The sequence below is a fragment of the Dromiciops gliroides genome, chromosome 1, assembly GCF_019393635.1.
Source record: "Dromiciops gliroides isolate mDroGli1 chromosome 1, mDroGli1.pri, whole genome shotgun sequence".
Taxonomy (NCBI): Eukaryota; Metazoa; Chordata; class Mammalia; order Microbiotheria; family Microbiotheriidae; genus Dromiciops; species Dromiciops gliroides.
This window is the reverse complement of record NC_057861.1, coordinates 50,779,081-50,851,169: the sequence shown is the minus strand read 5'-3', so window position 1 is coordinate 50,851,169 and position 72,089 is coordinate 50,779,081. Positions and strand designations below refer to the sequence as shown.

Genomic DNA, 72,089 nt, shown 5'->3' with positions numbered 1-72,089 from the left:
TCTGCCCACGCAGTGGAATTTAAAGGAAGAAACTTCCCTTTTTGGCTCTCTTCCTCTCTTGAATACGAAGTGTGGAAACCTCTCTCTGGGGCGTTCTGTGGGGTGTCTTCTCCCTCCCAGTAACTCTGGAGGCTCTTCACCCACAACAACAGGTGCCTGGGTTATCTTGGGCTTTTGACAGTCTCTTCTGCTTCTTGTTGCTTTCCCTGCCCATAAGTAACAAAGTCTCAATCTTCTTTTTCTTTTTCTTTTGAAAGTCTCAATCTTGAAATGGATGTTTCCAGCCTTGGAAAGAACCCTGAAAGTTTGAGAGGTTGGGAACTCCTGGATCCTTCAGTCAGAGTGGATTGGCAGGAGCTGGCATTTTCTTTTTTCTTTTCTTCTTCTTTTTTTTTTTTTTAGTGAGGCAATTGGGGTTAAGTGACTTGCCCAGGGTCACACAGCTAGTAAGTGTTAAGTGTCTGAGGCCGGATTTGAACTCAGGTCCTCCTGAATCCAGGGCTGGTGCTCTATCCACTGTGCCATCTAGCTGCCCCTGGGAGCTGGCATTTTCTACAATCACATCCTCCTGGAAGAAGATGACCATTGATAGGTGGACGAGCCCAAGTTCTCCCCTGATTTGCTAGAAAATATGGACCTGGAGGGAGTTGTTCAGAACTGAGATGAAGGTGAAATGCCTGTTCCACAATCCCACTAGGTCCTCCATGTTTTAGTGTGAATCAACCTCCCAGAGGAGTTTAATAGTAGTTATAGATTACTGCATAATGTTTTAAGACTTTATTAACTGTGCTTAGGAGTCTTGAGTTTTAAGCAGTTCTTTTGTAGTGGAGGAAATAAATAGCTGTCCTATACCCGATTTAGTATCTTTCTGATTTGTTTTTCTGATTCATTGAGTGCTATTCTAATCCAGAGGCAGCTGGTGAGTGGCTAGAGTGCCGGAAGAATTTGAATTCAGGAAGACCTGATGTAAACCCAGACTCAAGACATTTACAAGCTGAGCAAGTCATTTAGTTGCTGTCTGCCCCACTTTCCTCAACTGTAAAATAGGCATCTTAATAGTACCTACCTAACAACAAAAAAATAGTACCTACCTGACATGGTTGTTGTGAAGGTCAACGGAGATAATATTTATAAAGCTCTTAGCATAATGTAGGTACATAATAAATGCTTATTTCCTCCCCCTAGATTTTGGGGACACCCTAAAATGATCCTATCCTAAGCTTTAAGTGATTTTCTCTGTGACTGAAGGATGGAGGTCTAAATAGTAAGAGACGATGAGGGGCAGCTAGATGGCACAGTGGATAGAGCATTGGCCCTGGATTCAGGAGGACCTAAGTTCAAATCCGACATCAGACACTTAACACTTACTACCTGTGTGACCCTGGGCAAGTCACTTAACCCCAATTGCCTCACCAAAAAAAAAAAAAAAAGAAAGAAAAAAAGAGACAATGAGAAAGAACCTGACTGCTATCTTTAGAGGTTAGATTCCCTCGCCTTTAAACAGTATCCATGTGTATGAACCCTGAGCTTGTGTCTCTTACTGGAAAAAGGCATCACTTGGCACCTGGGCCACTTCTGATCCATCAATACATTGATAAATAATCATGTAACCCCAGTCCCCAAACTGGACTCCATTGGTATGGGGATCTCTCCTCGCTGGTGGGAAGAATGACTGCCCTATGTGAAGGGCAGGACAGAGAAGGAAAGAGCTGGAGAACTCTAGCCTTATGGCTTCCAGATTCAAGAAGATAGAAGAGGCCGACCCCACTTCAGGTTGCTGAAGGAAAGGACTCTGGGCGGACCTGAGAGGAACTGGCAGCCTCCGCCGTGTCCCTATCCTCAGCTTGCTAGGATGGAGTCTGCAGAGAATGTCCCCTTGGGTGAGATCTGACGTTCTCTCTCTTGGTTGAGCTGAGTCATCTCATTCCCAGTGAGAGAGCTCCTTCACTCTGTGTTGTCTAGTATCTTTCTCCCGTGCGTACCTTCTCTGATTTCTGTTTTGTTATGATTTGGATAAATAGGTTTCTTTGCTGTTCACTGTGTGTATGGATTGTGGAACTGGTATTTGGTGGGAAAGGGGTCAAGCCTTGGACAGAGCGTTTGGGGTCCTCTGTCCCCTTGACAATGACACAGATTAGATTGAATCTGATCATATCTCCTGGACTACCAATATCTAGGGGAGCAGATGGATACATTTCCAGCCCGGTCTCCCCTCTCTCTGAGGAGAACAGAGCAACCTCTGCTCCCAACCGCCTTCTTTCCTTCCTGGCAGGAATGAAGCTCCCTTGGAGAAAGGTGGGCAGAGAAGAGGCTAGAGATGTCTATTCTGCCCCCCCCGCCCTTTGAGCCCCACAATGATACCCCTATGCCATAGGCGGGGGGCAGCTCTTGCTATACATAGGGCCTTGGCATACCTGGAGTCTCTACAATGATAACAATTACATATATAGATTTATATAGTAACTTAAAACATTAAATTAAAACGCTTACCCTGGGAGGGAGGTATTGTGACTTGCCCAAAGTCACACAGCTAGTAAATCATAGAACAACAAGGTTAGAAAGGAACAAAAGAATCAACCATTTTAAACCCTTCATTTTACTGCTGGGGAAACTGATACCAGAGAGGGCCAAGAACTCAGTCAATGGCAAACAAAATGGTCAAACAACCAGCCAGACTTAGGGTCAGCATCCCTTCTTCCTGAGGGAGGCCCTCCCTATCTGAGGGTATTACCAGGTGTAGCCCAAGGCCAGTTCAGGCTGGTGTTTGAGGGACCATGAGATGGGGGAAAGGGAAGAGAAGAAGAGGGGGAGGGGGATAGTCCAGGCAGGATGTGGCTGGAGGATTCCTGGGGAACTTCCCAGCCTGAATCCGGAAATCAGTCAGCTGTAAGAAATTAGCCCAGGGAAAGTGGCATGTCCCAGGCTGAGTCACCTCCCAGAACACCCACCCACACTCCTCAGCTTTGTCCCTCTGTTCCTCTGTCTCTGTCTCTCTGTCTTTGTGTCTCTCTCTGTCCATGTCACTTTCACACAGACACAGACACGCTTTCACACAAACACTCCCCGGCACACTCAGATTCATTCTGACACACCTTCCTAGATGCCTCAGCCTCATGTATACATCTTCATAATATAGTTTTGGACACTTACCCAGTGCACACACACAAACACACTCAGGTATTCTCATACACATACTTACCTCCCCCCATAACACATGGCATGCTCTTATATGGGCTCATACAAATCCTCTCATAAATAATTTATAACACCTTCCCCTCACACATACCCTCAAATAAATCAATGAGCACTTATTAGGTGTGTATTGTATACCCAGCACTAAGGATACAGACAGAAATGAATGTCAGGGGCAGTTAGGTGGCACAGTGGATAGAGCACCGGCCCTGGATTCAGGAGGACCTGAGTTCAAATCTGGACTTAGACACTTAACAGTTACTAGCTGTGTGACCCTGGGCAAGTCACTTAACCCCAATTGACTCACCAAAAAAAAAAAAAAAAAGAAATGAATGTCAGTCAGTCAGAATGAGGTCAGTGCCTGACCTCATGGAGCTGCCTTTTTTTGGGGGCAGGGAGGATACAACATGTTCACAGATATGCTCATACATATGTGTACCAACATTTTCTCCTGTCCCACATCCTTGCTTCTATACTTATACACATTCACTCTCACCCTCATCCAATCTCTTATATTTATGTAGTCAGACTCTTATTCCTTCTCACATAGGTCCATACTCTTGTCATACCTATAAAGCACACACACACACACACACACACACACACACACACACACTCGCATTCACTCTCACACCCAAACCTTTCCCAAAGACTTGCACTGATGGGTGGTCTCATGCCCTAATAGACACCCACTGTTACATACAGTGGTTCAAACATGTCAGTTCAGATTCTCACGCATTCATTCACAATGCACCGACATACACACTTTCAGACAGAAATTGTTGTTGTTCAGTTGTTTCAATCTTGTTTGACTCTTTGTGACCACATTTGGGGTTTTCTTGGTGAAGATGCTGGAGAGGTTTGACATTTTCTTCTCCACTGGATCCATTTTGTCAGGAAGCCAGAGGTCAAGTGACTTGCCCAGGGTCTCATAGCTAGGAAGTGCCTGAGGCTGGATTTGAACTAAGCTCTTCCTGATTCAGTGCTGTATGCCCTTAGCCACTAGCTGCCTCCAAATACACAAATACATTTTGTTATACATGCAGACTCACATACACATTCTTGCATACACATGCTTAGGTACACTCACACTTGCATACACATTCTTACACATATATTCTTACATACACAGACACTCTTACACACACATATACATACATATACTTCTATACACACACACATTCAGATTCACAGTCATACACACACTCATACACTGACACACTTACACACATACACACACTTAGACTCAGACTCAGACTCAGACTCTACTAGAAATGGACGTATGGAAGTCCCAGCTTCCCAAACACAGCCTATAAACAGCTGCCTGCCAGAGATTGTGTAGGGGAGGCTCTGCCCTGATCCTAGGACAGGGATGACAGAAAACTTCATCCTGTGTTTAGGCAACTTTTTGTGTAGGCAAACCCTCTTTCTTTCTTTCTTTCTTCTTCTTCTTTTTTTTTTTTTTTGGTGAGGCAATTGGGGTTAAATGACTTGCCCAGGGTCACACAGCTAGCACGTGTTAAGTGTCTGAGGCCAGATTTGAACTCAGGACGTCTTGACTCCAGGGCCGGTACTCTATCCACTGAGCCACCTAGCTGCCCCCCAAACCCTCTTTCAATCAGGTTCATAGCTGGGATTGCCTTTGTCTCTAAATCTACCTGATGGAGTTGATTTCTCTTTCCTCTTCTTTAGATTGTAAACTCCTTGAGGGCAGGGACTGCCTTTTGCCATTTTTTTGTATCCCTAGCATATAGTGCAGTGTTTAGCACATAGTAGGTGCTCAGTAAATGTTTATGAATGTTGGTTTATTGGTATCCATAAGGCCTCATTCACCCACAGCATGGCAACCATGCACTAATCTGGGTATGAAGGAAGATTACTTTCCCCTTCTCTCTTTAGACCCTGTGGCTCTAAGAAATGGGATTTGGAACTTGTTTCTTTTGTCCTCTTCAGTTCTAGGTTCTGGAAGTTGTGAGGGCCAAAATTTAATATATGGGGTGTTAATTGGGTGACTCACCAAAATATTGGGGTCCCAGAAATATGAGGGACCTTTAGGTTCACCCTCCCCTCTGAACTGCCCTTTTAGATATTTCTCCCAGGCTAATAAGAAAGGAGCCTTACAGCTTTAATTCACAAAAGGATCAGATTTTATTACTTGGGAATTAATTAAACAACAAAGGTGAAATTAATAAAAATCAAAGATAAGGAAATAGAAAAAGAAATACAGATAAATTCTCTTAACTCTAAACTTAGTTTATGCAATCCCCAGATCGTTTCCAAGTAAGCTAATTCAAAGGAATTTAGGGTTTTCTGTGTTCACTCACCAAAACCTGGAAAGTCTACAGTTGCTCGTGCCACCGGAAGGGCAGAAGCCAGAGAGCCAGAGCTAGCATTCAGGAAGTGCCCCCAAAAGGGGAGGTCCTTCAAAAACTGCCTATGGAGAGTTCTCCTTCTGACCTCAGTAGCATACGTAACTTCAGATTGGGCCAGGTGTAGCCCCTCCCAAATGAGTCAGCTAAAACCCCAATAATTTTTTACCACAAATCATTTTTACTGCATTCTAATAATTTTTACCACAAAGTGGCGATCTCAGACCTAGGAAGCAAGATTCTATGCCAGGTGGGGCTGTGGACCTATCAGGGAAGCTCTGAGAAGCCAGGAGGCCTAGGACAAAAGCCCAAGGGGTGTCTGAATTTGGAACTTGGTGAAACTAATGCTACATAGGAACTGAGCTAAGGCGTGAATCTAATACCTCTCCCCTCCCAGGGATGTAGGGGTATGTGGTGGGGGAGGTCATATACCCAGGTGATGGGAAAGACGTTTGTTCGTCCTTGCTATACCTTCAAAGAAAATATTCCATTATCTAATCTTGAGCTAATTTGACTGTTTAGAAGTGCTCAAAAGATGCTCAGACCCCTAAAACTGTTCCTTGGGGCAGCTAGGTGGTGCAGTGGATAGAGCACCGGCCCTGGAGTCAGGAGGACCTGAGTTCAAATCCTGCCTCAGACACTTAACACTTACTAGCTGTGTGACCCTGGGCAAGTCACTTAACCCCAATTGCCTCACTAAAAAAAAAAAAAAATCCCCACCTGTTCCTCAGTCGTACTTGATTCTTCATGACCCGATCTGAGGTTTTTCAAGGCAAAGATACTGGGGTAGTTTCCTGGTTTTTTCTCCGGTTCATTTTACAGATGAGGAAACTGAGGCAAAGAGGGTGAAATGACTTGTCCAGAGTTCCACAGCTACCAAGTGTCTGAGGTCAGATTTGAACTCAGAAAGATGAGTCTTCCTGACTCCAGGTCCAGCATTCTATCCACTGTGCCACCTCGATTGGGAGACTACAGCTAGGGGGGCTTGAGCCGATGACAGAGACGAGACACCCCATTCCCTGAGGGTCCTGGAGAACTCTGGGGGGGCTTCAGGTAGTAGTCACTGTTAGATAGACAGTCTAATTTTTCAGATGGGAAAATGATCACATAGCAAGTCAGTGGCAAAACCTGGTGGAGAAGGAAGGCCACTGAAATCCATGGTCTAAAGACAAATGTTCCATGTCTCCTCCTGTAAGAATGTATGCTAATTGGGGATCCTGGGTGCTCATTTATCCATTCACCCATTCATTGCCTTACTTACTCATTTCCTCTTCTATTCATTAATTTATTTATCCCCACTTATCCATTCGCTCATTTATTTATCAATTCATTCATTCACTAACTTATTCATCATTTCCTTAGTCATTTGCTCACTAAATGATTAATTCATTCTCTCTTTCATCATTCATTTTTTTGAGGAAACTTTTCCATCAACAGCCAGGTTACAGAGCAGACTCACTGTGGCCTTTGACATCTACAGAGCTCAGAAAAACTAACCCACCTGTTGTGGCCTGTGTGGGATAAAATGTCCTGCTTGGAAACCTCTGCAAGACCTAGAGAACTATATCATAAAGGAGAAAATCAATGCACCCTCCCTCCAAGAAGACCTATATTCATATAGTCAAAAATAGAAGGGCAGGGGTGTGAACCCGGGTCCTCTGACACTAAGTTCAGTGCTCCTTCTACTCTGCTTCCTCTGATAGTACTATTAGTCTGTCTCCCTCCCTGGGTCTCAGTTTCCTTGTCCATAAAAAAGACACAGTAACACCTGTACTACCTGCGTCCTCATCTTGAGGAGTCAACTGTTTGTTAAAATAAATGCCCTGAATCAAAAAAGTTAAAAAAAAAAAGACACAGTAACACCTGTACTACCTGCGTCATAGGGCTATTGTGAACCTAGCATTTGGGGAACCAGAAAGTCTAATAGATAACAGTGGGAAATGTTTTAATTCTCTCCAGGAATAGGGGAGAAATCTAGCTACCCCATTTCCCTGCCCTTCATCCTATCCACAGCCCCAGTGAGGAACCTGAGCACCCCACAGAAGGAGGGGATTTGGGAGGCACCAAAATACACCACCTGACTCATGCCAACATGCCCGACTCATGCCCCGACTCATGCCCAACTCACATTCCTTCTTTCCCAGGCTGATGCTGGGTCCCTTCTCCCCTCTTTCTCCTCTCCCCCGCTGCCTAGAGAGCAGCGAAACAAGGAGAGGGATTCGTGGAAGGAACCCATTCCTCCCTGGTCTCCTTGCATCCACTCAAGGGCAAAGTCCACGTTGGGGAAACAGGAGTCTTTTTCTCAAATTAGAAATATTTTTACAATTATCATTTCAATGGAGGCAGTATTTGTAACGCACTTAGCACAGTGCCTACCACATAGTAGGTGCCTGTTCTTTCTTCCTCCCCCTCCTTTCTGGTCACAGCAGTCACATGCTATCCCCCACTTGACAGGGAAAGAACTAGGCAAAGATTTCTCATTCTAGTCCAGGAAACGGGGCAGGGGGATGGGCTAGGGTGGATTGCCCAAACATGGAGCCCGGAGCCATTATGGCTCCTGGCTCCTCTCCAGTCACCCAGACACCTGGCACAGGGAAGCCTTTGGGGACTTGGTGAACTTTAATCTTACCTAGATCTGGATCAAGATTAACATCACATGCCTTGGAGAGTTCTAACCTGGGCTGTTGCCAGATTAGCCAGAAGGTGGCTGATGAATTGGGAACTACTACTAAAAATAGCTTCCATGTGTTTTACAATTGAAAAGTGCTCTCCCAGCCAGGATCTCATGACAGGAAGCGGAGGTGTGATCAGCCTTCACTTTACAGATGGGGAAACTGAGGTCCAAGGTCAGCAGGTCATTCAGTGGCAGAGTCAGAGACTGGACCTGGCTCTGCTGGCTCAGAAGACTATGCTGCCTCTCAGGTGGGGAGACAGAAGGATTTGGCTGGAAGCTACAGGGAGGAGCCAGTCCTGGTTCTGGAACCATACACTAGCTGTCAGCCTGTAGGGATCTGAGGAGCTGTCATGCCAATGCCTAGAAAATACTTTTCTTCCTGGGGGCAGGAGGAGCCTGAGTGTAAGTTCAGATTAGGGAAGGGAAGAAGCATTTATTAGGTAGCTGTGATGTTCCAATCTCTGCACTTTACACATCTTACCTAATTTGATTTTCACAACAACCCTCTGAGGTAGGTGCTGTTATTACCCCCATTTTACACAGGAAGAGACTGAGGCAGACAGAGGTTAAGTGACTTGCCCAGGGTCACACAGCTAGGAAGTATCCAAGGCTGGATTTGAACCCAGGTCTTCCTGACTCCAGGCCCTGAGCTCTATCCACTTTGCTACCTAACTGCCTGACTAGGGAAGTCAATCTAGGTAAATTGAAGTGTGTGCAAGACTAGAAGCCCTGGTGAAGGGAGAGAAGGTAAAACTGGTTTGTTGGTGTAGGGGAATGGAAAGGGTTGTCATTGGTAAGGAAGGTGGGCAGTTGGTGGTGCAGTGGATAGAGCACTGGCCCTGGATTCAGGAAGACCTGAGTTCAGATCTGGCCTCAGACAGTTGACACTTACTACCTGTGTGACCCTGGGCAAGTCACTTAACCCTCATTGCCCCACAAACAAACAAACAAAAAACAAAAACCCCCAAAACCTGAAAAAAGAAACAAACAAAAAGATCCTCAGGAGGCAGCTAGGTGGCGCAGTGGATAGAGCACCGGCCCTGGAGTCAGGAGTACCTGAGTTCAAATCCGGCCTCAGACACTTGACACTTACTAGCTGTGTGACCCTGGGCAAGTCACTTAACCATAATTCCCTCACTAAAAAAAAAAAAAAAAAATTAAATAAATAAATAAATAAAAAGATCCTCAAGTCCAACTTCTCACCTCGGGTATGTACTAGCTGTGTGACTCTGGCCAAGTCACTTAACCCCAATTGCCTTAAACATCTGGGGCCATCTCTAGTCGTCCTGATATCTATCTTGCCACTGGACCCAGATGGTTCTGGAGGATCGAGTGAGGTTGTCGACCTTGCACAGCCCTGACTCACTTAAATCCAATTCGATGCAAGTCATGACATCACTTCCTGATGTCATGGTCCTCTTAGGGGACAAAGGACAACATAAATGAGAAAATCAATGCACCCTCCCTCCAAGAAGACCTGTATTCATATAGTCAAAAACAGAAGGATTGAGATTTGAACCCGGGTCCTCTGACACTAAGTTCAGTGCTCCTTCTACCCTGCTTCCTCTGATAGTACTATTAGTCTGTTTCCCTCCCTGGGTCTCAGTTTCCTTGTCCGTAAAAAAGACACAGTAACACCTGTACTACCTGCGTCATAGGGCTATTGTGAACCTAGCATTTGGGGAACCAGAAAGTCTAATAGATAGCAGTGGAAAATGTTTTAATTCTCTCCAGGAATGGGGGAGAAATCTAGCTACCCCATTTCCTTGCCCTTCATCCTATCCACAGCCCCAGGGAGGAACCTGAGCACCCCACAGAAGGAGGGGCTTTGGGAGGCACCAAAATACACCACTTGACTCATGCCAACATGCCCGACTCATGCCCCGACTCATGCCCAACTCACATTCCTTCTTTCCCAGGCTGATGCTGGGTCCCTTCTCCCCTCTTTCTCCTCTCCCCCGCTGCCTAGAGAGCAGCGAAACAAGGAGAGGGATTCGTGGAAGGAACCCATTCCTCCCTGGTCTCCTTGCATCCACTCAAGGGCAAAGTCCACGTTGGGGAAACAGGAGTCTTTTTCTCAAATTAGAAATATTTTTACAATTATCATCTCAATGGAGGCAGTATTTGTAACGCACTTAGCACAGTGCCTACCACATAGTAGGTGCCTGTTCTTTCTTCCTCCCCCTCCTTTCTGGTCACAGCAGTCACATGCTATCCCCCACTTGACAGGGAAAGAACTAGGCAAAGATTTCTCATTCTAGTCCAGGAAACGGGGCAGGGGGATGGGCTAGGGTGGATTGCCCAAACATGGAGCCCGGAGCCATTATGGCTCCTGGCTCCTCTCCAGTCACCCAGACACCTGGCACAGGGAAGCCTTTGGGGACTTGGTGAACTTTAATTTTACCTAGATCTGGATCAAAATTAACATCACATGCCTTGGAGAGTTCTAACCTGGGCTGTTGCCAGATTAGCCAGAAGGTGGTTGATGAATTGGGAACTACTACTAAAAATAACTTCCATGTGTTTTACAATTGAAAAGTGCTCTCCCAGCCAGGATCTCATGACAGGAAGCGGAGGTGTGATCAGCCTTCACTTTACAGATGGGGAAACTGAGGTCCAAGGTCAGCAGGTCATTCAGTGGCAGAGTCAGAGACTGGACCTGGCTCTGCTGGCTCAGAAGACTATGCTGCCTCTCAGGTGGGGAGACAGAAGGATTTGGCTGGAAGCTACAGGGAGGAGCCAGTCCTGGTTCTGGCACCATACACTCACTAGCTGTCAGCCTGTAGGGATCTGAGGAGCTGTCATGCCAGTGCCTAGAAAATACTTTTCTTCCTGGGGGCAGGAGGAGCCTGAGTGTAAGTTCAGATTAGGGAAGGGAAGAAGCATTTATTAGGTAGCTGTGATGTTCCAATCTCTGCACTTTACACATCTTACCTAATTTTATTTTCACAACAACCCTCTGAGGTAGGTGCTGTTATTACCCCCATTTTACACAGGAAGAGACTGAGGCAGACAGAGGTTAAGTGACTTGCCCAGGGTCACACAGCTAGGAAGTATCCAAGGCTGGATTTGAACCCAGGTCTTCCTGACTCCAGGCCCTGAGCTCTATCCACTTTGCCACCTAACTGCCTGACTAGGGAAGTCAATCTAGGTAAATTGAAGTGTGTGCAAGACTAGAAGCCCTGGTGAAGGGAGAGAAGGTAAAGCTGGTTTGTTGGTGTAGGGGAATGGAAAGGGTTGGCATTGGTAAGGAAGGTGGGCAGTTGGTGGTGCAGTGGATAGAGCACTGGCCCTGGATTCAGGAAGACCTGAGTTCAGATCTGGCCTCAGACAGTTGACACTTACTACCTGTGTGACCCTGGGCAAGTCACTTAACCCTCATTGTCCTGTAAAACAAACAAACAGGATTGGTAAGGAAGGGATCTGGGCATTAGATATCTAAGAGAGGGAGGACTGCCTTAGGAAGCTGAAAGAAAGCCATATAGGGTTGGGTGGGAGCAAGTGTGCTAATGGGATGGCTCAAGAGAGAGTGAACTCACCATCACTGGAGCTCCCTGTAAGGGAGGCTGTTGAGAGCATCCTTGCCCTGAGTGGATCATGGGTCCAGAAGACCTCTGGAGCCATTTGCAAGACCTGTAGAATGTGGGCAGTCAAGGAACCAGGAGGTAGAGGGATGCAGTGGGTTCTCAAGTGACAAGTCAATTCAACAAGCACTTATGAAGTCCCTACTTCATGCCAGGCTTCCTGCTAAGTGCTAGGGATACAAAGAATGACCAAAAAAGAGAAAGGCAATCCCTGTATTCCTTTTGATACAGGATATGTCAAAGTTGCTACAGGAGATGTCAGGGATAATGTTGACAAGACAACAGACAAGAGGACCACAGGATTAGAGCTAGTAGGACCTTGGAGATCTCATCCAAACCTCCCATTTTGCTGATGAGGAAATTGAGGCCCAGAAGACATGAAGTAATCAAAGTTAATGGAAGGAAGTCTAAGGGACTGGGTACATGGATTTATTTGCTGTACAATATTAAAATGTTTTTATTTTCGTATTTTGTTTTATATATCATCCTATCCCCAATATCTCTTTCCCTTCTCCTCCCAGAAAACCATCCCATACAACAAATAATATTTCTAGTCCAATTTATTACTTCAAAAAGGATAAGTGGGGGCAGCTAGATGGTACAGTGGATAAGGCACCAGCTCTGGATTCAGGAGGACCTGAGTTCAAATCTGACCTCAGACAATTGACACTCACTAGTTGTGTGACATTAGGCAAGTCACTTAACCCTCATTGCCCCACAAACAAACCAAAAGGATATGTGGCAAGATGACAGTTCATATAAAAAAGATGGGGGACAGGGAGTCTTCATGGCCTTCACATTCAAAGGGAGTCAACAGTGTGATACAGATGCCAAATGAGCCAAGGCCATAGTGGGCTGAACTGACATGAAGCCTCATTTACAGAAGGCCAGTGACCACACCAAAGGAGGTGACAGGCTTTGCTCTCTTCTAACCTGCTCAGATCACACCTGCACAACTGTGGATCACATTTTAAAAGGGACCCAGATAAGCTGGGGCATGTCCATAGAAGGACCCCTTTGGGGAACAGACTCATGACCTCAAATGAATAAAGCTTGAAGAAGGTGGAGATGTTTAGCAGAAGAAGAGTCTGTGTTCACAGGCTGCTGTGTGGAACAGGAAAGAAGAGATTGACTCATTCAGTATCATGTAAGGAACAGAACTATCACTGGTGAGGGGCAGCTAGGTGGCTCAGTGGATAGAGCACCGGCCCTGGAGTCAGGAGTACCTGAGTTCAAATCCGACCTCAGACACTTAACACTTACTAGCTGTGTGACCCTGGGCAAGTCACTTAACCCCAATTGCCTCACTAAAAAAAAAAAAAAGAAGAACTATCACTGGTGAGTCGATGATACTAGAAGGAAGATCTATGATTTGGGGAAAAGTTGGACTCGAGACCTCTGTGGTCGCTCACAACTGAAATCTGTGGGACAACCAAGAGATGGAGGGGATTTGAGAGTCTGCAATGGCCAAGCTCAGGAGAAAGAGGATCACAAAAGTTTTCCATGGGGTAGGTGAGAGAACTAGGTTTAAATCAATCATCAATTTATTATTATTATTATTATTATTATTTTGTGGGGCAATCAGGGTTAGGTGACTTGCCCAGGGTCACACAGCTAGTAAGTGTCAAGTGTCTAAAGTGCATTTGAACTCAGGTCCTCCTGAATCCAGAGCTGGTGCTTTATCTACTGCGCCACCTAGCTGCCCCAACAGTTATTTATTATTATTATTATGTTTTTCCCCATCAGGATCCTTTTTTGGTTTTGCTTCCGAGTAAGAACAAGATGGGAAAGTTATTTATTATGAAAAATAATTTAATTTTTTATTCATATTCTTTAAACATTTATTATTAATAATTAATAATAACGGGCACTAGTGCTCTAAGGTTTGCAAAGGACTTCATATAAATTATCTCAGTTCCAGGACGAACAACTACACACCAGGCACTGTGCTAAACAATTTACAAATATCATCCCATTTAGACTCCTAACAACTCTGGGTAGTAGGTGTATTATTAGTCCCAATTTACAGATGAGGTAACTGAGGCAAACAAAGGTTAAGTGACTTTCCAAGAATCGCTCAGCTGGTGTCTGAAACAAGATTCAAACCCAGGTCTTTGGATTCTAATTCCAAATGCCCTTCGGTCCAAGGCAGCATATCGTCTCAGGGACTGGAATAGATTTGGGTTAAAGGGAAGTCTACGCATACAATAGACCAATGTAAGGAGGCAGCAGATGGGAGCACCAGAGTAGGAGTGAAATGAGAGCAGGACTGGTGAAAGGTACTAGAAATGACAGAAGAGAGAAGGGACACGTCAGGCAAAGGAGAGGTGGACCTTTCGGTGAGAAGATGCTGGAATTAGCCCAGCAGAGACCCGGAGGACTTGGTCACCCATGGGGTGTGACCTTGGGCGAGTCACACTCCCCACGGCCCTCAGTGTCTTTAGTCATAACAATAACACTATGTAGGGGGCAGCTCCGAAGTCCCTCTTTGGCTCTGATGTTCTACAAGGCTGTGAATGAATGAATGGAATGGAATGAATGTGAATGAATGAATGGAAGCTGGGACCAGGCTTGCTGCTTTTTCTCAGGTTTGCTGCTCCCCCCTGGTGGCTCGAAGGAGAACTCCAACATCTCTATCCGCCGCAAGACATTAATGACGGGGGACGGAATTCTCATTTGTTGGGAGCAAACGGGACTAAACTTTGTATCCTACTGGGCAAGTAAAGGGAGAGAGGAAGGAAACGAGAATTTCTATCGTGCCTGGCATGTGCCAGGCACGGGGCTAAGCGCTTTACAAATCTGGTGTCATTTGGTCTTCACGACAACCCTGGGAGGGAGGTGCTGTTATTACCCCCGTTTTACAGTTGAGGAAACTGAGGTTAAGCGACTTGTCCAGGGTCACACAGCTTGTAAGTGTGTGAGGCTGGATTTGAACTCAGGTCTTCTTGACTCCAGGCCCGATGCTCTGTCCCCTGCTCCACCTCCTGTCCCAATGTCATCTTAGTGATGGGATGCACATGCTCTAGATACAATTTCCTAAGGGATCTTGAGTTTTCTCTGGTTCTTCTCCTTGGAGTTCTACGGTGCAGGGAATTGGACTAGGTGACTTGTCCAGCTCAGAGTCTAGGGCTCTCCAGGTCTGTGTTAGAAGGGCACTGTATGGGGGCAGCTAGGTGGCCCAGTGGATAAAGCACCGGCCCTGGATTCAGGAAGACCTGAGTTCAAATCCGGCCTCAGACGCTTGACACTTACTAGTTGTGTGACTGTGGGCAAGTCACTTAACCCTTATTGCCTTGCCCCCCCCCCCCAAAAAAAAGGGGGCATTGGAATGACTCCATGAAGAAAATATCTATTAAGTGCTTACTGTGTGCAAAGCACTGTGCTAAGCACTGAGGATACCAGTAGAACACTGAGTTCTGCTCCTGGGGTTCATAATTTGATGGGGAAGACAACACACAGGGAAGGTTTCAGTTGCCAGTCAGATGGGGAAATCCCATGGTCTTTAGGATGCAGCTGCAAAGCTGATGAGGATGCCCCTTCAGTAATGTCATTTCTGTTGATAAAAACCCAAGGGTTGGGGCAGCTAGATGGCGCAGTGGATAAAGCACTGGCCTTGGATTCAGGAGGACCTGAGTTCAAATCCAGCCTCAGATACTTGACACTTAACTAGCTGTGTGACCCTGGGCAAGTCACTTAACCCTCATTGCCCTGCAAAAACAAACAAACAAAAACCTAATGGTTTCTGATGATGACCCACCTGAAAATGCCAATGACCTTGGTGAAGGGAACTCTCTTTTCTGTGGCTTCAGAAGCATGGCCAGGCTGAGTCTCTATCGGGGCTGCTTCCCAGGAGGATGGTTGAGGACTATCGGCTCTTCTCAAGGCTCTTGTCCTGGGCTGCCTCCATCCATGGTCTGAGGGGAGATGGTGGCCAAGGGGTTAGGGGTGGTTTGACTTTCCCGGCACAGGCTACCTTCTGTCCATCCCTCTGGGGCCTTGCTGCTCGATGCCTTGCCTGTCTTCTTTGTGCCAGTTGGTTGACAGTTGGTGAGGATTGCTGACTCTCCCAAGAGAGCTGCCTCCCCAAACTGGACCAGAGCAGTACTCTGAACACATTGGGTCCTCAATTAAGGTCTCTGTGTAAGCAACCTGGTCACTTTTATTTAACATAATATAGAGGAAAGAGGAATCATAATGCAATGGTCTGGTTCAGTCATTTTGAGTTGGGAGAGTTGGGAAAAATGAACTAGTAACAGAGAGAGAAAGGATGGGAGAATAGATAACACAATGGACTAGATGGGAGTAAAGGGATCACCAGGGTCCTGCCACTTTGTAATTTGGGGTAAGCATTTTATTTCAATTCTCTTATTCTGTTTCTTGCAGATACTGTCCATACATTTGAGTTTTAGAATTCAGAATCCTGAATTAAAAAAAATTTAATTATAAAAGTATTTTATTATTTTCCAGTTACATGTAGAGACAGTTCTCAACATCTGTTTCCATAAGATTTATAGTTTCAAATTTTTCTCCCTCCCTCTCCTCCCTCCCCCCCCCAAGACAGCAAGCAATCCGACATAGGTCATACATATACAATAACACTAAACATATTTCTGCATCAGTCATACTATAAGAGAAGAATCAGAGCAAAAAGGAAAAAACCTCAAAAAAGAAAAACACCACTACTAAAAACAAAAGAAATAGCATGGTTCAATCTGCATCCATATTCCACAGTTTTTTCTTTTTCTGGATTTGGAGAGTCTTCTCCATCACGAGTCCTTTGGAACTATCTTGTACCGTTGCACTGCTGAGAAGAATCAAGTCCATCACAGTTGATCAACACACAATGTTGTTGATACTGTGTACAATGTTCTCCTGGTTCTGCACGTCTCACTCATCATCAGTGCATGCAAGTCCTTCCAGGTCTCTCTGAACTCCTCCTGCTCATCATTTCTTACAGCACAATAGAATTCCATCACATTCATATACCACAACTTGTTCAACCATTCCCCAATTGATGGGCAGCCCCTCAATTTCCAATTCCTTGCCACCACAAAAAAGCAGCTATAAATATTTTTGTACATGTGGGTCCTTTTCCCTTTTTTTATGATCTCTTTGGGGAAAAGACCCAATAGTGGTATTGCTGGGTCAAAGGGTATGAACAGCTTTATAGCATAATTCCAAATTGCTCTCCAGAATGGCTGGATCAGTTCACAGCTCCACCAACAATGCATTAGTGTTCCAATTTTCCCACAGCTTCTCCAACATTTATTATTTTCCTTTTTTGTCATATTAGCCAATCTGATAGGTGTCAGGTGGTACCTCAGAGTTGTTTTAATTTGCATTTCTCTAATCAATAGTGATTTAGAGCATTTTTTCATATGGCAATAGTTTTGATTTCTTCATCAGAAAATTGCCTGTTCATATCCTTTGACCATTTCTCAATTGGGGAATTTTTTTTTAATTGTAAAAAATATTTTTCTTTTTTAATAGTATTTTTTCCAATTATATGTAAAGACAATTTTTTAGCATTTTTTCTTTTTTTGGTGGGGGGGAGGCGGGCAATGAGGGTTAAGTGGGTTAAACCCAGGGACACACAGTTAGTAAGTGTCAAGTGTCTGAGGCCAGATTGGAGCTCAGGTCCTCCTGAATTCAGGGCTGGTGCTTTATGCACTGCGCCACCTAGCTTCCCCCTTTAGCATTCATTTTTACAAAACTTTGAGTTCCAAATTTTTCTTCTTCCCTTCCTTCCCTCCTCCCTTTGTAATACAGCAAACAATTTGATATAGGTTATATATGTGCAATCATGTAAAACATATTACTATATTAGTTACAGTTGTGAAAGAAGAAAACAGACTAAAAGAAAAAAAAACATGAAAAAATAAAAGAAAGTGAAAAATAGTATGCTTCGATCTGCATTCAGATTCCATAGTTCTTTCTCTGGAGGTGGAGAGCATTTTCCATCATGAGTCCTTTGGAATTGTCTTTGATCATTCATTGTATTGCTGAGAAGACCTAAGTCTATCACAGTTGATCATCACACAATGTTGCTGTTACTGTGTACAATATTCTACTGGTTCTTCTCACTTCACTCAGTATCAGTCTACTTAAGTCTTTCCAGGTTTTTCTGAAATCTGAGTGCTCATCATTTCTTTTTGTCTTTTTGGGGGTGGGGCAGGGCAATGAAGGTTAAGTGACTTGCCCAGGGTCACACAGCTAGTAAATGTCAAGTGTCTGAGGTCGGATTTGAACTCAGGTACTCCTGAATCCAAGGTTGGTGCTTTATCCACTGTACCACCTAGCTGCCCCCCTGCTCATCATTTCTTACAGCACAATAGTATTCCATTTCATTCATATACCACAACTTCTTTAGCCATTCCCCAATTGATAAGCATCCCCTCAATTTCCATTTCTTTGCCACCACAAAAAGAATAGCTTTAAATATTTTTTGTACATGTGGGTCCTTTTCCCTTTTTTATGATCTCTTTGGGATACAGACCTAGTAGTGGCATTGCTGGATCAAAGGATATGCACAGTTTGGTTGTCCTTTGGGCATGGTTCCAAATTGCTTTCCAGAAGGGTTGGATCAGTTCACAACTGCACCAACAGTGCATTAGTGTTCCAACTTCTCCAACATTTCTCATTTTCCTTTTTTTTTGTCATATTAGCTAATCTGATAAGTGTGAGCTGGTACCTCAGAATTTTAATTTGTGTTTCTCTAATAAACTTCTTAATATGAGTATAGATATCTACTTTTCTTTTTTAAAAAAATTCAATTTTATTTTATTTTCAGTTCCAAATTCTCTCCCTTTCTCCGTCCCTCCCCCCATGCTCACTGAGAAAGCAAGAAATAAAAAATCGATTGCAAATACGAAGTCATACAAAGAAAATTTCCACAATAGGTATGTTTGGGAGGTTGGTGAGGTGGAAGAAAAGCAAATAAAAGAGAGAAAAAACATGCATCAGTTTGCACTCTGAGTCCATCAGTGCTCTATCTGGAGGTAAGTGGCATTTTTTGTTATAAGTGAGTCTTTTGGAATTGGAGCAGCTAGGTGGCCCAGTGGATAGAGCCCTGGGCCTGGACCCAGGGAGACCTGTGTTCAAAGCAGGCCTCAGACACTTACTAGGTGGGCAAGTCACCTAATCGTGTTTTTCTCAGTGTCCTAATCTGTAAATGAACTGAAAACCACTCCAGTATCTTTGTCAAGAAAACCCCAAATGGGGTCAAGATGAGTCAGACATGACTAAACAACCACCACCACTACCTTTGGAATTGTGGTGGGTCAATGTGTTGAGTAGAATCGTTCACAGTTGATTATCATTATAATATTGCTTTTACCTTGTAGATTGTTCTTCTGGTTCTGCTCACTTCACTTTGCATCAGTTCATAAAGGTCTCCCCGGGTTTTTCTGAAACCAACATTTCTTACAACACAGCTGTGTTCCATCACATTCACATATTATAACTTGTTCAGACATTCCTCAATTGATGATATCCCTTCAGTTTCTAATTCTTTGTTATCATGACAAGAGCTGTTATAAATGTTTTTGGGGTTTTTTTGGGTTTTTTAGTGAGGCAATTGGGGTTAAGTGACTTGCCCAGGGTCACGCAGCTAGTAAATGTTATGTGTCTGAGGCTGGATTTGAACTCAGGTACTCCTGACTCCAGGGCCGGTGCTCTATCCACTATGCCACCTAGCTGCCCTATAAATGTTTTTGTACATATGGATCCTTTCCCTTTTTCTTTGATCTTTTTTTGGGATATAGACCTAATATTAAGCAGGCTTAAAAGGCAGGAACAGTTTTATAGCTTTTGAGGCCTAGTTCCAAATTGCTCTCCAGAATGGTGGACTAGTTCACAACTCTACCAACCATGCACAAATGTCCCAATTAAAAAAATTTTTTTTTTAGTGAGGCAATTGGGGTTAAGTGACTTGCTCAGGGTCATACAGCTAGTAAGTGTCAAGTGTCTGAGGTCAGATTTGAACTCAGGTACTCCTGACTCCAGGGCCGGTGCTCTATCCACTGCGCCATCTAGCTGCCCCCAATGTCCCAATTTTTCCACATACTCTCCAGCATTTGTCATTTTCCTTTTCTGTCATCTTGGCCTATCTGATGGGAGTGAGATAATAACTCAGAGTTGTTTTAATTTGCATTTCTCTAATAGTGATTTAGAGCATTTTATATGACTTGATAGCTTTGACTTCTTCCTCTGAAAATTGTCTGAAAATTCATATACTTTAATCATATATCAACTGGGCAATAGTGCTTATTCTTATAAATTGGGCTCATGTCCCTAAATATTTGAGAAATGAGATATTTATCAAAGAAACTTGTTGCAGAGATTTCCCTCTCCCCTCAGATTTCTGCTTTTCTTTTGATTTTGTCTACATTGGTCTTGCTTGTGTAAAAACTTTTAAGTTTTATGTAAATAAAATAACCCATTTTTCCTTCTGTGAGCCTCTCTATCTCTTGTTTGGGCATGAACTCTTCTCCATACATCTGACTATAGATTTCTTCCATGTGTCACTAATTAGCTTATGATATCACCCTTTATATCTGAATCATGTAGCCATTTTGCATTTGTCTTGGTATATTGTATGAGATGTTGATCTATACCTACTTTCTTCCAGATTACTTTCCAGTTTTCCCAGTGGCTTTTGCTAAATATTGAGTTCTTGCCCCAATATCTGGGATCTTTGGGTTTATCAAAGGGTAGGTTACTTTGCTCATTTGCTTCTGTATACTGCATATCTAATCTGTTCCATTCATCAACCTCTCAGTTTCTTTATCCACTACAAAACTGTTTTGAAAAATTCTCTTAGTATTTTTTCAATTACACACAAAGATAGCTTTCAACATTCATTTTTGTAAGATTCTGAGTTCCAAATTTTTCTCCTACCCTCCTTTCCCTCCCCGCTCCTGAAGCCAGCAAGCAATCTGATAAAGGTTATACATTACATTCACATTAAACATATTTTCACATTAGTCATGTTGTGAGAAGAGAATCAGAAACAAAAGGAAAAAAACACAAGAAAGAAGAAAAAACAACAACAAAAGTGAAAATAGTATGCTTCAATCTGCATTCAGATTCCACGGTTCTTTTTCTGGATTCAGAGAATATTTTCCATCATGAGTCTCCTGGCATTGTCTTAGATTGTTGCATTGCTGAGAAGAGTTAAGTCTATCACAGTTGATCATCACACAATGTTGTTGATACTATGTACAATGTTGTCCTGGTTCTGCTTATTTCACTCACCCTCAGTTCATGTAAGTCTTTCCAGGTTTTTCTGAAATCTGCCTGCTCATCATTTCTTACAGTAAAATAATATTCCATTACATCCATATACCACAATTTATTTAGCATCCCCTCAATTTCCAATTCTTTGCCACCACAAAAGAACAGCTTTAAATATTTTTTGTACATGTGGGTCCTTTTCCCTTTTTTATGATCTCTTTGGGATATAGACCTAGTTGTGGCATTGCTGGATCAAAGGATATTCACAGTTTGGTTGTTCTTTTGGCATGATTCCAAATTGCTCTCCAGAAGGGTTGGATCAGTTCACAACTCCACCAATAGTGCGTTAGTGTTCCAATTTTCCCATATCTTCTCCAACATTTTTAATTTTCCTTTTTTGTCATATTAGCCAATTGGATAGGTGAGAGGTGGTACCTCAAAATAGTTTTACTAGTGACTGAGAACATTTTTTCATGTCTGTATATAGCTTTAATTTTTTTCTTCTGAAAACTGCCTGTTCATATCCTTTGACTATTTCTCAAATGGGGAATACCAAATTGGTTTTTTTTTTGTTGTTTTTTTTTTAGTGAAGCAATTGGGGTTAAGTGATTTGCCCAGGGTCACACAGCTACTAAGTGTTAAGTGTCTGAAGCCAGATTTGAACTCAGGGACTCCTGACTCCAGGGCCGGTGCTCTATCCACTGCGCCACCTAGCTGCCCCCTACCAAAAATTGTTTTGATGATTATTGCTTTGTAGTATAATTTGAGATCTGTTACTGCTAGCCCCTTTTCCTTATTTTTTCTATTGATTCCCTTGATATTCTTTACCTTATGCTCCTCCAATTTGTTAAGGGCTAAAATTCTAGCTAAACTGTCTAAAATATCTAATGAGTGGTCGCCAATAAATTATAAGCTTTAGCAAGAGTTAGACTTTTAAGCATTTATTAAGGAGAATAAGAATTTGGTAAAGAGAGAGAAAGGCCTAGATTCCTATCTATTAAAGGGAGAGCACATTTCTAGCTCCACTCTCCACCAGAGTCCAGAGGAAAGAGAGCGAGACCGAGGGCCAGTCTCTTCCTTCCTCCTCCCACTAGCCCGCATCACTTCCTGACGCCAAAGAAAAGACTCCTGGTCTTGCCCTCAAATACCTTCGCTTCATGGGTGGAACTCTTCTACAGTAAGTCTCCAGCAGGTGGCGTCATTCCAATCGTTACAAATTGAATTGTGTTTTTTTTTTTTTAGCACTATAAAATAAGTCTTTGGTAGTTTGATTGGTATGGTACTGAATAAGTAAATTAATTTAGGTATAATTGTCACTTTTATTCTGTTGATAGCCTACCTATGAGCAATTGCTATTTCTCCAGTCATTTATTTGTGTGAAGAATGTCTTGTAATTGTGTTCATACAGTTCCTGTGTGTCTTGGCAGGTATACCACCAAGTATTTTATTCTGCCTCCAGTTATATAGTAATATACAGAAATGCTGATGATTTATGTGGGTTTATTTTATATCTTGCAACTTTGCTGAAGTTGTTAATTGTTTTGCCTAGTCTTTTAGTTGACTCTCCAGAAAAATTCTACAGTGTGGAGAGCTAAAGTAAGTCTGTAATATTTTCTGTCCCAAGCCCTTTGCCATTTTATCATAATAGCTAGCATTCATATTACTCCTTAAAGTTTGTGTCATGGGGAAATTGGTTGGTGTGAGGGTCCTTAGATATTCCTCTTTAAAGAATTACACCCTCTCACACACAAATCCAATTAGAATAAAATCATCTTTTATTTAAGTGCTAGAGAAAGGGAGGAAGAGAGGGGTCTTGAGGGGAGATAGTTCCAGAGACACGGTTCTCTGAGATACCTATCTCCTCGAACAGGAGAAAGGCAAAAGCTTTTATAGAGGATGAATGATAGAGGGACAGATGGGGTGATCACCTGACTATGGAAAGTTCCCTTTGGGGGCAGGGGAAGCTGGAATGAAGGGAGGTGGTCTTGACTTCTGGAGTTATTTTTCCCCTTGATACCACACAGGCAGCAGCCACGTCTAATAAGCTTATCTCTCTTGCTTTTCAAGGTGTACTTCAGTTTAGCTGGCCAGTTTAAACTTTAATCCTAACCCCATAACAATTTACAAAGCATTTTACATGTGCTAATTCATCTGCTCCTCACCCTCATGCTGGGAAGGAGGTACTATTATTAAATTTTTAATTATTATTACCTCCACTTTACAGATGAGGAAACTGAGGCTGAGAGAGGTTAAATGGTTTGCTCAATCACACAACAAATAAGTATTTGAGGTATGATTTGAACTCAGGGCTTCTTGACTTCTAGTCTAAGATCCAGATAAGCAAATGGACTTAAATCACAATCATATAGCCTGTTGGTCGTAGTTAGAAGTTAGTAGAGCAGAGATTAGACTTTCAATTTCATGACTCTTAGTTGAAGCTTTTTATAAGTGAGGAGGAACCTCCCCCTGCCATCCCCCCACCCGAACAGAATATCAGGTCAGAAATGAGCATTGGAAATCTGGTCCAACCTCCCACTCAACACAAGAATCTCCTTTACTGGAAGGAAGTGTTATGATGAATGTATGGACCACCTGGATTTGATGGAGCTTTATTATCCAAAAAGATTTTATGAAATCTTGTATTAATGGAAGCAAAATGCCCTTTGACTGAACTCCAAACTGAACCCAGATATCTAGCAGATAAGCCCCTATCTACTGACTTCTTTCCCCAGGACAGTAAGTCCCTATCTTGTAACAACACCAGGGCATCCTCATCCTTGCCAAACCCCATTTTTTGGAATCATATGATCTTATCATAGTGTTTCTGTTAAGTCGAACTATCAAATTGATTGGTATTTCCTACATTCTTGTTATGAATGAAATGGTTAAACGGATATGCATTGTGTCCATTCTTCTTACAGTATTTGCTTTTAGGTTGATTTGTATCGTGCTAATGAAACTGAGCAAAGAAACCTTATTTACCCTCAGAGAGAGGGAGTCTTCTAGCTCCTTCTTTGGAAGGGGTCTTCACATGATTCACGCCTGCTTGTTCTTGGGACAAATAAACTGGCACTATGTTTTTCCCTAGCAGTTCTCTGATCTGTTTTTTTTCCATAGAAGGACAAGGACAGAAACAAAATTTGACAGAAGAAAACAAGCAAGTGCTTACTATATGCCAGGCACTGTGCTAAACGCTGGGGATACAAATTCAAGCAAAAAGAAAGGCTCTTCCCTCAAGGAGCTTACATTATTTTTAAAGAAGTTGGAACAGTTTCCCACCTTATTTATTCATTTAAAAATTTTTTTAGGGCAATGAGGGTTAAGTGACTTGCCCAGAGTCACACAGCTAGTAAGTGTCAAGTGTCTGAAGCCAGATCTGAACTCAGGTCCTCCTGAATCCAGGGCCAGTGCTTTATAAGGAGCTTACATTCTAAAGAAGGAAGGCAACACACAAAAAAGAGCTTAAAAAGTGGTGGGGGGTGCGGTAAGGAAGGTACTTTGAAGTCCACAAAGTCAGGAACAGGGTCAGGAGAATGAAGGCAGCCCAGCTGGAGTCCTTCCACAAAATGGAGACTCCAGGAGGAGCTGGCCAGTGGGAGAAGGGGACTAGCCTTGCAGGCATAGTCTGGGGTGTGGTAGGCTGTTCCAGGACATCCTCAGGCCCCTAGGAAAGTTCCATGATGAGCCAGTGGTAGAGAAGGCGTGATTCTGAAATCCAGACGTTCTCTTAGTCCCTACTCAATAACAGGCATGTATGGAGTGCTCAGGGAAGACTGGCACCTCTGGTGTGATGACTTGCCAAGCTCTTTGTATCTACCTGGAACTCAACCCTAACGTTTGGCTCATTGGCCACACCCTGGTTAAAACTGTCTTGGCAGACTGGCTAAAGCAGGCTGAGAGTAACTGAACCAGGTTGAGGGTAGCTGAAGGGCCTCAAACCCATGGGTAAGTTAGGGGAGTGTCTACCTCAAGCATGTGAAGACTTCTCCCAGAGGAATGGGCAGGTGAGAACAATGTGTTCCAAGGGCCACTGAAGCAGCTGAAGCTGGCACTTAGAACTTGGTCAGACATCGATGATGCCAAGGGGATCCACTGCATCCTGGGATGTTGAGAGTCCTTTTGACTTTTGCACTGCCACTGGACCCTGGTAACTTTGGAAGAGAGTATGATGCTGATGACCTCATGCAACTCTACCTCACTTAAATCTGATTCACTCACGAGTCAAGACATGACCCCTGTGATGTCATTGGTTCTCTTTGAAACTGATGCTATCGGCAACATCTTCACCCATAATCTCCAACCTCTACCACTGAGTAAGGAAAGAAGTTTCATCATCTGTGCTCAGAGCAAGATTGCTCATTATGTATATATATATATATATATATTTGGGGGGGTTGGTGAGGCAATTGGGGTTAAGTGACTTGCCCAGGGTCACACAGCTAGCAAGTGTCAAGTGTCTGAGGTCAGATTTGAACTCAGGTCCTCCTGAATCCAGGGCCAGTGCTCTATCCACTGCACCACCTAGCTGCCCCCATTGGTTCTCTTTGAAATTGCAGGACAAACAACAGCTCAATAACATCGTGGTAGAGTAGAAAAAGGGGCAGCTAAAGTGGTATAGTAGATAGAGTGTTAGGCCTGGAATGAGGAAGACTCATCTTTCTGAATTCAAATTTGGCCTCAGACACTTAATATATGTGTGACCTTGAGCAAGTCACTTAACCTGTTTGCCTCCATTTCCTCATCTGTAAAAATAAACTAGAAAAGGCAATGGCAAACCACTCCAGTATCTTTGCCAAGAAAACCCCACATGAGGTCACAAAGAGTTGGACATGATTAAAATGACAGAACAAAAAGTGTAGAAAAAAACCCTAGTTTTGGAGTCAGATGAGTTAGATTCAAATCCCGGTTCTGCCACCTGTGTGACCTTGGATAATTCAGGATCTCTTTGGTAATTCAGGATCTCTTTGGTAATTCAGGATCTATGTAAAAATGAGGACTAGCTCTCTGACATATTGACCCACTAGTTCCTTCTCTGCTGTTTTAAAACATTAAGCCTTCCCCATTCTTTTTTTTTTAATTTAATTTTATTATTTTCCAGTTACATATTACATATAAGGATAGTTTTCAACATTTGTTTACACTGGATTTTTAGTTCCAAATTTTTCTTTTCTCTCCCCCTTCCCACCCTTCTCCACAAGATGGAAAGCAGTCTGATATAGGTTGTATATGTACAGTCACATCAAACATATTTTTACATTAGTCATCTTGTGAAAGAAGAATCAGAGCACAAAGGAAAAACCTCAAACAAGAAGGAAAAAAAACAGTCCAAAAGTATAAACAGTATGATTCAATTTGCATTCATAATTCACAGTTCTTTTTCTGGATGTTGAGAATATTTTCTATCATGAGTTCTTTGAAACTGTTTTGGATTGTTGCACTGCTGAGAAGAGCCAAGTCTATTCCCATTGTTCATCACACAATGTTGCTATTACTGTGTACAATGTTCTCCTGGTTCTGCTTCTCTCAGTAAGCATCAGTTCATGTAAGTCCTTCCAGGTTTCTCTGAACGCCTCCTGCTCATCATTTCTTACAGCACAACAGTATTCCATTACATTCACATACCACAATTTGTTTAGCCATTCCTCTAGTGATGGGCATTCACTCGATTTCCAGTTCTTTGACACCACAAAGAGAGTCTTGCCTATTTTTTTTTTTTGCCTTCCCCATTCTTAAAAAAAGTTCAGTAGAACTTCTCACCCCCTAAAGCTGTCATCCTCACTTTCTCCACCACACTTTTAGAAAATGCTGCTTACATATCCTGCCTCTCATTCACTCTTTTGCACTTTGCAATATGGCTCCCAACTTCATTGTCCAACTGAAACTGTTCTCTGGACAGTTACCGGCAGTCTAACTGGCCAAATGTGATGTTTTGGCACCTCCTTCTTCATTTTTCTCAACCTGTCTGCTATATTTGACAATTCAAAAAGGAGGTGTTGACCACCCTTTTCTGGTGACAAGCACCAGTCAACAAGTCTATTAATAGATGCCTATGTAACAGGCACTATGATAAGTGCTAGAAAGATGAATAAAGGCAAAAACAAGGTCCCCTGCCCTCAAAGAGCTTTTATATATATATATATATATATATATATATATATATATATATATATATATATATTTATGTGGGGGGGGCAAATGAGGATTAAGGGACTTGCCCAGGGTCACACAGCTAGTAAGTGTCAAATGTCTGAGGCTGGATTTGAACTCAGGTCTTCCTGAATCCAGGGCTGATGCTTTATGCACTGCACCACCTAGCAGCCCCTCACATTTTAATATTGTTGAGTCATTTCTTTTCTTTTTTTTTTTTTTTGCGGGGCAATGGGGGTTAAGTGACTTGCCCAGGGTCACACAGCTAGTAAATCTCAAGTGTCTGAGGCTGGATTTGAACTCAGGTACTCCTGAATCCAAGGCCGGTGCTTTATCCACTGCGCCACCTAGCCGCCCCCTTGTTGAGTCATTTCTGTGGTGTCTGACTCTCTGTGACCCCATTTGGGTTTTCTTGGCAAAACCCTCAGCCTCTTATAGAAAGTGGGATTTGAGTTTTTCAAAGTAAGCCAGGGAAGCTAATAGTAGAAGGAGAGGAGAGAACATATTCTAGGCATAGTCAGAATGTTAAGTGTTCTAGGTCAGAAACAGCAAGAAGGTCTGTGTTGGGGTCAAGGGGTGTGAGGAGCTCCTCTCTCTTCTTTGTTTTCATGGCACTATTGTCTCACCTGGTTTTCTTACCTATGCAACCTCTTTCCCATTCTCCTTTGCAGTTTATTATCATCCAGATCATGTCTCTTGACTGTTGTTGTTCAGCCATGTCTGACTATTCATGACCCCATTTGGGGTTTTCTTGTCAGAGATACTGGAATGGTCTGCCCTTTCCTTCTCCAGCTGATTTTACAGATGAGGAAACTGAGGCAAACAGGGTTAAGTGACCTGCCCAGGGTCGCCCAGCTAGTCAGTATCTGAGACCAGATTTGATCTCAGGTCCTCCTGACTCCAGGGCCAGCTCTCTATCTACTGTCCCACCTGGAGGTATTCCCTAAGGTTCTATCTGTTAGTGACCTCTACAGCACCGGTGGTTTAATTATCATTTCTATGTAGGTGACTCCGATCTGTCTATCCAGCCTTCCTCTCCCCCAAGCTTGCATCCCACATGGCTAACTGTTGGACATTTCCAACAAGTTATTTCAGAGATATCTCAAACTGGATATGTCTGCAATAGAACCTATCTTCCCCTCTCCCCCCTCACCAAATCACCCTTCCAAACTTTCCTGTCAAAGGCACCAACCATTCTAGTCTCCCAGGTTCATAATTCCAGTTTTATCCTCAGCTCCTCACTCGTCCTGATCCCAGGAATCCAGTTAGCTGCCCAAATCTGGCCTTTCTCTTGGATATCCAGTCACCACCTTAGCTCTGGCTATGATCATTTCCTGTCTGAACTTTCTCAACAGCCCCCTAATTGGTCTGCCTCCAATTTCTCCCCACTCACATCCATTCTCCATACAGCTGTGAGCAATTTCCCTTCAGCTTGGGTCTGACCATATCATTCCCCCACTCAATAAACTTTAGTGACTCTAGATTCAAGTAGAAAGTCTTTAACGATCTGGTCCCAAGCCTACCTTTCCTGCCTCATTATACATTATTCTCCCACTCCATAGTGCTTGCTGCAGCCAAACTAGCCTTCTCCATGTTCCTCACATTCAGTCTACCACTTCCTTGAGTCTACGGACTCACCCTCACCTCTGCCTCCTGGAATTCCTTTCTTCAAGCCTCAGCTCAAACATCCCCTTTTACACAAAGCTTTTTTTGTTTTTTCTATCCTCGAGCTGCCTATTTTGTGTTTTCTTTGTATTTTTCTCTATATTTACTTATATATGTACATACTGGCTCCCTGCATAGAATGTAAACTTCTTGAAAGTGGGAACTGTTTCATTATCAGTATTTGTATCTCCAGAGCCTAGAATGTATTAGGCACTTAATAAGTGCTCCTTGATTGATCTATGTTTCCAAGCCCTTTCCATCACTGATGTTCTAAGGGACCTACAAGCTTTGACCTGCTCTCAGAGTCTTTCCACATCTGGCACTGCATTTTATTTAATTTATTTATTTTGGCAGGGCAATGAGGGTTAAGTGACTTGCTCAGGGTCACACAGCTAGTAAGTGTCAAGTGTCTGAAGCCAACTGCATTTTTTAAAAATAAAATTTTATTGCTGTCTTGCTTTTTATATTGCCAAAATTCTCCCTGGTATCTTTTCCCCTTCCCCTCCCAGAAAGCTAACCCATATGACAAATATTTTTAAAGACAGAAAGAAAACAAAATGAGCAAAACTGATCAATACATTACAAAAGTCTGAAAATAACTATCATCCTAGTGGGTCTCCCACCTTTGCATAGGGATGGAGTTCAGGAGTCTTTTTATATCTCTTCTTTCAGACCAGACTTGTTCTTTGTGATTTTGCCAGCATTTGCTTTTGATTTGTGTGTGTGTGTGTGTGTGTGGTTGTTCCTTCCATTTACGTTGTTGTAGTCACTGTCTATATTGTTTTCTTGGCTCCCCTTCCTTTTCACTGTGTATCAGTTCATGTACATCTTTTCATGTTTCTCTGTATTCATCATTTTTTTTTCAGGGCAATGAGGGTTAAGTGACTTGCCCAGGGTCACACAGCTAGTAAGTGTCAAGCATCTGAGGCCATACTTGAACTCAGGTCCTCCTGAATCCAGGGCTGGTGCTTTATCCACTGTGCCACCTAGCTGCCCATATTCATCATTTCTTACAGCACAGTAATAGTCCATTACAGTCATGTGCCACAAGTTGTTTAGCCATTCCCCAATCAATGAACATCAACTTTGTTTCCAAATTTTCTCCTATCACAAAAATTGCTGCTGCAAATATTTTTATAGATATGGGAACTTTAGTCTTAACTATGGCCTCCTTGGGGTGTATGCTTAGGAGTGGAATCTCTGGGTCAAAGGGGATGGATATTTTAGTTACTTTATTTATATCCTTCTAACCTGCTTTTCAAAAGGATTGTATTGATTCACAGCTCCACCATCTGCATAGAAGCATGCCTCTTTTCCCCAAACCCTGCCAACACTGACTATTCCCATCTTGTTATCTCAGTCATTTTGCAGGTTGTGAGGTGAAACCTCAGAGACATTTTGATTTACATTTCTCCTCTTAGGAATGTGAAACATTTTTTCATAAGGTTGTTAATAGCTTGTTGTTCTTTTGAGGATTTAGTCAAATCCTTAAATAACTTTTGATCAGAGATATTTGTAACAAAGATATTTTTCCATTTGACTGTTTCTTTTATTACAGGTGCATTAATTTTGTTTGTGCAGAAACTTTTCATTTTTGTGTAATTAAAGTTATCTATTTTATCTTCTGTAATGGACTATTTTCCATTGGGTTAAGAATACATCTCCTACCCATAGTAGTGAAAGCTATGTGATTTGTTCCTCTTTGTTCTAATTTTGTGGTATGATTTTTAATATTCAGGTAACATAACCATTTAGAATGTATGGTGCAATATGGTGTAAGGTGTTGGTCTAAACCTAATTTCTCTGGCCCTGTCTTCTTACAAGTTTTACAAGCCACATGATATTCATATTGGAGGAAGTTTTGGACTTCCCCCAAGAATCTGCTTATGGGGCACCACTTGTCCATCATGCTCCCCCCATCATGCTCACGGTAACTTTACAGGAGACCCTGACCCCAGACCCCATAGAGGAAGACCAGCGACTAGGCCTGGCTGTGACGAGCATGAGACTTGGAACGTTGGAAACCAGGAAAAGGTACAAGATACAAGAACAACGCAGACACTGATAAGAGTTCACTCATTTTATTTGCTTTTCCAAGTGTTGGTTGCAGGTCTTACAGAGTCTGGTCAGGCAAAGTCTGAAAATCTGAATCCCTGCTCTGAGTAACACAACATTGGTTTGACAAGGCACTGGAGAGAAAAACTACCCAGGAGCAGCTCCCAAAGAGAAGGGATGATTCTAGCTGCCCTGTCAGCATCAGATCGAGTGTGTGTGTGTGTGTGTGTGTGTGTGTGTGTGTGTGTATGTGTGTGTAAGGGTCCTGAGATTCCTGATCAACATGAGAAAGCCAAGCAAGCCCTGAGAATACTGAGTAGGAGAGCCCCTCGGGGGCTTCTCCACTCACTCTTGGCTCCCACAGAGAATGAGGCATTCATTCAAAAATTTGCTTCAAGCAGGAGGGGCACCTACAGTCAGGGGAGGCATCAGACCCTTCAGTTGGGGCCAAAGGTATTGGAGGGTCAGCATGTCATTCCTGACAAGCCTGGGAGCATCTGGGGAAGGGCTGGTCTTCACCAGGGCTTAGGGCAGTCCCAGACATCTCTGGGCTTCACAGGAAATAAAGGGCACCAGTGATAAAGGGCTCATACTGGATACAAAAGACACTTTCTTCTTCCTCCCCTCCAGATAAATGACTTATCTGACCCAGTGCTGAGACACTGTGTTCAACAAGGACTGGGGCTGTGTGTGTAAGGGGAGGCACTTCCCTGGAAAGGAAAAGTAAACATTTTCGCTGTCAAAAATAATAAACCCATGTCTCAAACCAGCCTCCAGGGGGCAAAACCACCAAGCCTTTGAGGATTTCGGAGTACATCTTACCAAACCCCACCTCTAGAGAGAAGCGGCTCTTAGGTGTCTCTACTGTCGTTCCTGCCGGCTGTGTACCCCCAGAAGACACTTCGGTTGTGGTGGGTGTTTAAGGAGAGAGGAGGGGCTCAGAAAGAGGAAGGAAGAGGGGCCCAGAAAGGGTAGACTCTAGGGCCAGCTGGCTGGGCCCCAGACTTCAAAAGCCCTGCTATTGTTTCTGCTCCCTAGAGAGACACCTGCAGTAACTCCACTTGTGAACAATTGTTTCACAAACAGGAGAAAGGGCACTTTCACATCTCACTCTAGGTTTTAGGATCCAAATGCACAGGAATTCCTTCATCCTCACTCCTGGGCAGATGGACAAGTTGTAGGCAAATACCCCGAAAGCATAGTTATTTCTCCTTTCCCCCTCAGTCCCCCAAACCTCCCTCAGTAAAGGGGGCCTATTAAATACCCCCCAAATACACACGTCATCCCAAAACACTGGAATCTGGCCTATCTGACAAGGGGGTGGAGTGGGGGTACAAATGGAGAAAATCATTCAGATTATTAAAAAAACAAGGAGGCTACACAGGTTCTTCTAAGGTCCCAGCACAAGAATTCCCAGGAGGGCACGGGAATGCTTCGAGGGTGACTGGTGGCCACGGTCAGGAGCCACTGCATTTCCTTCGGTGTCTCCCCAAAGGAACTTCTGAGGTTTGCACATCTGCAGGGCTAGGCCTGGGCTAGGGGCAGGGAGCGGTCGGTCCCCTGCTGTCCACAGAGAGCCTGGGCCTCCAAACAGGCTCCTTAAACAAGGCTGCCAGGACAGCTGGAACTGGACCTCTGGAAGGTTCCCACTTCCACCGTCCTCATGTTTTATCCTTGAATTCTCCCAACTGTGGTTCATTCATTTCAGAGAATTATAGGGTGTTGGGAGGGGTGAGGTGGTGGACAAATATGAAAAGGAAGGCTTTGGGGGTACTAGCAGCAGAAGTTCCACAGGTGACCTCAAAGGAATAAAAAAGCAATCTTTCCATTGGATTTAGAAGAGCCACACTATGCAGGTTATCCCTTGGCCTTAAGGGGTGTGGAACTATTTTTCATTTATTTGTTTGTTTTTTTTAGCACATTCTTCATATTTTGACTTCCTCTAAGGGTTCTATCAGAGTTCTGGGCTGGGGGCCACAACTGGGGTTCCAGTCCCTACTCTGCAAATGACTTGTTGCGAGAGCTTGGGGAAATTGCTTCCCTGGGCCTCCATTTCCCCAACTGTCAAAAATGAGAGGGTTGGATTATACCATCTCCGAGGACCCCCTCGTATCTGATATTTGAGGATTCCCTAATCCTCCTGGCTCCTTTCCAATTTCAGCAATATTTCTCCTTCTAAGCCATCTGGATCTTGCCCTCCCCTCCCTCCCCATCTTATACATGACTGCTCCCTCCTGCCCTTCTTTGGACCCTAGGAGTCTTTGCGTTAATAATGAGTCCCAGGCTCCATCAGCCAGACGCCGGCCACCTTCCTGGAACGGCTAGTGTTTCAAAATTAGATTTATTTGTTTTGAAAAATGTGCCATATGGCATCTTTGGTGGGGGTGCGGCAGCGGGGAGATTGTATTCTGGAAAGGCTTGAGATGAAATCAAAGAAGCAGGTGTCAGACCTCCACAAAAGGGAGAAATTACAACACTGGAAGAGGATCCAATCAAATGGAAGCTCAGGCTTCTCAAAAGCAGACGGACCCATCGAAAGTCAGAGCTGAGTGGGACCTCAGGACCTTCATCTTACAGATTGGTCACTGAGACCCAGAGAGGGGAAGGGGCCTGCCTAGGGTTGTGAAGCATGTCAGGGGCAGAATCAGGATTGGAATCCAGATCTCCCAAGAGCCAAGGGCTCTTTCCACTGCACCACATGCCTTTTATTCATATCTCTTCATGAGTATCAGAAGGTCTCCATTGGCTTGGAAATTCCATGATTCTATAATCTACTATTATTTAGAAACTAAAAGAACCATGAATTATCTCCCCGCCCACACACACACCTAAAACTGATAGATAAGTCCCGCTGCCCAGAGGGCAAAGCCTGGCAGCCTGGCAGAGAGAGACATACTCTTAACTGAAGCAAATACTCGTGGATTATCTTTCGAGGGAGCATCCTCTAACTCTTCCTTCTTTGATCGACCCTCTTGCTACATGGCTTTAATCTGTCTTTCACATGCCATGACACTTGGCCTACTCCATGGAAGTCTCCTCAGGAGCCTCTTGGAGCCCTCTGCAGCCCCCAATGACCTCAGCTAACCCACACTCCATTCCCCAGATCAGCCCTGGCCAAAAAACCCCAAAGGAGTGTGAATGTGAAATCACGGCAAGACAAAAAAGTCTCTTATGAGGAATATCTGGTTGTGGTTCCCAAGACAGAGAGAGATGAGGAGGTAGATGAATGGATTTAACCAAAGGAGAAATTAAAAATTTGGCAATGATGAGTGAAATGTTTAATTTAAATCAGATTAAATAAAATGAGCTGGATACCACAATTACTGTGATCACTATACAAAAAATCACTAATGACAAGATGTGAGACCCATTCCTACAGGTGGGACTCAGCTACTTACTCATTTGCAAAATCAGCGATTATAGAATAAGTTATATTTCTAGTAAATAAAATCACACAATGCTTTAAACATGGATTGGAAGTCAAAACCAAAAAATAAAAATAAAAACACCCCCCCCCCCAAATGAGCACAACTTTGGAGAGAAGAGAAGCTTTCTATGAAGAGACAAGTGACTGACACAAAATGTGTTTGGGAAAAGTCCTCCCCCAACACACACACCAAGGCTGTCTAGTTCGGGGCTATCCCTACTTCCCATATTCCTCCACTAAGATCTCCCCCTCCCTGCCACTCACTCTTCTCTCCAGTTGGTTCCAAAGTTCATGACCTCAGGGAACGTTCCAGAGTGTGCTCCTTCATCTATACTGGGAGGTTTACTAGCCACAAACTCCACAGACATCCTGTTTTCAAAAAACTTAAATAAAGGGTTTCCAAAAGGAAATTGTCAATGTGTATACACACACACACATGCACTCACACACACATGCACACACATGCACACTCCTCCAAGACTGGGAGAATGTTTGCTCAGAAACATACTAAACAGAACAAGAACTCAGACCTTGCCCAAATCAGACAGATGACTTGAGGAGGGAGAGGAGTGGGAAGAGTTCTGCCTCCTGGGGGAGTACATGCTGATAAACCAGACCCAGCAGGTTCTGCAAGACAACTGAATGTTGCTGAACTGCATGGGAATGCCGGGCAGCACAAAGCCTGGGGACTTTAATCTGCTGGTCAACGAGGACCCTTTTTGAGACTTCTCACTCCATCTCACCACAAATCTCCCATTCCCCTTCTTGTTCCCTGGTCAGAGGAAGCCAAGGATTTTTGAAAGGGAGTCAGACCGGATCCCCTTCTTCAGTAAATGCACACTCTCCAAAGGTTCACTCTGGAAGTAATAACTAAACATTGACATCATGCTTTAAATTTTGCAAAGCATTTCACATACATGATCTCCTTGGAGCCTCACAACAGCCCTGTGAGGTAGGTACTATGGGTATTATTATCCCCATTTTATAGAGGAGACTGTGGTCCATGGTCACTCAGCTAGCTAGTAAATATCAGAGGCAGGATTTGAAGCCAGGTCTCCCTGAGCACAAATCTAGAACTCCATGTACTGAGCCATATTGTCTCCAAAGGAAGAGGAAAGAGTAGAAACTGCTCACAGTCTTAAAATAAATCTTGCCTTTTCCCTTCATTAAAAAAAATAATCTAATGCTGGGAAATGCTGATACAGGATGGCTCTCATTGAGTCCAGTTCCAGCGGCTTTCACATATCAATAGTAAAATCATCTTTGTTTTAAAAACCAAAAGGTTTACAAAAGAAATGTTGGGATTCTTGAGCAGAGTTTGAGGAGGTGCTTAAGCTGCTGATTGGCACCGAAATTGTCTTCAGGTCACAGCTCAGCAATGCCTGGTCAGAGGGACTCTGCTTCCTATTGCACAACCACAGTTTCTGGCCACTTTGGGGGGCTGGGAGCTTGGTAGGCTGCTAACTCCTTCAGCTTTGGCTGGAAGGCCCAATGCCTGGCTTCCTCCCTGTGCTCCCTGCCCACCTGCGGGCCCACCAGGGCCCACAAGGCTTCCCACTGCCACATTCCGACACGAAGGGTGAAAGGTCAAAAGTCTGTTGCAGGGTCTTTCCCCTGTTTTGTGGCACGCCCCTCCCTCAAACCCCATTCTAGGCCTCATCACTCCTGAGTTAGATCTAAGAAAGAAGATAAGGCAGAGCAGTTTTAGTGCTGCCTGGGAATCCCCTTTGGAAATGGTCATTTAATGAGCTCATCACCAGTTCCTAAAATAGTGTCCCTACCAGGAAGCCTTCCCCTCACTCACTACAGAGAGGGGCAGTCTAGAAAAGATAATACAGAGTATTGAGTTACTCTAAAGGTTAGCAGAGTTGCATCTACCTCTAGCACCTGGAGGGTCCCAAATGGTGACAGTGGCTGCTTGGATGTTTTTTCAATTCCATGAATGTTTGTGACGTGTTATGTTGTTTTTTAAGACAAAAAATACTCTCAAAGTGAAACACCCCACTCACGCATACAAAAATGAATCTTTTTCTCCCAGGCAACACAAAACCTCTGCTCTGGGCAGGGGTGGGAGAATTGGCAAGGAGGGTGTGCAGCTGGGAATGGGACACCTCCCTCTATACTCTAGACAGCAAGAAAAATGGATCTCAGTCAGGCTCCCTAGGATACCGGGAACAATGGTCAGTCTCACAGAGCCACATTTCTGGGCTGAACCTTTGGGGCTGAGGGAAAGAAACGGAACCCCAAGTTTAAAAAAATACAAATGAACAAACAAAACAAAACAAAAACAAAAACAAAAAATCCTCTCCCGTATCATGTTTGACTTTTAACCAAAAGGATTATAAATTAATCTGTGTCCCACACTAGCACTGGTATTAAAATGAAAGCTATCCCACCCCAGCCTTTTTTTTTTTTTTAAGGTTTGCCTGTTCTCTATTACTTTATCCAAAGACCTAGCCAAAGTCCCTTACCCAAGCTTTTAGATTAAGGACCAACCAACCAGGCCCCAAGGGGTGGGGGAGGTCATCATCCAGTTTTCCCTTAACCAAACACTCCAGTTCCAGATGTCGGTCCTGAACAGACGGACCCCAACATGTAGTCGAGTCTGTTGAGATCACTTGACTAATGGAGAGACTCTGCAGAAAGTTTGGCCACTTCAGGAAACAAAGTAAATGGTTGCAGCTGTTTTTCAAAAAGGAAAATGAAAGGAAAAGGCGAAAGAGAAACCTTTGCCCCCTTCCTTGAATCAACTTCACTGGCGCAAAGTAAGGGGAGGGGAATGCATCAGAGAAACAGAGCAAAGCCAAGTTTGTGTGCTTGTGTCTTTAGTTCCTGTGCTGTACAGCTGGGCTGGAGGGTGTCCCTAGTGTCCTGAGCAGGAGGGGACTCCTCCCAAGTGCGACCATGACTAGCCACCCCGCCCGTCCTGCTCAGGGTTGGTGGCCGTAGTCGATTTGATCTTCAGACTGATCCAACATGTCTAGCATTTCTTCGATGATGACTTGCAAGGCCCGGCCCAACTGGTCAGCATTATAGGGTTTTCCTAGCGGAGGGACGTGCACAAACGCAGATCGGCCGTGGCTCTGGTATAAGGAGGTGTAGTAAGTAAAATCACAGAGGTACCTGAGGTTTGGCGAGAGGAAAGGAGAAATGCGCCAGAAGACGTTCGTTTAGTGACCAGAAACCAACTAATGGCCCAAGTCAAATCGAAACCTTTCGAGATGGATGAACCCCTCATGGGGTGGTTCTCAATGGGCTTGAGGGAGACATTTCCCCTCTGGGACAGGATCAAGGTGGTCCCCGTGTGTCTTATAATCACTGAGATATTGAAACATTTCTATAGACTCTGTCAACCACCAGGGGATACACACAGGCTTCAAAGGGAGCTAAGTACTCTGATCTATACCCCTTTAGACTCAGGTCTCGGTTTGGTGTTTGAAAACACCTGAAGAAGTGAAGACTTTGAAATGATTTCAATTTCCAATATCGTGTGGGCTTTTGCCTCCTATGTGCTAAGCCCTGGGTTATTATCTCATTTGATCCTCACAACAACCCTGGGAGGTAGATGCTTTTATTATCCCCATCTTACAAATGAGGCAAACAGAAGTTAAGTGACTTGTCTAGGGTCACAAAGCTCATAAGTATCTGAGATGGGATTTGAACTCAGGTCTTCTGGACTCCAGGCCCAGCGCTCTATCCACTGAGCCACCGGCTGCAGTAGGGGGAGAGAAATAAGATTTAGTCTAGTTGGCCTCAGAAGGCCAAACTAGAAATAATGAGTGGGAATTTCAGGGAACTGAATTTTGGTTCCTTATACAGTTCCCAAACAATCATGGCTGTCCCACAATGGAATGGGCTGCTTCAACAGGTAACAAACTCCCCTCGACTAGAGGTCTTTACACAGAGGCTGTAGGATCACTTAGTAGGGATGTGGCTAACAGGCAGGGCAGACTGGATAGTCCTTGAGGCCTTTCTAAATCTAAGAGTCTATGATTCTACAAAAAGGGAGGACAGGCTGGTCTTAAAGGAGAGATCAGCCCTAGCACCCCAGATGACCCTAAACTGCCCAGAATAAAAACCAGCAGGTCACAGAACTGAGAACTGAAAATCATCTAGTCAAATTCCTTCATTCTACAGAAGAGAAGAATGAAAGTGAAGCCCAGGCAGGCACATGCCAGGGGCTCCTCACCTTGCAGGGGACCCGTCCTACCTGCCAGCATCCTGGGATATGGTCACTGTGACATCTAGACCCAAGGTGGTCACTCTCTTGCAGACAGCATCCATGTCGATGATGGAGTCGATGCATTCCGGCCCATTCTCTACGCAGCAGTGGGAGCCGGGACAGAAGTGGCAGTTGTCCAGCCCTTTGTATCCATTGTTGTGACCACATTTTTCCAAGGTAACTGTAGTTGCCATGCCAGACACTCCTACGTGGACGACCAGCTGCAGAGGAATGATGCGCTTAACAGTGATGGGAACTGGATCTATTGAGATATATTTATCATTCTTTGTATGATTCAGTAGTAGGGCAGGGGCAAGCGTGAAATAGTCATGGGACCCAGCAGACAGCTGTTTGGCCTTGTCTTGCTAAGTGGAAGAGGCCATAGATGTATCATGGATGTTGAGTTTTTTAGGTTATCCCCTAGGATAACATCGCAATAGCTAGCAAGGCCCGGTCCAGTTGTGAGATCCATGCAAAAGGGGGTAGTCGGTCCAAAAAGCCAAACTATTCCAGCCTCTGTGGTTAAATCTGAGGTAGCTTAAGATTTCAGGACTCCATTAGCTCTCTGTCCTTTCTAAATTGTTTGTTAAGTGCTAGCTAGAATTCCAGTCTTTGGCTATGTTACTGGAGGAATTACAGATGGATACCATCTTTTTTGGGGGGTGGGGGGTGGGGCAACGAGGGTTAAGTGACTTGCCCAGGGTCACACAACTAGTGTCAAGTGTCTGAGTACAGATTTGAACTCACGTCCTCCTGAATCCAGGCCCAGTGCTTTATCCACTGCACCACCCGGCTGCCCCCAAGGACACCATCTTTTTGAAGAATAATTTGGCAGGATGTAAGAGTCATAAAAAGAATCATACTTTTTGGCCTATTATTGGGACCATACTATAAGAACAATATCAAAACCAAAAAGCACCAACTGCTTGACAACAGACAACATTACCAATGGGTGAGAAAACACCAGAAACAAATCAAATGTCCAACTGAGAAATAGATTTTAAGAAAAAAAAACCAACCTGTGATAGATTCAAGTAACGGAGCATCATGCTACAATGAAGAGTAACAGATGTGAGGAATAGAAAGAAACATGGGAAGATATGAAAGAACAGGCGAAGAAAGCAGAAGCAGTGATGCAATGGGCTACAACTGTATACAAAGAAACAGACGAGAACTGAGTGAACACACAGAGACAAAAGATGGGGACACGGGGTCTGCCGAGGAGACACCTAACTCTGATACAGCTCAGCTGGTTTGGGCCTTCATCAAGAGTCTGCCCTCCTGCTTGTGGGGGCCAACTACAGATTCACATATGCTTATCAACAACTGGAAGGGATGCCCAGAGACAGAATTCATGGCTCCGGCATAAATCTCTGCAGATCTATTTTACCGTTACTCTTAGAAGTGATGATCTAACCTAATATATCTCATAACAATACTTCAAAGATTCATCACTTCCTCCATGCGGGAATCCCCCTCATCATTGTCAGACTGCAACCTGTCTCTGACACAGTAAATGGTCCATGGGAGTGGTTGTGGCTGAAAAATCCATCACCTGCCTTACCTAGTGATAGGCCTTCCTCAGTTTAGGCCGCCTGGTCCTCAGATGATGGACAGCCACTTCACTACTTCACAAAAGTTGTTGCAGCTCGGTAGGATCTGCTAAAGCTGATGCTCCCCTGCTATGGTCTTTGAGAACTCTTAAATGGTGGGAAGGCATTATCGGGACCCATGCCAGTCAAAGGGCTTACTACATCTGGATGTTTCAGGCCTTGCTTGGGCAGGGGAAGGTATACTTTGGGGACACCTATCAGCGCTCCTTGGGTCCTAACACACAAACAATTCCACCAGCCTCAAGCCTGAAATTGGAATATGCTGGTAAGGCACATGGTTGTGAATCCAAGGAGAGGTGGGCATGCTTTCGGTGCTGATGCTGAGGGACTATGCCCCAGGTCTGTCCAAACTACAATGGTACGGAGAATCACTTTCCAATTCCCAGCTCTTGCAATGACATTGCAGAATGTGGCCACTGGGGAGGGGTTGGCATTTGCATAGGACTGAATACTGAGGGTCTATTACAATTTGGGGAACACTCTTGTCTATCACCTGGGGAGGTAGAGGTGTCGGGGCTGTGGGGAGGAGGGACTTGTTTCCTCACTCACTTGAGGGCTGTGTTTTTCCCACAGGGCAGGAATGAGCCTCTGGACTGTTTGGTATTCCACCGGAATTTCATACACATGAAGGTCCACACTGTCTCCCAGTCCCAGTTTCTCCAGCTCCTGAAAAAGAAGGGAGACAGAGCTAGCCTCACCATTTCCGCAAAGAAGAAGAATTTGGGGCTGGCAGGGAAAAAACAATATCAGCTACATTTCAGGAGCTACAGAAATGGTCCCCTATTCCCAAAGCTTTCAGAAACACAGGCAATGGCAACATTGGGGTGAGGTAGGTGGGGTAAGGAGGGAGAAGGAGAGCAAACGTTGGGCTTGGGTTGGCCTATACTACTGCATAGTTCCCTTCTAGCTCTGAATTCTGGGATTTGCCAATGTTCTAATCAATTTGTTAGGGCAATGCTAAGAGTCGTCACACGTGCTGGCAGAGAAGCAAGAGGTTCAGAGCCATCTGCACCAGCCATGATCAGGAAAGGCATAACCCCTGTCTCTGAATACCTGAGGGGTTGCCAGAAAGGAGAGCAGGTTTGTTTTTCTTGGCCAGAAGAGCAGAGGCTCAGTGTGTGAAAAGTGAAGGAACGCTCAATGTAAGGAAGTCCTGTCCTTCCTTCCCTTTAACTTCCTGATTTTTGTCAAGGACAACCACTATTCCCCACTTAGCCAGCTCTCCTGGCTCCACCATTCCCCCTCCCTTGCAGTTACTGTTTGTCCTTTGTTCTCTTTCTCTCTCTCTCTCTCTCTCTCTCTCTCTCTCTCTCTCTCTCTCTCTTTTTTGCAGGGCAATGAGGGTTAAGTGACTTGCCCAGGGTCACACAGCTAGTAAGTATCAAGTGTCTGAGGCCGAATTTGAACTCAGGTCCTCCCAAATCAGGGGCCGGTGCTTTATCCACTGCGCCACCTTATTGCCTCTTGTTCTTCATGGAAGAGGACCATGACATGGGGGTGATGTCATGACTTGCACTGAATTGGATTTAAGCGAGGAAGGGCTACGTAAGGTCGCCAACCTCACTCTCTCCTCCAGAGCCATCTGGGTCCAGCGGCAAGATATAGATCAGGATGACTGGAGGTGGCCATGGATGTTTTGGGGTTTTTTTTTTGTTGTTGTTGTTTTTTACATATAAGGTATTTTTTTTCTGTTACATGTAAAGATAGTTCTCAACTTTTGTTTATACAAGCTTTACAATTTCAGATTTTTCTCCCTCCCTCCCCTCCCTCCCCCCTCCCTTAGACAGCAGGTAATCTGATATAGGTTATATCTATATATCTCTATACATATATAGATATATAGATATAGATATATACACACACATATATATATACACATAATAACATTAATCCTATTTCTGCATTAGTCCTGTTATAAGAGAAAAAATCAGAGCAGTGATGCAAAACCTCAAAATAGAAAAAAAAAAACAACAGCACCAAAAACAAAAGAAATAGTATGGTTCATTCAGCATCTATACTCCACAGTTCTTTCTTTTTTTTTTCTTGGATTTGGAGATCCTCTTCTATCATGAGTTCCCTGGAACTCTTCTGTACCATTGCATTGGTGAGAAGAATATAGTCCATCACAGTAGATCAACACTCAATGTTGATGATACTGTGTACAATGTTCTTCTGGTTCTGCTCATCTCACTCATCATCAGCTCACGCAAGACCCTCCAGGTTTCTCTGAACTCCTCCTGCTCATCGTTTCTTATAGCACAATAGTATTCTATTGTATTCATATACCACGACTTGTCCAGCCATTCCCCAATTGATGGGCACCCCCTCAACTTCCAATTCCTTGCTACCACGTAAAGAGCAGCTATAAATATTTTTGTACATGTGGGTCCCTTTCCCCTTCCCATGATTTCTTTGGCCCTGGATGTTTTAAGGCAACTGGGGTTAAGTGACTTGTCCAGGTTCGCACGGCTAGTACGTATCTGAGGTCACATTTGAACTCAGGTCCTCCTAACTTGAGGGCCAGTGCTCTATCCACTGTGCCATCTAGCTGCCCTCCCTCCATCACTGCTGCCACATTCAATCAGCTGCCTGTTGATTCTCCCCTCCACAGCTCTCATATCCATCTCCCTCCTGCCACTCACAAAAGCCATGCCTCCCCCCAGTTCCAAAGATCTTATTACCTCTTGCCTAAACCATTTCCTACTTCTCTACTCTCCACACAGCTGCCAAGCTGATATTCCCCGAACTCCGCTCCAAGCACACCACATTCCTCCTCAAGAAATCCCAGAAGTTGGGGCAGCTAGGTGGTGCAGTGGATAGAGCACCAGCCCTGGATTCAGAAGGACCTGAGTTCAAATCTAGCCTCAGACACTGGATACTTACTAGCTGTGTGACCCTGGACAAGTCACTTAACCCCAATTGCCTCACCAAAAAAAAAAAAAAAGAAGAAAGAAAGAAAGAAAAGAAATCCCAGCAGTTTCCTATCACCTCTAAGACAAAATACAAACCGAGGGTCCCTAAAACCCCTGGCAACTGGGCTCTTGGCCTACCACTCCTCCTTTCTGGCCATCCTTCATATATAGCATTCCATCTCTGGCCTCCGTGCCTTTGCACAGCCTGTATCCCATGGCTAGAATATGCCCTGGCTTCCTTCCACACAGAGCTCAGGACTTCACCTCCATCTATCCATCAGACTTCGCCTCTCCTCTGCCCAGCTTTTACTTCCCCCTCCAGGAACTACTTTGTATTTCTTTATCTTTACCTGTCTATGGGTGTATTGTTTCCCCTCAAGGAGGATGTCAGTTTCTGCTTCACGTTTATCTTGTCCCCTCAATAGCTGGTATAGAATATGGAATATTGTAGGCACTTCACATGAGCTGGGTTTGTTCTGGTTAACCTTATTCTCAGTACCCAGCATCCCATCCATCAGCTCTGGGCCTCTTCCCCATGCCAGGGGAAATGCTTTCTCTTTTTCACCTCTGAACCCTTGGAAGCCCTAGTTTCCTTTAGGCTCAGCTCAGGACTTATCTCCTTTATGAAGTCTGCTTTTCCTTTTTTTTTTCCTTCCTTCCTTCCTTCCTTCTCTCTCAAAAAAAAAAATTAACCATGTGCTACAACTGCATGAAGTGTTGGGGAACAAACAAAAAATTCATATAAGTCCCTGCTCTCAAGGAACTCACATTCTAATAGGTGACCTAACACACAGGGAAGTTTTTAGTTGCAGTTTAGTTGTAGAAGTCCCATGGGCCTCAGGTATAGCTTGCTGCTGCTTCTACTTTAATGTCATTCAGGAAGCCTTTCTAGAATGCCCCAATGGATGTTAGCACTCTTCTCTCATTCCCCCAAAGAAAGCAGCTCTACTCATCCCTATACACGCTCTATCTCCCTGGTGGAATGTAAACTCCTGGAGGGTGGGGACTAGTTTTTTTCTTTTGGTCTTTAAAAAAAAAATCTCCAGTATGCCGTGTTAATAAAATTGGGATTTTTTTTTCTAATAAAGGTTTTTTTAAAAATAACTTTAAAAAATAATTTTAAATAAATATTTTTTTAAAAAACTCTTACATTCCCTAAAATTTTCTCTGTATCCTTTTATTCCCTCCTATAGAAAGCCATCTCTTATAACAAAGAGAGTTTTTTTTTTCAAGAGGGGAAAAATCCCCAATAAAACCAACCAGGGCACTGCCAAATGTGCCTCTCAGTGGTGTTGCTTACTTTCAGATGCTCACCTCTACCTAGGAGCAGCAGGAAGAGGAGGTGTCTTCTCGTAGCTTTCTTTGGAGGCTAAGCTTGCTCTTTGTAATTTCGATTGTTTTGAGGCTGTTCTCCTTTCTAATTACACTGTTATACACATAGTGTATATTGTTTTGTGGCTCCACTCACCTCACTCTGCATTGGTTCATGAAAGTCTACACTTGTCCTTGTTCATCACATTCATGATTTCTAATAATGCAGTAAGAGTCCATTATGCTCATGTAACATAATTTGTTTAGCCATCCCCCAATCAATGGTATCTACTTTGTTTCCAGTTCTTTGCTACCACAGAAATATCTAAATATCTTGGTGTGTAAATAAGGACCTTTTCTTTTTGTTAGTGAACCCCTTGGGGATATGTGGCACAGAGAAGGCTTATTGAATTAATCTGAATCAGATCTGTCCAATGACTTAAACTCTTCCCCAATGTGATTCCAACTTACTTCTCCATCCAGCCTTCCTTTCCCTTCAATAGTAGGTGCGCTAGCCAAAATAGGCTACTCTCTTATCTCCTGGGTTTGTTCTACTACTTCCTGTTTCTGGCTTTTGCTTATGTTGCAGCCCTCCGTATCTGTAATTGACAGCTCCCCATCCCTGCCTCCAAATGCCCAAATCTCTGCTGAGGTTCCTTCCTTCTGAGCCCAACTTGGATGTCACCTTCTCTTTGAAGCCTTCCATAATTTGCCCAGGTGAAAGCAGTATCCCACCTATCTTCGAATTTCTTTCTTTCTTTCTTTCTTTCTTTCTTTCTTTCTTTCTTTCTTTCTTTCTTTCTTTCTTTCTTTCTCTTTTTTTTTTGGTGGAGCAATGAGGGTTAAATGACTTGCTCAGGGTCACACAGCTTGTAAGTGTCAAGTGTCTGAGGTCAGATTCGAACTCAGGTCCTCCTGAATCCAGGGCTGGTGCTTTATCCACCGCGCCACCTAGCTGCCCCTCCACCTTGGAATTTCTAACAGGACTTGGTCTGTATCTCGCCTTTGTACTTAGCTCACACTCTTTTTGAAATGAAAATGATGTAAAAAAGAAAATCTCAAGAACTGATGGAGTCTGAATGTAGATCAAAGCTTACTATTTTTTACTTTATTTTTTAATCAGTGTTTTCTTTCACAACATGACTAATATGGAAAAGTTTTGCATGACTGCACATGTATAACCTCTATCAAATTGCTTGCCATCTCAGGGAGGGGTAGGGAAGGGAGGGAGAGAATTCAGAACTCAACATTTTAAAACCAAATGTTAAAAAGTAATTTTTACATGTAATTGGAAAAAATAAAATATTAGACAAATCTCATCTCACTCTGTTGTGTTATAGTTATTTGTCCGCATTTCCTTTCCTCATTAGGTTGTAGGTTCCATGAGAGAAGAGATTCTGTTATATTTGTCTTTATGCTCTTAGGGTATAGCACAATTGCTTGCACACAGTAGGTATTTTAAATGGTCATTGAATTGAACTGACAATGGAATGGTTAATTCTTCCTCATTGGAGGTCTATGATCATTCGGCAGAGATATTTTGTTGGGATTTCTGTTCCAGGATGGTTGGACTGCATGACCTTTGAGGTCCTTGCCAACTCTAAGAAGTCAGGCTCCTAAGTAATCAGCGTGAGGTGTTTTGATTTTTGTTTTGTTTTGTTTTAGTGAGGCAATTGGGGTTAAGTGACTTGCCCAGGGTCACACAGCTAGTAAGTGTTAAGTGTCTGAGGCCGGATTTGAACTCAGGTACTCCTGACTCCAGGGCTGGTGCTCTATCCACTGCGCCACCTAGCTGCCCAGGTGTTTTGATTTTTGAAAAATATACTATTCTTTTCTGCAAAGGTGAAAAGTGAACCCACAAGACTATTTACCTTCCTGTAGTATAAAACCTCTTTCATTGAAAATCATGTGTGTGCTAGGTTTATATCCCAAAGACATACCCAAAAAGAGAAAAAGACCTATTTGTACAAAAAATATTTAAAGCACCTCTTTTTGTGGTGGCTAAGAATTGAAAATCAAAAGAATGCCCATCAATTGGGGAATGGCTAAACAAGCTATGGCATATGATGGTGATGGAATATTATTTTGCTATAAGAAATGACAAGCAGGATGACTTCAGAAAGGCCTGGAAAGACTTGTATGAACTGATGTATACTAAAGAGAGCAGAACCGAGAGAACACTGAGCACAGAGACAGCAATATTATTTGATGAGGAACTGTGAAAGACTTAACTATTCTCAACAGTACAATGATCCAAGACAATCCCAAAGGACTATCAATGAAACATACTATCCACCTCCAAAGAAAGAACTGATATTAATGGAACACAGACTGAAGCATGCTATTTTTCACTTTCTTTCATTTTTTTCTTTTATTCAAGTTTTCATATACAAAATGACTAATGTGGTAATTTTTTACATAATTGTACATGTCTAACCCATATCTGATTGCTTACTGCCTCAAGGAGTGGGGAGGGGAGGGAGGGACGGAGGGATTAAAACTGGAACCCCAAACTATAAATAAAAAGGTTTTTTACTTTAAAAAAAAAAGAAAGAAAATCATGTGTGGACTGGATTTATTTCATTAGAATAAGTCAGCAGTTAGAGTAATCAAAGTGTGAATGGGTTTTCCATATGGGAATGTTCTCCCCTAGAACCAGGAGTGTGAGTTCTGTAGCAGCCAGAAGAGCAGGTGATGCAGAAGGGGTGGGATGTTGAGGGGTGGGCAGGTGAGAAAATTGTAAATAACCTCTAGATTTTTTGAAAGATAAATGTTGGGGTCAGAAAGTATGAGCCAACTTGAAAGCATGCTGAGATATGACAGATAAAGAGGCTGGCCAGGAGAGTCTAGCTCAATGAAGCTAACTAGAGGCTGAGAAGCCAGGAAAAGAGCCTAGGAAAATTCTGAGGGCAGAAGCCCCAGCTTCTCAGTCTTGCGTTTAGGGTCTTCCATGATCTGGTCATAAATCAGTTTTCCCGCCTTATATTCTACTCATTCAGAAACCCAACTGAAATTCCTTGTTCTTATGAGGTTTCTCATAATTTACTCCAGCCAGAAACAAAACAAAACAAAAGAACCCATCTATCCTCTGAATTGGCCATAAAATTTCTTGTGCCACCTTAGGGTCCCCATCACATCATGCCTTGCATTATAATTATGTATGTATATGCTGTCCTCTTTGACTAGGCTGGAAACTTCCTTGAGAGTTGGGATTTTTATATTAGCTATTTCCCCCTGCCCCTCCCCCTTTCTCTGAGAGAGAGAGAGAGAGAGCGAGTGAGAGACCTTAGCATCAGATCTTGCACGTGGCAGATGGTCAATAAATATTTGTTGAATGAATGAATGGATGGACAGAGTCCAAGAAAATGACTGAGTGGTTTCTGAGACCAAGGTATGTAGCCGTACACTCAGCAGAAAGGGTAACCAAGGGAACTGAGGGAAAGAGAGGTTGGGCTCAGATGTAGACGTGAGGTTGTACCAGGAAGCAGGAGGGAAGGCAACATGGTTTAGAGGAAAGAATATCAGAATAGGAGTCAGGAGACCTGCCAAGTGCCAGGCCTGATGCGGATGGGCTCTGTGACTTTGGGGAGAGGGCCCAGTTTCCTTATCTGAACAATGAGTTCCAAAAGTTTTCATATTTTATGTTCTTCCAGCTCTGACCTCCTGATGTTCAATGTTCTCAGTCTCCTTCTTGCTCTGATATTCTTTGTTAAGAATCTACACAGGGGCAGCTAGGTGGTGCAGTGGATAGAGCACCGGCCCTGGAGTCAGGAGTACCTGAGTTCAAATCTGGCCTCAGACACTTAACACTTACTAGCTGTGTGACCTTGGGCAAGTCACTTAATCCCAATTGCCTCACTTAAAAAAAAAAAAAAGAATCTACATATGGGGGCAGCTAGGTGGCACAGTAGATAAAGCATCAGCCCTGGATTCAAGAGGGCCCAAGTTCAAATCTGACCTCAGACACTTATTAGCTGTGTGACCCTGGACAAGTCACTTAACCCTTATTACCCCCACAAAATAAATAAATAAAGAAAGATTAAAGAATAAAGAATCTACATATAACAGTGGACAGAGTGGTGGGCTTGGCCCTTGGGTTTGAATTTACTCTATCCCCGAATAGCTTCTGGATCAGAGAGATCCTTTAACTTGTATAAACCTCAATTTCTTAAACAATAAGATAAGGATATAATAACATTAAGAGAGTCATTGGGTGGCTCAAATGAGAAAATAAATATATAGCACTATATGATAAAAATTTTAAAATACACACATCTAAACTATCAGGGATCATGATTGTGCGGTCCTCTTCAGCTCTCAGATTCTGTTTTAAGATCTCTCCCACTCTCACACTTGATGATTCTGAACAACTGTCAAAGCCTTGTCTGTGTGAGCCTGCCCCAAATTCAACAGAATAATGTGAAACCACATTCCTGTAATTCCCCTGATGTGTGTTTTCCTGTAGTACCCTCCCACTATGGTAAAATTGCATGTGCACTTTTTTGTTTTGTTTTTTTCTGGGTAATGAGGGTTAAGTGCCTTGCCCAGGGTCACACAGCTAGTAAGTGTCAAGTATCTGAGGTTGGATTTGAACTCAGGTCCTCCTGAATCCAGGGCGGGTACTTTATCCACTGAGCCACCTAGCTACCCACCATGTGCACTTTTAACAGCTGCATGTGCTGGGCTATAGTGGAAGAGAAATCAAGAAAGAGAAAAGGGTAGATTTTCAGAATATTTTTGATGAGAGAAACTTTGGTTTTCTGGGTCCTGGGAATAGAGAGCCACCCAAGAAATGGCAAGAACATCCAGGGGATTTTCAATTTGAGAACTCTCTTGGGCCCTATTTCATCATAAGAAGTCACTCTACCGGGGCAGCTAGGTGGCGCAGTGGATAGAGTACCGGCCCTGAAGTCAGGAGGACCTGAGTTCAAATTCAGCCTCAGACACTTAACACTTACTAGCTGTGTGATCCTGGGCAAGTCACTTAACCCCAATTGTCCCACCCAAAAAAAAAAAAGAAGTCACTCTACCAGGGACTCCTTTTAACATGTATTAAATGGATGTTTCTAGAAGTAGGCTTCCAAAGTCAGTCAGTCTGGACATATGGTACAATATGGCAGCACCAATAATACAGCCTTATGCCTATGGAGCACAGCTGTACTCTTTCACCGATCCTCACACCACCTCTGTGAGGTGGGAGACGCAAGTATCACCTGTATCTTATAGACATGGAAAATGGGATCAGAAAAGGCCAGAGACAAAGAAACACAGAACATTAGAGCCAAAAGAAACTTCAGAGATCATGTAGTCCAACCCCCCTCCCCATCTCTCATTTGACACACTGTGAAACTGAGGGTGTGAAGTGAAGGGTCTTGGCGAAGGTCAGAGAGTTGAATAAGGGGCGTCACTGGGATTTGGGCCTACAGAACATCTTCTGATGCCAAGTTCAATATTCTCTTCACTCCACTCCACTCTTGCCTGACTGAGGGAGCTCCCATCAAAAGGTAGGAATCCATAGCCACAGATGGAGAAGAGAGGGGTAGTCTGTGTAACAAAGACACTGTTCCAAGTCAAGAATGTGTATTTGCTACATGTTATGTGTAACTCTTTCATCTAACACCACAGGGTGATATGAGATAATGAGGGCCAACAATAGGGTTCTTTGAGGAATAGAAACTGAATTCACACTCCTTGTGATTCCTGTCCTTCACATCTTGGTTTGGTTGCAACACTTCAGAAAGTCTTGGCTCTGTAACAAACTGGTTGTGTGACTTCATCTAAGTCATCTCAATCCTCTGGACCTAAATTTTCTCATCTGTAAAATGGGGAGGTTGGATAAATGAGGGTTTGTTTTTTGGTTTTGGTGGGGAAATGAGGGTTAAGTGACTTGCCTAGGGTCACACAGCTAGTAAGTATCAACTGTCTGAGGGCAGATCTGAATTCAGGTCCTCCTGAATCCAGGGCTGGTGCTTTATCCACTGTGCTACCTAGCTGCCCCCGGATAAATGATTTCTAAGGGCCATTCAACTTCCAGGTGCTAAGAAAGTACCTCCCTCTGTACAAGGATCTAACCTGGTAATAGAGACTCTAACAGTTGACATCAGCTATCTTATCTGCCAATAGCCATTTTGGGCCCACAGGCTTGCTTGTACTTCATGATTAGGTTCACTTTGCTTACCTGTATCTCTTCTTTGAAAGTTGATTTTGACAACCGTGTAACCCCTGGCAAGTCACTTTGACCCTTGGCCAAGTCACTTAACCCCAACTACCAAGAAAGGAAGGAAAGAGGGAAAGAAGGAAGGAAGATTAATAAAAGGAAGGGGAGGGGCAGCTAGGTGGCCCAGTGGATAGAGCACTGGCCCTGGACTCAGGAGTACCTGAGTTCAAATCCGGCCTCAGACACTTAACACTTACTAGCTGTGTGACCCTGGGCAAGTCACTTAACCCCAATTGCCTTACTTAAAAAAAAAAAAAAAGGAAGGGGAGAAGGAAGAGAGGAAGAAAGAAAGAAAAAATGAAGAAGAAATATTTTGACACCAAGTCCAGTTGCTGCTTGAATGGGCATATGGTGAAATTTAATACCAAAGATGACTGGATGATTCTGGGTGAGCCTTTGCCTCTCCTGGTCTCAGTTTTCCCAGCCATAAAAGGAAGGAGTTGTTCTAGGTGGCCTCCAAGGTCTCTGTCAGCTCTAAATTTGTCATCTTATAAAATATAATGCAGGTTGCTCGAGCTTCCAGCCGTGGGCCTCAGCCTAGGCTTGCCTGGAATACCGTCCTCTCTCATCTCTGGCTCCTGTACTCCCCACCTCCGTTCAAGGCTCCAGAGGCTCAGTTACCATCTGCTATACAAGTCTCTACTGCCGCCCACAGCTCTCCCCAGCTTGTACGTGCTCCCCACAGCTTTGCAGAAAGTACTCTGTGAGTACTCTGTAAGTATTTATCTATGTACATGTTATTCTCTCAAGGAGAACACCAGCTCCTTCAGGGCACGTGTCTTTTATCTCTGAATCCCCAGCCCAGATTATGATCCCTTATATGCAGAAGGGACCTCAGTGCAGGTTGAATTGACTCCAAAGAAACAGAGGAAATCCACTGTTTAGCAAGGCTAACCTGTCAAAAGCCAAATCGTGGATCTATTCCAATGAAAATAGGCCAAGTTCAGAGACAAAGAATGGCAGAGCTGAAAGGAACTACAGAATGACTGTATAATATTAGAGATGAAAGGGTCCTTAGACTCTTCCAACTAGATTATAAACTTCTCAAAGGCCAGGACCACGTCTAATCTTGATCCTGTAATTCCCCAGGCCTCAGCGCAGTATTCGGCCTACTCTAAGCACTAAAAATAAAGGCTGATTTGGCAGAACAGAGTGTGAATGGGCCTTAGAACACAATGTCAGAGCTGAAAGAAACCCTTAGACATCATTTAATCCAACTTCCTGATAATTACAGACTAAGACCAAAAGACAAATGACCTTAAAATTAGAAATTAAAGTTCTTAAAACTTTAAGTGATGCAGAAGTTAGCTTTCCCAGTTAAGAAAGCTCTTAGCTTGAACTAGAAGGATCTTGGAAAACAAGACAAGGAGAAATCCTTTAGCAGCTGGCTAAAAAATACCCAGGGGAAATTCTGTTTTAGACTTTAGAAGCCAACAACTTTTTTTTTTAAGTCTGAAAGATGCCGAAAGGGGGAAAAGAAGCCTAATTTCCCTAAGTTCTAAACTGGCATGCTAAAAGCCTTTCCTTTATTTACAGGGCCATTTCAGGCTTGTTCAGGGAAGCTCTCCAGTGTAGGTCCACTGGAAGAACTAGGCTTTCCTAAATTCACACCAACATTAGAGTCCGTGGGCAATTAATTTTGTAGTAAAGATGTGGGGGGAGCGTGAAGGTATGTAAGGGGGGTGACCTTGGTCAGCCAAATCCTCCCAGTCCACTTGATGAAGTCACTGGGCATGGGACTTTATCAGAAAGGGGCATCTCCCATGGAGCTCTGCTCCTGCCTGAAGGATCAGCAGCTTCTCCCAATGGCAAAACCACTCTTGATTGGTCCCATCAACTGGAGAGTTGTGAAAGATTAATGAATGTCAAGGAGGTCAGATTCATACAGGGGACCCTCCCTGCTCTAAATGGCTCTGCCTGCTCTCTTTGAGGTGGGGGGCAGGTCTTCTCTCCCTAGGACTGTTTTCTAGAGTTTTTGCTGTCTTCAACTTCAAGCAAGGAGAAGAGGATTTTTCTCCCCTCTCCCTACCTTCTTCTTGCAGTTGAAAAGTGGTGATGGGATTGCCTAAGGGAAGCTTGAGTTCTGGTCACCTTCTTTGACTTATGTGTCCTTCCCATTGAGATGGGGGGCCAGACAGGGCTGAGGTATGTGAAGTCTCTGTGCAGCTTACCTTGTGGAAGAATATAACGAGGGTAGTGGGATCTTTAACACACTTGATTCACTTGTCCTTGTGTACTTACTATCAATCTTTGGGTCTTAAGAGTTTTCTGGGGTAGAGGAAATAAGCAACTGTCCTATGCCCAGTATTCTTATATACTCAGTACTTTTGAGAAGGGTCAGCCACATTCTAAGAATACTCTAGACACATGTGCTATCTAAGTCTTGTTTTAGAGGAGTCCTCAGCAGCTAGAACATTCTTTCCCCTTGTTATTGCAGACAAGGTGGCACCTTGTAAAACAGACTGATGTTTTAAACATGGTTCGGGAGAAGGAAGAGAGGATCGCTGCTTTTACATACATTGGAAGGTGTGTCAGGTAGATGACCGAGCAGATCTCTGTTGAACAGAGAACATTTCTGTGTGGCTTTGTTACAGGGCAGATCTCTGTTGAACAGAGAACTCCCTAACAAGCAGAGCTATGGTTCAAAGAGTCACCTTAGGGCAGGAAATTCCTCAAAGTCCCTCAAAGTGCCGGATGGACGGCCATTTGTCCACAAAGTTGTGAGGAGGCCCAGTTTGGGGAAGGATTTGCCTAGATAAACACCTATGTCTTTTCTGACTTTTCCCATCCAAGGAGAATTCTACAATTCCAGAGACACACCAAGCAGGCTAAGGAACAAGATAAAACACTTAAACATTTTAAGTAACATAAAAGTGCCAGGGGATGATCAGAGTCCTTAGGACGTCTCCCGAGGTCTGGGACGGAAGGAAGGATGAATACCCAGGTACAAAAGCTCGGTTTGAGGGGCTGTAGGGCAGTGGGAGCCTTCTCAGACAGGAATGAATGGCTGTATTTTAGGACAGCTAAAATTCAGGACCAGTAAACAGGAGCCATGCCCCGTGATTGTATCAGGCTAGTAGACAAAGCTCCACCTGAGGGGAGTGGTATTTGGAGCAGCTGGTGTTGACACAGCTGCTAGGGGGAGGCAAAGTCCGTTACAGGAAGCCCCGAAACCCAACATGGAAGGGCAGTGTTTGGTCTTTCAAACACCTGGAAGCCATGAGCGTGAAAGAGCCTTGTAGGAGAGACCTACGGTATCTCACTGGGAAAATCTTTTAAGAATCTGAGAGAGAAGGAGAAAAGAGTGAAGTCCCTGGAGAATACAGAGGGCCCAAAGGAGAATGTGATTTGACAAGCACGAAGTACTTTCTTCACAATAGTCTGGTGAGGGAGGCATGCATTTTCGCCACACCCATTTTGCAGATGAGGTAAGAGGCGCATTTTAAATGCTTTGATTATGGTCCCAGCTACTGTCAGATCTGGACTCAGTTTCCTCAGGTCCTTGAGGATTGAGCAGGATGATCTCCATTGTCAAATCCCTTAAGGTAGACCTTAATGGCTCCCATCCAAGTCCCTTTTTCTCCATAATGACAACAACACCAACACCAGCTAACCCTATACAGTCTTTAATACACTCCAGTCCATCTTCCACTCAGATGTCAGGATGGTTTTCCTAAAACACATGTCTGACCACATCATGAGCCTATTCAATAAACCCCAGTGGCTCTCAGTCACCTCCGGGATCAAATGTAAAATCTTCCGTTCAGCTTTTAAAGCCCTTCAGAACCTGGCCCATTCCTACCCCTCCTGATCTCACTCCACTGGCCTCCTTGCTGTTCCTTGCACAAGATGCTCCATTTCCAGACTCTGCACCTTTGCCCTGGCATTCCCCCACGCCTGGAATGCTCCCCCTCCTCATTTCCACCTCCCGGTTTCCCTGGTTTCCTTCGCGTCTCAGCTAAAGTCCTGCCTTCTGCAAGAAACCTTTCCTGATTCCCCCTTAATTTTAGTGCTTTCCCTCTAACTGACCATCCCCAATTCATCCTTGTTTGCATGTAGTTTTTACATGGTGTGTCCCCTATAAGACTGTAAGTTCTGCAAGAGCAGGGACTGTTTTATGCCTTTCTTTATAACCCAGCACTTAGCCCAGTGCCTGGCATGCAGCAGGTGCTTAATAAATGCAAGTTGACCAATAAAAAGAAAAAAAATAGTGTAAAATAAGAATTATTAGGTATTTTTCTCTTTTGCTTTTCCAAAGCACAGCAAATCATTGCTCCCATCTATACTTGGGCTACATCTACCTAAACCTTCTTTGTGATTTTAATGTCTTATTTTTTTTGGGGGGGGTGAGGCAATTGGGGTTAAGTGACTTGCCCAGGGTCACACAGCTAGTAAGTGTTAAGTGTCTGAGGCCAGATTTGAACTCAGGTACTCCTGAATCCAGGGCCGGTGCTCTATCTACTGCGCCACCTAGCTAACCCCATTCTTTGTGATTTTAATAAGACTGAGACCTTCCTTCATTCAGAACTTCCAGTTTGATGGGCCTGCCTCACTTAGCATCTGGCCCGAGGAGCACAGTGCTGCAGGAGCAAAAAAGGAAAGATTGGCTGATGGCTTTCCAATGCCCATGATGATCCAATCCAGTGTGAAGCCAATTTATCATACATATCTGAATTATGTTGAGTGTGATCACAGACTGGCCTACAATTAGGTGAAGACTATTTTCAAAAACAATCTTCCAATCTTAATCTCAGCATCTGATTTATTTCCAAGCTGAAGTACATAATTCCCATTAATGTCAAAGACCTGCACATGAGTATCAAAAGAGAGATAAATAACAATTATTGAAAAGCTCCTTCCTGGCTTCCGACATGACAAACAATGTAAATACTGTTCCCCAGATCCAACACCTGTAACTTTCTTGTTTATGCCTTTAGACTCTCAAAGGCTAGAAAGAAATGTAATAAATGTTATAAATGTAAGACTGGCTCATCATAACTGCAATAGCAGTTGGTCACTAAATGCAAGTCAGCTAAGGAAGTCCTCCCAAACAATGAGAGCTACTAAACACTGAATGGCTTGTCCTCTTGGATAGCAGGCTCCTTGTTACTATCAATCAACATGGTTGCTGTGTCAGACACCAAACACAAAAGGTGTTAAAGTAAAAGCTAGGTGATCACTTGTACAAGACAGAATAACGGAAGGTTCATTCAATGGGAAAGGAGATGGATGGTCTTTTCTAACTCGAAGAGTCTGTGTTTCTCTATGATTCTAATTTTCTTGATTCCAACATTATATGCTTCTGATAAATATTTACAATTGCTTCTCTCTCTAATCCTTTCACCTAATCCATCTTTTGGATTAGACCTAAAAATCGATGGGAAAAAAACCATCCCATTCTAATTCCCCTTAAATTCTGGCTAATATGGAAATAGGTTTTGCATGATTTCACATGTATAATTTATATAGTATTTCTTGCCTTCTCAGTGGGTGGGGGAGGGACAGGAAGGAAGGAAGGAAAGAATTTAGAACTCAAAATTAAAAAAAAAAAAAGAATGTCAAAATAAACAATTAAATGATTTTTAAAACTGTGCTACTACTCACACCATGCCCAAATTCATTCATGGACCATAATAAATTAATAAACCTTTACAGATGGAATAGTGGGAGTTCCTCTAAAATTAACATTCTTTTTAATTTTCTAAAGGCTAAATCATTCTCTTCATCATTTTTCTTACTGAAAAGCTATGCATGGATGAATGAAAGGAAGTGGGAATGTTTATACAGTGGTACAACTAGACACAATCAGAACAAGCTAGATACTTTCAAAGAGTCACTTGCCCAGGGCCAATAACCACTGATGATGGCCCTGGTCAGGCCAGGGGTAAGGAATGTTAACACAGGTGTACTGGAATTTGTACAATAGATTTGTTCCTGGAGAAAGCAGGTCACATTTTTCAATTGACTAGCATTAGAATTTCAGATCTGCTTCCTCTTAACTTAGAAGTAATCTACAACAAAGTGACACGCTTATCATTATAGCATTTTGGGTTTTGGAAGCAGTTTTTAGTTCAAGAGAAGAACTTCCTATTCCTAATTCCTGGGCTGTCTGAAAGTGGAATGAACTTCCTCCTAAACCAGAGAGTTCCCTCTTACTGTAAATGTTCAACTGGATCCTTTATCACCTCTCTTTGAAGGAATATTATAGAGGAGACTCATCGAATGCCCTAGGAATGAGGTGACTCCTAAGGCTTTTTCTGTCACATTCTCTGATTCTAAGTTTCTCTACCTTGTTCCCTAGTGGAAAATAGATACAGAACACACTTAAGCCTGGGGGGAGGGGAGTGCAATCTACTACTGAGAAGAAATCCTTTTGTAAAACCCAGAACCTTAAAGGTGCTCTTACCCAGGCCAGACCACATCCAGAGTACTGTGTTCAGTTTTGAGTACTGAATTTTAGAAAGTGCATCATGAGGGCAGCTAGGTGGTGCAGTGGATAGAGCACCGGCCCTGGATTCAGGAGTACCCGAGTTCAAATCCGGCCTCAGACACTTAACACTTACTAGCTGTGTGACCCTGGGCAAGTCACTTAACCCCAATTGCCTCACCAAAAAAAAAAAGAAAAAGAAAAAGAAAAAGAAAATAACAAGAAAGTGCATCATGAGCTAGGCCCACACAAAGGAGGGAAATCATGGTAGTGGGGGTCCTAGAGACCGCACCACACATGCCCAATGAGCATCAGTGAAAGGAACTGGGAATGTCTAGTCTGGAGAAGATGGGGTGGGGAATGGTGGAGGAGGAATCCCAAGATAGCTAACATCAAGTATTTTCAGGACTGTGATGTGGAAGAGGGTCAGAGTTATTAGCCTCATTCCATTTTGCTCTAGAAGGCAGAATCCAGAGCAAAAAGTAGAAATGGTAGAAGTGGATTTTGGTTTGCAAAGAAGCTCCTTAGCCATCAAGAGGTGTTGAGAGGAGAAATGGATTGTTCTGGGAAAGAGCTCTCTTCCCTCCAGGTCCAGTCTGACCCAAGAGGCTGTGCTTTTGTAAGGTCAAGAATCCCAGGGGCAGCTAGGTGGCGCAGTGGATAGAGCACCAGCCCTGGAGTCAGGAGTACCTGAGTTCAAATCTGACCTCAGACACTTAACACTCACTATTTGTGTGACCCTGGGCAAGTCACTTAATCCCAATTGCCTCACTAAAAAAAAAAAAAAAAAGAAAAGAATCCCACTTCTGTGAAACTTTCCTATGCTGAATTTTCTTTAGTTGGGTACCCACAAACCCCTATGTTTTACCTCCTGACAAGCCTGAGCAGTCAATATGATTGATTGGGTATTCAGTGAGATCATTTATGGTGGACTGAAGTCATCATGCAGAAGCAGTGTGACCACTTTCTGGGGATGCTATCAAGGGAATTCATGTACTGGGGAGAGGACTGGACTACATTGACCTCATACATCCATGTTTTCAGTAGTTACAGTGATAATGAGATGAGTATATAAAATAACATATACACTGACTCCAAAGATGTAAATAAAGACAACATTAAATAACAATAGCCCCTGAGGTTAAATGCAATCTGGTTTTATATCCTTGAGGCCTAGCACATAGTAGGTCTTTAATAAATGCTTGTCAAATAGGAAAAGTTGGTACTTCCTAATTGGAGTTAAGGCACATAATTTTAAACAAAAACATTTTTTTCTTCCTGTTTTTTTGGGGGGGCTATACTTTTTTGTTTGTGTGTTGATGTTAATCATTTCTTGTTAAAGCAAAATGTGGTACAGCAAAAAGATCAGTAATTGGTGAGAGAATCTCATATGGAACTGGAGTACTGACCAGCAGCCATGATTAATGACTAACTGGTGCTTTGGGACCGAGTCCTCTGATAGTAAAGGCTTGCCCTATTGATTAGTATCTGTAACACATCAAGATCCACTATTAGAAATGGACTCTTAAGTGCCCATCTAGCTCATCTCCCCAATACGGATCTAGGTTCCCTCCCTTCCTATGCTTTTCTAGCCTAAAGGAGAGATTTAAAATTTGATGTATTACTAGACTATACTATAAATAGAATCTGAATGTTGGAAAAGAAGCTGATGTAGCCAGAAACCCATCGGCAGCTTTGGAGAATTTTCTCCATTCTCCTCAGATGGTAGAGAAAGATTACACTTGGAGTTAAACCAAACTTGAATAAATTCCAAGTCTCAACCCGGCTCCTAACCCACTGTGTGACCTTGGTCAAAACAGTCACCCTGTCTGTAGAAAGAGGGAGCTGGACTAATGTATTCTAAGGTCTTTTTTTTTTTTTTTAGCTTTAACATCTTAGCATTTTAAAATTCCACTTTGAGAAAGGCTGAGTAGGCAGCAATGCCCCTTGCTTTTATCCTTCTGCTGAGACCTAATTCAGAATGAATCTCACCATTCTCTCAGCGTATTCTATAAAGTGCAATTTTACTAATTCAAAATCAAAATAACATTTTACCAAACAGAGCGCACACGCACTGCTATTCAGGAGTGAAAAGGCGTCCTCTGGCCCCCAGACAACTTATTGTCTACTGCCTTGTATACCTGACAAATATAGAAAAACGAACATGTTTGACCGATTCCCTGACCCCTCGACAATGGGCCTCTTTGTTAGCCTTTAATATCCTTATCAGGTCTGTCTAGACACCCTGACAGCAATTGTCCCTGGTAATGTCAAAATGCCCTCTGACCCATCTTCTCATCATCCGGCTCAAGTAGAAACACATCAAGAGGTTGGCCACATGATACAATTAGCTTCACAGTCCACAGGACACACCTGAGTCTACGATGAATTATACATCTTCAAGGCAGCATCTCCATCCCCACCCACCACACTGGAGAACTATCAGACCTGGTGTAAACAGGAAATTGTCTGCATGAATAATGCAGCAGCTTTGAGAGCCAAACAGAAAAGAGAGGGCCGTCACCCTGAAAACAAGAGGGTCACCCCTCAGTGCCCCAAACAGCCAACAGCCAAATGTGGCCCGTGGGAAAGAGTTCGTTTTTTGCACTGCGGCACAAGCTCACTCCACACATGGAGATGAGCATTAGGGGAGCACTCAGAATAAAACAAAACAAAACAAACACACATCTGTGACAAAAAGGGATTTCTTCACCACAGAGCAGCCTGTGCATCAAAAAGCAGTTTGAGGCAGAAAAATAGAAATCTTAACATTAAAGGTTAAACTTGGGATCAGATCAGAACACCTGCTCTGTTATTAACTAGCCGTGCAAAGGCAGGCAAGTTACTTATTTTCTATGAGTTTTATCATCTACTAGATGGGGGTTTTATTTACAACGCTGATCTCATAAAACCTGTCGTGGCTAAATGAAATGATAGATGTAGAAGTACCTTACAAATGATAAAATAGCATGCAATTGGTACAGAATGAAGCAGAGCGCTGGAAGTTAGTGGTGCTGGCTTTGAACTCCACTGAAATCTACCAGCCATGTGACCTCGGCCAAGTCACTGAATATCTGTGGACCTCAGTCCCTTCCTCTGTAAAATGGGGATAATACTACTGTGGCTGGCTTCACAGGACTGTTATAAAGAAAGCACTCTGTAAACATTTAAACCCCCTGTAAACAAGAGCTATTGCACATAAGACAGAGGTGTCATTGCCAGCATGGTCGACAACACGAAACATATTCTTCAAAGCAGGTGCAGAAGATGTCTCTGACTGCTTATCAAAGTCACTTTGCACAAACAGAAAGAAAACATGGGATATTGGGAATGAGATATTTTCTTGGGGTACATATTTGATTGGAAATAGAACAGTCTGCTAACGTGTAGATCATTTGTATTTGGTCAACTTAAACACTGAGGGGAAAACTTAGGAAGGGGAGGACTAGAAAGATGGGGGTGGGGAGAAGAATTTTATCCTCTGGTTGCAGGATAATAAAAGATGCAATAAACCAGAACTAGCTTAGCCCCAAAGCTAGCAAGGGTTTACAAAGATTGTTTAATTGATTTTTCTTCTATTAAGATGCAGATCACACCGTCTGGGATTCAGAAACTCAGACACACGTCTTTGTGTCCGCGCAGCTCCGTGAGTCCCCTGTCTGAAGCTCGCACAATGCCAGGCGCGCACGTGCTCAGAGACATGCTGTTCCTTTTTGTCTAGGGCTCTTGGGATGGGAACCTAGCTAGGAAAGGCAAGCCTCTTCCGTGCTGTTTGAACATTTTAGGTGATGGCATCTGAGATGTTCTTACCTGAGCGGCAAACTAACCTTGGGTGAAAGAGAGCCCCTGAAGCCGCCACTCTAGAACCAATGTTTCCGTTGGAAATGGGATTGTGTGATTTTGATTTTTCAATCATTTACAAATTCTGAGATCTCTCCATGGTCGAGGTCTTCCATTGGGAGGTGGAAGAATGGGATGAGGTTAAGAATGATAGAGAGATAGAGAGATAGAGAGATAGAGACATAGAGAGATAGATAGATAGATAGATTTTTCTTTTTTTTTTGCAGCTAGCTCAATGGATATGATTTAAATGGCAAGCAGGAAAAGCATTATGCTCTCTCTAACTCTCTTCTCTCTCATCCAAGCTTAGTATTGTCTTCTCTTATGCCATCTCACTTCACACCTCTTCTTATCCTGAAATGGGATTTGACTGGCCAGGCTGGCCTTGGGCTAAGGACAGTTGTACTAAACCCCAGCTGGGCAGGAGCCAGTCTGTAGTTGTTCTGGGCCGACTAAGCTGGGGTGTGCCCTTCTACATTTCAATGATTCCTCCTTTCCCCAAGTCGGGCTAAGCTTAGAACCTTCGAAGGGTGCCAGGGCCCCCCAAACCTCCAAAGTGCCACAGAGAACAGAGAGAGCATGACGGTGAAACAACTGAGTCAGGAATCTAGGGGCCAGTTTTCCCATATTTCATCTGAACCTAAACTGAACAAAGTTAGGGTACGTCTACACGAAGAACTTTGGTCTGACAAAGGGAAAACAGCCCCAAATTCCATTGTAAAGAACAGAAAGTTCTCCCTTAAGATTCTATTTGAGAAGATAAAGATAGAACTTTGTATTTATGCAAGATAGCATGGGCCAATAGAGGAAGGGAGGATGTGTGATGGATAAACTTTCATCATTAGTTCCCCATGTTCTAGAGATAATGGCCATGAAAGAGCTTACTTCAAAGTAAAGTCTTATATCACAATTATTAATAGGCACTAGTAACCAGACCTGTGTTTTCACTATAATGGGGAACTCCCAGATGAGGAAGTTCCTCCCCCAATTCAAGATAACATCTTTTCTGCACCTTCTAGTCTTAAAGGTTGCCTGAAGTAATGGGGTCAAATTCAAACAGAAATGGGACCACAAAATGTTGATCCAAAAAACTACATATTAACATTATCTATGTTCTATTATATTTGTTATGTAATTTGTTAAACATTTCCCAGTTACATTTCAATCCAGTTTAGGCGCCAATTGGACACCCTTTGGTGAGTGTACTGAGAGCTTAAGTAAATTCCCAGGGATAGAAGGGATACTATGTGTCTTGGGTAGGACTTGAACCCAGGTCTTCCAGGTTCTGAGGCTGGGTTCCTATCCACAACTGCACACTGCCTCCAATATTTGTCGTTCATATTGTTATTATTAAGTTCACCTTTCAGGTAAGTTCGTTAAAGTACAAAGCTTTTGGGGAACAATTCTCATGGAGACAACGATCCCAAAAAGTCTCCCACAGAGGCACCCAAACATTGTAGTTCTCCTGTGGACAGAACCCATTCCAAGGAATGAACTCTGCCCACTTCTGGTGGCAAATGTGGCAGGTCAAGAATATTAACTTCCTGAATCTACTGCTTCCTGCCCTTGGTGGTACAACTTCCTACATGCAGAACATGGGTTGATTTGTAAGTGACAAAAGCTATAGTAAATACCCATAGATATTAGTCAAGGTTTAATAAGGATAATTACAAAGTACATGTGTAGGATTTCAACCTGTTCTAGTCTCTTTAAAGAAATTCTTCACGCTCATGGTGGACACTCTTAGGCAGGGGTGTCTTTCTGTCTTCCTTCCTTCCTCCCTTTCCTACATGGTATTTTCAGGGTGAAAGGAGCATGTTTGCATAGGTATACAGTATTAGAACGTATACTATTACCTGAACAGCAATCCAGCTGGCATTAACCGTATGTTCTCCGAATGGGCCAAATCCTGCAAGCAAAGGAATGGATAGTGAGAATGTGATCCTTCCCACCTAACCAGTAGGACCAAGTGCCCTCCATCTTTGTCTACCTTAAAGAGCCCCAGGGAAAACCGTAGCAGGTCGAGGACTCTTTCCCAAGACCCGGTTCCATGCATGCCCACCAAAAAAGGTGGCATGAAATAACAGAACAGGACAGGAGGATTTGGGAGAACTGAGTCATAATCAGAGTAGAATATGAAGACAGAGGGTAGTGGAATGAGCTGAAGACTCAGATGGGCAGCCTGGGTTCAAATCCTACCTACCAACCTCACTTATGGTTGGGTGACCACAGGTATGTCATTTAATCTCTGATTTCTTATCGGTAAATACGGATAATAACACTTTTACTTCTTACCTCAAAGGGTTGTTGTAGGGAGAATGATTTGTAAGCCCCCAGTGCTATCGAAATGAGAGCTATTACTTGGGGCTTTGTGATTAATGAGCTTTGGCCTTCCTCTTTCTGAGCCTTAGTTTCCACACCTGTAAAATGAAGGGGGTCACACTTTATGACCTCTAACATCCCTTCCAACTGTAACTATGACTCTATTATAATTCAGCTCCCCAAATGATCGGATTTATCCAAGTCAAAAAGCAAATGGGGGGGCGCAGCTAGGTGGCGCAGTGGATAAAGCACCGGCCCTGGATTCAGGAGTACTTGAGTTCAAATCTGGCCTCAAACACTTGACTAGCTGTGTGACCCTGGGCATGTCACTTAACCCCCATAGCCCCACAAAAAAAACCCCCAAACAAACAAACAAACAAAAAGCAAATGGGAAAGAACCATGAATGAGGTCTTCTTAATGTACATTCTAAGAATCATGAAATAGCATTTGAACACTCTCCCATCATTACTGGTAGCAGAGAAGTCAGCTGCTGTAGGAGAAGCAGAATTTTTGTTCTTAAGAGTCCTGCTTCCTCCATCACTTCAATGGGTCTGGGTGCCCACAAGTCCACAAAATAACAACACTTAATCATGAGCACAATTCTTTATGGTTCACACAAACTATTTCATTTGATCCCAACAACAGCCCTTTCTGAGGAAAGTAATGCCAGGGCTGGCATTCCAGTTTTACAAAGGAAGAAAATGAATCTTTAAGAGGGGAAAACCACCTACCCAAGGTCACCTGGCAGAAGTCAGCAGAAGCATCAGAAGTTCGGAGCTTCTTTCTGGGGCTCCCTAGTCTGGTATTCTTTCCACAGAAGTCAAGAAAGACAGTGTGGGGACTCACAGGAGGGACAAGGAAACAGCAGCTGAGTCCATAACAGACTTGTAAGCATAAGAAGAAGTGGACAGGATGCTGCTGATGGCTCTCCCCGGAAGCTAAAGCCATTTGGTAAAAACCAGAGCCTGCATTATGTCCTTTCCTTCTGAAGAATAACCAGAGAAGTAGCTTTCTTGTTGATGTCAACATGAATCAAGTTACTGGGATATATTCAAAAATCTGGCAGACTAAAGTATCCAGAAGTGACTGGTGAGGGTAAAATAACTATTCAGACGTTCCCAGACATTCTAAGCCACCAAGAAAGTATTCATCTTATCAACATAGGGGGCCTATAGCTATAGAATTTGATGAGATGAAAGGCCTTAAACCATCATAGGATTTTTTTTAAAGTTTCATTGATTTTTTTTGTTGTTGTTGTTTTTTTGCAGGGCAATGGGGGTTAAGTGACTTGCCCAGAGTCACACAGCTAGTAAGTGTCAAGTGTCTGGGGCCAGATTTGAACTCAGGTATTCCTGAATCCAGGGCCGGTGCTTTATCCACTGCACCACCTAGCTGCCCAGTTTCATTGATTTTTTTTTTAATTTTTTTTTTTTTTTAGTGAGGCAATTGGGGTTAAGTGACTTGCCCAGGGTCACACAGCTAGTAAGTGTGTGTTAAGTGTCTGAGGCCAGATTTGAACTCAGGTACTCCTGAATCCAGGGCCAGTGCTCTATCCACTGTGCTACCTAGCTGCCCCAGTTTCATTGATTTTTAAAACTCTCCCAGTACCACCTGCCCTCACCACAGCTAGAGCCCTCTCTTGTAACAAAGAAACACATTTAAGTAAAACAAGTCGGCCCCTAGCATAACGTCTGACATTCTGTAGCTGTAATTCATCCATTCCCCAGAGAGGAAAAAAAAGTGATACCTCCACATCAGACCTCTATGGTGAAGACTAATCAGTGCATTAGAGGTAACAGAATTTAGAATGAGATGAAGAGCCAAATCAAATGATAATCTAGTCCAACCCTCCACACACAGGATTTCAAGGGTGTGCACGAGTGCGCGTGCGCACACGCACATGCACGCACATGCACGCACACACATGCATGCACAGATGAAGAAGTTGAGGCTAAAATGGTTAGGTGACTTTCCCAAGGTCACATATGGAAAGGCAGCTGTGATTCAAACCCAGGGCCTCTGACTCTAAACTGGGTTTTTTGCACTTCACCCCTCTGATCTCCTAATTATACAAAGGTGTGGGGCAGCTGGGTAGCACAGTGGATAGAGCACTGGCCCTGAATTCAGGAGGACCTGAATTCAAATCCAGCTTCAGACACTTGACACTTACTAGCTGTGTGACCCTGGGCAAGTCACTTAACCCTCATTGCCCCGCAAAAAAAAAAAAATTATACAAAGGTGTAAAATGAGGTTTAGAGAGCTTGTGATTTGCCTTGGCTCACACACAGCCAAATTAAGAGTCCAGCATTTTATTATCTTGCCATTCATTACTGCTGGTAAAAGGAAACATGCACATGTTTGGAGAGGACAATCATTTCAGATTGGGGAACATTCATAATTTGGTCTGGACTGTGATTTTATCAGTTGGGGGGGCTACATGTGTGGAAATACCCAATGATGCAACTTTGTAAACTTTCTCAACACTTCTATAATTTAGGCTTTTTCCCTTTAAATATAAGTGCCTGGAGTGCTGAATGGTTAAGTGATTAATCCACTGGCACACCAACAATCTATTAAGTGTAATTTGTAAAGCTTGAATCTTGGGCCTCCTGACTGATTCCTGTTAGCAGTCGGTCCTCTAGTCACTGTCTCTGTAAGTGCCTTATGAAGGGACAAGGTGGACACCTGTTACCTCGGCACTCCCTTAAGACTTGGGGCTAATCTACACTAATTTCACTTCATTTTAGGCAAACCAATTCATCCTTCAGTTTTTAACTTTGGCACACAAAATACCATAAGAAGAGAAACAAGAAAAAGATTCACAAAATGGTCTTGGGCCATCCCCACCAAAAGAAACTGTATGAAATCCTTCCAATGAAATAGATTCATTTCAAAAGAAGAGAAAAGAAACTTTTAATTATAGGAAAGGCAGACATAACAGACATGCCCCCTCCCCCCCCCCCAACTGGCCTTTCTTTCACTGGTGGAATAGTTACATTCCCCACAGGGAGGCAATGTGGCAAGGAGAAAGAGTAAGTGGGCTTAAAAGAGTCGGAAGAACTAGGTTTGAGTGCTGCTTTTGACTTCCTATCTCGATGTCTGTTTACTCATTTGTAAATAGCAGTCGTACCACCTACTTCATTGCCAGGTTTGTGAGGAAAGTGGTTAGCTACCGAAATGAAGGATTAGTATTAACAGTTGGAGAAAGTCCATTCGTAATTTGCAAGTTTCTCGGCTACACCAGAAAACCGGTAGGTGTGTGAGGGTGGCCAAAGGCTCATTCCCGCTCAGGAGTGCAACTTTTGAAAGCCCTGAGCCTGCTCATAGTCTTAGTCAATGGCATCAGATAAACAGCCCAGAACACCCAGGGAGCATCCTGGCATCATCTCATGGGGGAGACGAGAATGTGACATAAGCTAATTAGCAGCTTGCCAGTTGTAAAAAACCTTGAAGAGGTCGCCCCCTCCCCTTTCCTACTCTCCTCCTCCAAATCCCTAAGAAATGAAACTCATGCATCTTTCTTAGTAGAAAAACAAAAACAGAAACAGAACGACTGCTTTTATTTTGAGAGGGCACCATTTCTCTTTGGTTGAGGTAGTAAGTTAGACTTAACATTAAAAAGGGGGGAGTGCCAAACAGGTCGGCCACGACTCCCAAACCTTATTTCCTACCCAGCTCCACGTCCCATATACCTAGAGGCAGAAAAGTTGTGGGTGAGAAGCCCTTTGGACAGGTGCTTCCCCCTGTCTCCCATCTGTGAGGCAGGCAGGACCTTTGGCACTGGTGCCCCCCGTTAACGGACAATTCAGGTATGCGCAAGAGTTCACAGTACCTCCCACTTTCTCCCGAGTTACCCGTCTTTAATCTATAGCAACATGTTCTTTCCCCCTCCCCATCCTACATATCTCGAACACAAATCTCAACTTAGGCAGTGGTGAAGGGAACACTAAACAATTCCCGAGAGGGTTCATTTGTCAACCAGACGCCTTCTACCCCACAAATCAACCTCTCCTTTTGTACTCTGGGGGACGTGGGGGTGGGGAAAGGCGACTTTCTGACAAGTCCACAGTAGCGGGGCAAGAGCCGGTCACTCCTTCCAAAGACTGGTCACCCCCTCCCCCCGGTCCGCTCCATTCTGTCACTCAGGGGTTGCCCCCGGGGGGCGAGGTTCCTTTTGACCCTTTCCCTACAGTAAGGGGGGGTGTCAGGGGGCTATGGGGATGGAGGAGAAAGAGTGAGGTACCTTCTCCCCACAACTGCTGAGAAATAGCTCCTTCCTCTCCAAAGCCAGTGAAGGCTGGAGGGGAAGGGTAGAGAAGGAAGAGATTTAACTTCAAGCCCAAGGGACAGCGATCGGAGACTGGTCAGGTGCCCCCAGGGCTGCCCCTTAGCTCAGAAAGCGCTGCCCAGGCCAGAACTGCCTCTTTCCCAACGGGACCCTTCTTACCCGTCACCACCACCGCCTTCTTCGGCTGTTCCATCGCAGACACGGGCTACAGCCGCCAACTCAGCCACCGCCTCGGACACCGACCCCACCGCTGCTAGTGCTCCGCTGCTGTCTAAGTCTTAACCCACCGGACCCGCCCCCGCCCCCGCGTCCCGCCCCCTCTCCTCCCCTCCCCTCCCCAACCCGGAACGGACGCAGGCGTGCGCGCCCACTAGACGGAGAACTGGGCGTGCGCGTTATCCCCCTCCCCCTTCTCCTCCCCTCTCGGGTCCCGCGGAGTTGCGAGTTCTTTGCCGGTTTCTCCAGCCCCGCCCTGACCCTAAGAGGCTGCGCCCTTACCCCTCATTTTACAGATGGGAAAACCGAGGCCCAGGGGCCCTTTCCCGGGTTGCCCTGGTAGTCAATCGAGCCTAGCCTCTTGCTTAGGGACTTTCCCTTCCAAGGCTAGGGTTCCTTCCGCTCCAGAGCAGGAGGTTCTGGAATGGTGAAGCTAGCGAGGAAGAGAGAGGAGGCCGACTGCGGGCAGGGCCGGTCCCAGCTCCCATGGCACTCGACCTAGGGTTCTGTTCAGTTCGGTCCAGCAGATGTTTATTTTGCATCCTACTTGCGCTTACTAATGTGCCCGGACCAGGACTTGGCTCTGGGGACTACAATGCCCAAGCAAGGCGGCCTGCCCTTAAGATGCGGAGCCGCAAGGGACTGCTAGGGATCATCCGGCCAGTTCCCCTGGGGCAGCAAAGAAAAGCTGGAATCCGGGGCCTGACTTCAAATTCAGGGATCTTTTCACCACCTTATAGACAGTCTGGTTGGAGAAATAAGACAACATCATAAATAACCAAAATATTACACGTGTCCTAGACGGGTGCTTCAGAGCGCTGGGTTTTCTCACCAGCGCTACTTTACAGGTTACACTGTTGTTTGTTGTTCAGTCGCGTCTGACTCTTGATGACCCCATTCGGGGTTTTCTTGGCAGAGATACTGGAGTAGTTTGCCATTTCCTTCTCCACCTCATTTGACAGATAAGGAAACTGAGGCAAACAGGGTTAAGTGACTTGTCCAGGGTCCTACAGCTAGTAAGTGTCTGAGGCTGGATTTGAACTCAGGAACATGAGCCTTCCTGCACTTTATCCACTGTGACACTTAGCTGCCCCTTTCAGGACTTTTATTTCTTTTGTTTTGATTTTGGTGGGGCAATGAGGGTTAAGTGACTTGCCCAGGGTCACACAGCTAGTAAGTGTCCAGTGGCTGAGGCTGGATTCGAACTCAGGTCCTCCCGAATCCAGGGCGGGTACTTTATCCACTGCCACCTAACTGCCCCCAGGATATTATTTCTTAACATTTTCAGTTTAACTCTAAATAGGGCTTTAACTATGCTTCCATGGTATTAATAATTTTTCATCTAGCAGGGAAAGCTTCAAGAGAGGAAGCTGGTATCTAAGCGGGGCAGTTCAACAGTATTGAAGGGGGATAGACCATTTAGAGGTCAAAGGTATGACAGGACCAAAGGTCTGAAGACTGAGACTAGGAAATCCCAGTATTGTTTGGCAAGAGGGCAGATTTTTTTTTGTTGCTCCTTTTTTTTTTTTTTTTTTTTTTTTTGGTGTGTGTGGGGCAATGAGGGTTAAGTGAGCTGCCCAGGAACACACAGCTAGTAAGTGCCAAGTGTCTGAGGCCAGATTTGAACTCAGGTCCTCAAGAGAGCAGATTTTTTTGCAGGGGAATATTGGGACTGGTACTGGGCTGGACAGGTAGAGAGGAATCAGATTATATAAAGGGTTGAATGCCAGATTAAGTAGTTTGGACTTTATTCGGTTGACAATGTAAAACCAGGGCAGCTAGGTGGCAGACACCTACTAGCTGTAGGATCCTGGGCAAGTCACTTAACCTTGTTTGCCTCAGTTTCCTTATCTATAAAATAAGCTTGAGAAGGAAATGGCAAATCAGTTCAGTCTTTGCCACAAAAACCCCAAAGAAGGGGTCATGAAGAGGCTGCCATGATTGAAATGACTAAATAACTCCTATGTAGGAAAAGAGTTCTGGCAGTCTTATCAGAGGTAGGTAGACACTGCCTTCTAATCTGTTTCGTCTGGCCCTTAGTCCAGAGATGCTAAGAATCTGGACATTAGGGGGTTCAGTCACTTTCCCATAGCAGCCAAGGCTTCCTTCTCAGACTAGAGAAGGCCTTGCTTCCAGGTGGGGACCCGGAGCCACCAGGACAGGAGGGAGGAAGAGGAAGCAAAGCAAGGGAAGTGGAGCTACTAAACCCAGGCATAGTGAGAGAAGGAGACAGCCTGCTACACCAAGTACAGAGAGCTCCCCTCAGTAGTTCAGCAGAGCTGAGGCCTCTGGGACTGGGTCTAGCTTGAGCAGGGCCATCTTTTGCTTTTGAATTTCCTGAAAAGGAGAGCGGAGGGAACTTTTCCCCTTCTCCTCCAAAATCAAGGTTTCACTGCTGGCTCATCTTCATGGGACCTTCTCTGTCATGACACAGTAGCCTCTTCCCCTAGGAAACTCACACCACATCTGGACTACTTCCCATGTTGGAAGTACCCTCCTGCTCCTTTGGCCTCTCCCTCTGATTGGTTCCTCCCAGAACCTCCATTTTAAGGGGGAGGCCTAGGCAAACCACGTCCTCATTCCTCTCCAGGCTGCAGTCAACTCATCTTCACAGGCCTATTCTCCACCACGCCCCTTTGCCAGGTAAACCTTCCCCCTGTTCCCCATTCTTCTCTTCCCTTTTATGTGGTGTCTTCCATTAGAATGTAAAGTCCTTGAGGGATGAGGACTGTCTTTCTTTCTATTTATTTTTGTATTCACAGAGTTTAGCATGATGCCTGGCACATTGTAAGTACTTAAAAAATCCTAGCTGACTTGAAAGGAATGGAAAGGAAAGTCCAATTCAAGAACAATTTTTTTTTAAGTGAGGCAATTGGGGTTAAGTGACCTGCCCAGGGTCACACAGCTAGTAAGTGTTAAGTGTCTGAGGCCGAATTTGAACTCAGGTACTCCTGACTCCAGGGCCAGTGCTCTATCCACTGCGCCACCTAGCTACCCCCAAGAACTATTTATGAAAGATTTCTACCTGTTCTCCCTTTTTCCCATCTCATTCGCCCGGAATCCTCCAGGTTTACATTGTCCCATCCCACCCACAAAGCTCAACAGACTTGACATCAACACCTTAAAAGATCTCTGTAGTTTTCAAAGAGTTTTCATAGACATCTCATAAAATAGTCATAACACTGAGGGAAGCCCAACGGTAGCTACCATTTCCATTTTATAGATGAAGAAACTGCAGTTCCGAAAATAACTTGCTAGAGTCATACAGGGTCATTAAGCTTCCTTGAGATTAATGAATGCCTGTTGCCTGAACGACTCATCATTTCACCCTCTGTCCCTCCCACCCCCAATTTTTGTATTTGTTACTTTGTCCATCATTTTATTTACTGATTTTTATTTTTACTGTTTTACTGATCAGTATACATGATGTTTCTTCCCAATAAATAAAGGAATCAAATGAGATAATCTCTGTGAAGTCCTTAGCACAGTGCCTGGCATGTAGTAGTCCCTTAATGAATGCTTGTTCTCTTCCTCAATAATGGAAGGTCCTTGAGAACAGAGACGGTTTGCATTTTTGTCTTAGTATTTCCTCCGTCTGAAATGCAGTGAGAGAAGCTAAAGGGTCAAGTCCAGCCTCTGTCCCATGCTAGCTGTGTGACCATGGGTAAATTGCTTAACTTCTCAGTACTCTAGGCAAACTAACTCTGGAACTGTCCATAAAGCACAAAGCACCAAGCACCGATTAAAGACCTAGTGTGTGCCACACCATTCAAGGCTCCACTACACTTTAGTTCTCAAGCAGGCGGCCTCCCTATGTAAGGCAGGGCTAGGCTAGAGAGAAATACAGCAGGGATCTAGGAAGGCCAATCTTGCAGGGACAGTCTAGGCTTGTGAGCTTATGCTTTTATTTCTACTATACATTGACAACGCTGGAAGAAATCCTAGGACCAAAGTACATTAGAGCTAGAAGGGTCTGAGATCAGAGAACATGGGACGTCAGTGGAGGAAATGGTCTTAGAATATGGTAGACCAGCAATACCACTATTAGGTCTTTTTCCCAAAGAAATCATAAAAAAGGGAAAAGGACCCACATGTACAAAAATATTTATAGCTGCTCTTTTTGTGGTGACAAGGAATTGGAAAATGAGGGGATGCCCATCAATTGGGGAATGGCTGAACAAGTTGTGGTATATGAATGTAATGGAATTCTATTGTGCTGTAAGAAACAATGAACAAACGGATTTCAGAGAAATGTGGAAGGACTTACATGAACTGATGATGAGTGAGATGAGCAGAACCAGGAGAACATTGTACACAGTGTCAACACCACTGTGTGTTGATCAGCTGTGATGGACTTTGCTCTTCTCAGAAAT

At 43.8% G+C, this 72,089-nt stretch overlaps 1 protein-coding gene across 1 annotated transcript; it reads right to left on the bottom strand.

The window, feature by feature from the left end:
• Positions 1 to 34,181: 34,181 nt before the first annotated feature.
• On the bottom strand, positions 34,182 to 67,788 carry PGPEP1 (pyroglutamyl-peptidase I). Its single transcript, XM_043975392.1, has 5 exons — positions 67,660 to 67,788; positions 62,746 to 62,798; positions 40,732 to 40,848; positions 38,558 to 38,790; positions 34,182 to 37,470 (listed from the first exon to the last, which is right to left on the bottom strand). The coding sequence occupies exons 1-5, from the start codon at positions 67,691 to 67,693 to the stop codon at positions 37,278 to 37,280; spliced, it is 630 nt and encodes a 209-aa protein (XP_043831327.1). The 5' UTR covers positions 67,694 to 67,788; the 3' UTR covers positions 34,182 to 37,277.
• Between the last annotated feature and the right edge of the window lie 4,301 nt (positions 67,789 to 72,089).

What these genes read in the sequence shown, in the direction of transcription:
- PGPEP1 (XM_043975392.1), bottom strand. Translation starts at nt 67,693, where the DNA reads ATGGAACAGCCGAAGAAGGCGGTGGTGGTGACGG. An exon ending in GAAGGCGGTGGTGGTGACGG is followed by an intron (nt 62,799 to 67,659) that starts GTAAGAAGGGTC and finishes CTTTGCTTGCAG; the next exon opens with GATTTGGCCCATTCGGAGAA. An exon ending in ATATCCCAGGATGCTGGCAG is followed by an intron (nt 37,471 to 38,557) that starts GTAGGACGGGTC and finishes GCCAAACCTCAG; the next exon opens with GTACCTCTGTGATTTTACTT.